This window comes from Dermacentor andersoni, chromosome 4 (assembly GCF_023375885.2).
Source record: "Dermacentor andersoni chromosome 4, qqDerAnde1_hic_scaffold, whole genome shotgun sequence".
NCBI classification, from domain to species: Eukaryota; Metazoa; Arthropoda; class Arachnida; order Ixodida; family Ixodidae; genus Dermacentor; species Dermacentor andersoni.
Genome location: NC_092817.1, coordinates 101478729 through 101550817, shown reverse-complemented (window position 1 = coordinate 101550817; position 72089 = coordinate 101478729). Strand labels below are relative to the sequence as shown.

The following is a 72089-nucleotide window of genomic DNA, read 5'->3' as shown; positions in this document are numbered from 1 at the left end:
CATTGCTCGTAATCTCTGAGAGGGTTGAGCATTATCGTTGCCTCACATGACACATCGCATCGTGAAGGACGTGTTAAACTTCAATGTTATTATACGGCTATATGTATAATTCGATTACTTATATAATTGTACGTATACATTGCATACACACATTCGCGGTCTGCATCGCGTTTCGCTGCGTAGCGAAGACGCTGCTTCTAGCGCGATGCTTCTTTCGGGCCTGGGTATCCTCGACGGTCATTATGCGCTTTGGAGGCATTTTGCTGGCGTGTGTTTACGTGCTCTTTCTGTATACGTGGTCAGCACGCTGTTGAGACGCTATCTTCAAGCGCTCTCTTCAGGCTATGGACGATTGTAATGGTTACACTATCACAGACGATCACGCGACCTCCACACCTCAGCACCTGCATTTTTGTCGCCTAACAACGCAAGCACAGCACGTGCCAAACGCACAAACTTTGAAACACTGCCGCGGCTGCGCCGGCCGGGATGCGGGGAGACGAGCGCCATCTGGTGATGTTGCAAGAAACCCAGCGGCGCGCGCGAGCGAGACCACGGCAGCACCACCCGGAAAGTCGGCAGAAGAGGCAAACAAAGCTTGGCTTTAAAAAATATTTGATAGCATCTCGCGAAAATGCAGTAGGACAGCAAAAAGACAGCGTTATAATGGAAGCAGTACTCCTCAGGCCTGACTGCACAAAAATCGTCCCATTTAGAACCAACCTAATGTGGCGTTTTACAAATTTCACTTCTAATGAGTAAACACATCGCTCAATTTTGGTATTCATGGGGCTATATTATGTTTCATATCCCCTTTTCAAGAGGGTCAATACTAATACTGATGTCGTCGTAGCTGCCATAAGCCATTTTCATAAATATGCGGTATGGTGTTTACTTGATGGACTTAACATTGTCGTATTGTATTACTTTCTGCTCTCTAGTTCATCTAGAAGTGTCCAGTTTGTCGCGTATCGGTTCATTGAGCTGATCCAAATTTCCTAATGTTTACAACCCTTAACGTTGTAGTGTCTCTTGTACACTTTCCGCATTTCTTCCATGCCCAGAAGTGTGTCACTGTTTGTGGAAGCCAGCTCTGGTAGTGTTTCTTTAATATAAAAGCAGGGAAATGTTTAGAAGCGCGACGTGCTTGTTCAGAGGGCGTTTGTATGCTGCGCACGTGGTTCGTATCTCCTATTCCTCGCCGCAAGAAAAACTATTTAGAGCTACTAAGAAACTTCCAGTGCAACTTAGCTGAAGAGAGAGAGAGAGAGAGAGAGCTATTACGCTAACAGACACACCTGTGCTCTAGAGTTTCACCAGCCACCTCCCTCCGTTAAGCTCGTTGCGACCCCTTTTGGCGTTTGGATTGCGCTTTGCTTGCGTTCGTTATGAAATGAGCTGACTATTTTGCCACTCTTTTCACACCTGAGGGAAGAACACAATCGCCCCTGCACTTTTCCATAAAACATTCTTGGAACTGTGTGATCTTGTGAGTTTCGGCACAAATCTTGTATTCTTCCTCGGTGTTTATATAATTCCAGCTGACCAGAAAGTTTCCACACATCCGATTACATATTGACACGTGTGCTTATCTTTATCGGGCGACCACGTTTCGCCGCTTAACAACTGTAATCGCACAGCGAGGGACGCGCCTGCATGTATCCGACGTTTCTGGAAAGTTATCGATGCTTCTACCCGGCTGTCTGTTGTCGCCGAACCTTGTGTTATCTGATTTCATCGCGTGACTCGAATGTTGTAGAACTTTGTGGAAGGCATGCGGGTCCCAACGATTAGTCTGGAACATTCGACGACTGTTGTATAAAAGCCGACGCGCTTGACCTGCTGATCAGATTTTCGACGATCGCCGACTGTGTTCGCCGCTTTCGTTGTGCTATAAGTGTAACCTGTTTTGTGGGCACAGGTTCGCCCAATGAAATCTAGTTTTGCCTTTCACAGTATTGCCACTGTGTTCTTAACGTCACCACCACGTGACAATATACCCGCATAAAAGAAAGGAACAAAGGAAACGTGCACGGTGGAAATAATTGTACATATTCTTTGCGAACTGTCCAGTTAGTTAGAGACGATGGTAAAATTAGCTACCGTTTTCATAATCGTAATAAAATGAAAGAAATGAAACTTACGAGGCCTTTCATTTTTTTTTTTAAGGTACTGCAGTCAAGTCAGAGTTTACGCGTTCCACGTGCGGTGCTTCAAAACTTGAGCAATGGCTGTCCCATTTTTGCGCCGCGTTAACGTCGCTTGGAGGAAGTGCCGACTAAGGCAGCGCATTTCTAAACGACGATTTTTTTTTTCTTAAAGCCTGTGTGTCTCTCTCTCTGTTCCTGTATTTTCTTTTTTTTTTTGGAAATTGGAAAAACTAAACGCACCGCCGCTATCTTCAATAGAGAAATCGCGACAACCTTTTTCAATGGGCTCTTGAATTCCTGCACAGGTTTCCTGGTATGTTCAATAGTTATGATGATGTATGGGGTTATATGGTGGAATGACGAATTATGATGTCCAAAAAACGACATTTCAAAAATAATCACGAATCATTTTTTTCGTTACGTCATCGAAAAAAATTGGTGAGGCGCTGAAAAGCAGAATGAACGAACAATACTATGTCAGAAGCAGTCGGGTACAGCCCAAAGTTTATATTAGGCTGAAGCACATATAGATTTGGACAGAAAGAACAGTATTAAGCAGTTCAGAAAGAATAAAAAATGGAGTGGAAGACGACTTGCAACTGAGAATGAAAGACCGCAACGCAGTTTCGAGATATGACAGACAGCAATGTTAAAATACATCGTGGAATTGAACACACTTCAAATATTCTATGTTGGTAAAACCGATGTGGCTTTTTTCTAATCGTATGTGTTTATGAAATCTCGGTCACCAAACGACAAGCCCTTATTTTGTGTGGTGAAAGTTACAGTCATGTTTTCGTGAGCTTTTCTGAATTTTTAGTGACTGTCTTAAGCCATTCTTTTGAACTATGCCAGTTAACATTCTCCGAGGGCATCACCAGAAATGTTTATCACCGTTAGCGCCTTCTGTCCTTTTTTCTTGTTGTACTCGAAGCGAAGACTGGCGAATCATTGCTGCACATTTAGTGTAACTTTTACAATGTTCAGTCTACCTTTCTTTAGGCATATTATAGTTTTTATTCGGTGAAACGCTTCTCATTGCATGGTCATAATTGAGGCATTTTTTTTTTCAAACTTCTCTTGCTAATCAGCGGATGACACCTAGCAACCGCAAAACGCAGCGAGATTGAATATAACTGTGAGTCAGCACGTAATGGAAGCAACTGTTCTATAAACAGACTGTGTGTAGTGGAAGCTGTTTTATGCTTGCACGAAGTAATCAACACATATATAACGGACGATGTTCGATGCGGGCTGAATACGATGGGCAAGTGGGTATGATTGAGAAACACATTTATCTTTTCAGCCTCATTATTGAGCTCAAGAACAGGAGAAGGTAAAGGTCAAACAAAAAGACCCTGTTCCGCAACCACTATATTTAATACATTTGTTCAGCGACATGTTTCTATATCTGCGTTATGTCCGGCGCAACCACGCAATTGACTTTGCGTGATGTATGCTCATGACGATGACGCAGTGCGAACGAAGCCCGAGTGTTGCAACATCTCCACTGAAACAGCCTGGCCCCTATCATTTGTGTGAAGGAACCAGGCGCGTCTTTTAGCCATGCGGCCCAAGCTGATGAGGTCCTACAAAAAAGGGAAAGGACTACAGGAGTAATGCGCTTTCAGACAATACGCAAGCGATAGGAAGTGTGCCACTGGGGACTGGCGAAGACTCCTAAAGATAACAGTCATGCTTCATTCTTATGGTTACAGGGCTTAAGCAATCACTAGCTCTGTTGTTTCTTAAAGTTAAATGCACCAGAAAAATTGTAAAGTATGAATTACACACACCTTACAGACAAGATAGGGTAAGATTTTAATCTGAATCTACGAGAAAACATGATTCTTTCACGCGGAAACTTAAACGCAAACCCGTTTTGACACGATGGCGTTTTCCAGCTGCAGTTTGAGGTCTGGGTTTGTAGGAGCTGCGTAGCCCTCTCAGTTTCTTGCACACCATCAAAAAAAAAATATATATATATATATAGAACCACAAAGCTCGCCTTCGTGCATAAGGTTAGCCGCCAGCGTGTCCAGGTAACCATTACAATTACATAAGCTGCATCTGCCAGGAAGCGTGGGATGCACTTAGGGATCTTTGAATGCTATCGCGTTCCACTCTGAAAAGCGAAGCTTAAGCGTCTTACAAATTTTCGCGTCGGAAAAGAAGAGAGGGGGTAAATCTCACCTCGACAAAGGGTCTGGTATTTTGCACTCCAATTTCTAACCAGTGCACTATATGTGCCTGGTATTCGTTTCACATTAATGGTTGCAGCTCCAGGATTCATTCGAGTTGACTGTTCAGCTGATATTTTTTATGCACGTCACTCTTTAGCACTTGTCTTATCTTTCTTTCTTATTATCTACATTTCCTCCTTTCCACTTCCCTAAGTGCAGGGTGGCCAACCGGGCAAGGCCATAGTAAACCTTCTTGCCTTTTTTTTTGCCTCTTCATATTGCCCCCCCCCCCCCCCTCTCGCTCTCTCAGTTTATTTGCTTTGCGTTTCCATAGCATAAATAAACAAGCGCCGACAAAACAGCTATCTTGCTGGCAAACACGGCCGTCTTATAAACGTTGTCTCACATGTGAGGGACGCCCCGTATAGCTTACACAGCTACCGGGCGTCTCCCGTAGCAGCCCTGTGCCTTGCCCACCTGCTCTGCTTATTATAGGTACACGCGGCATGGACAAAACACAGCTCGAAACTCCCCTTCTAAACTTTTCTTTCGGGGCGCGAAAACTCATCCTCTCAGGTCTGCTGCACACGGGTCTAAGCGAATATGTTGAAGATATGCCTATTGCTTTCCAGAACCTGCTCAAATGGGCCCTCAATCACTCCAAGGGCCCTATATACGGTGGCGCCCACGGACATTTCATCGCAAAGGTCTCTGTAGAACTCCACTGCAGGTCAACAGACGAGATATTTGTTTTCGAATTCATCTGATCGTATCGCGGAACCATTATGTCAGTGGTTTTGATGGAAGTATTGTGACAAAGCGGGGATGTGCGCGAGCCTAAAGAACGTGCGTCTTTGAAACATACAAAAAAGCGCAAGTCTTATCTGAGCAAACATCCTGCGGAAAGAGTTTCGTTTCGCAGTAATTATTGTAAGAAACAAACAAGTTCATTGTTATGCTCTTGTATACGAACGAATGAGGCACGTTGGTCGATGCCATGTACAAAAAGAAGAATAAAATCAAATAATTATGTTGGCTCCGCCCTGTCTTCAATCGAAGGCCCTTCTCTTGAGTTTCTTATCCTGAATGTAGAGACTGGAAAAGAAAAAGAACGATCAACTATAGCACAATTTTCCAAACGAAGTGATCGTGGCAGTAATCCTGCGGTGCCTTATTTTACCCAGCGGTGTGCAGGCTGCACTTGTGCAATTCCCTTTTATGGCCTATGTTCATGATGACAACGCAGTGGGAACAAAAGCCGCCCTGTTGCAATTTCCCCGTTGTATCACTTTCCCGTTGACATCATCAAGCGCAGCAAACGAGGGGGTCATTTCGCAAGACGCGCATTATTGACGAGCTGCTTCTGTAAAAATACCAGCACAATACGAGTCACCAAAATGCGCACTTACTGCGCTCAGGATGTCGCAACGCGAACTAACGACAATAAAAATAAAGGTCGCAGTTTCCCCCGAAAGAAATATTGTAGAGGAGAAATAGAGACAACACCCGTTCACCAGGCCGGTTGTTCTGTTATGCCTCGTCTTCTGCTTCCTCGCGTTCGCCGAGCGAGCACCCCAACGCGAGCTCCGCTCTGTCTTTATACTCGGTCAAGCTGAGACTGGTGTGCCACTGAAAGAAGAACATATCACAGCACTTTATAGGTTTGCCGACGGACGCAGTTTTTCATGCACGACACATGCACGGGAAAGTTGTTTCGCTTTCTCTTGTCTGTGCGTGAGTCAGATGCCGAGGACACCACACGCCAAGTGTTCTCACTCACGCGTGCGGTAATAATAAAGGGCCCTCCGAACTTTACCCCTAATTTCTTCGAAGATGACGGTGCACCTCATTGCGCCCACACCTCGCTGCCGATGTAGTATTCCGGTGCCAGCTGGCGACGGCGGTCGTAGTACAGTTATGCGCTTGTTGGACATGCACGATTCTCTTGCGCGCCTCTGTTCGGAGGCTGCGGCAAAGCGTCTGACGTGAAATAGAACGTCCCACTTTTACAGGCGTGTCAAAGTTGAGTGAAGTTTCCAACGTTGGAAGTTGGCCGTGCGCAATTTTGTGAGGGGAGGTGCCTCTGGAGCTCTGTAATGCCGTATTAACTGCTATTGCAACCGCTTGAAGGTGCTCTTCTCAATCGCACTCACCTGGCTTGTTTCTACAGTACCGTGCGAGTCGAGTTTGGATAGTCTGGTTGACCTCTCTGTCAGACCGTTCGCTTGTGGGTGGTACGCTGACGCGGAGTGATGCTCAACTCCAGCTAGTTGTAGATAAGTGCGGAGTTCGCGGCTGCGGAACGTGGTTTACAAGTCGGAGATGAGTTTCGTACGAAGGCTGTGTCTCCATTGGAAGCAGCCCCGTAGGAACTTTATGACGCAGCTGGCGGCAAGCGAAAGCATGGCAGCGACCTCTATGAACTTTGACAAATGGTCTACAGCGAGTATAATATATCGGTTACTCGCTGCCTTTCTTGGGAAAGGCCCGATGTGATCTATTCTCACAGTGTGGAAAATTGTCTCAGGGGGCGTTATAGGGATAAAGTACCCAGGTGGACACCCTAGACACCGTTTGTGTTGTTGGCACACATCACAGCCTGCGACATACGAATGCAAATTTCTGTCCATTCTCGGCCACCAAAAGCGCTCCTGTGCCTTGCGGTGCAAGGTGGCTCGACATCCCACGTAGCCTCCTTCGGGTGTATCTAGATGGAACGCAAAATGCTTGAGCGGAAGGAGCTAGGAATGGCCAGAGGGTCACGTTCGTCTTCCTTATTCACCCAATGACGATCACACAACGTAACTTCGCGCAAAATGGACTCTGAATTGCGCCCCGTATTTGTTAGGGAATTCATAACCGGCACCAAGTCTCTGGGGACACTTTGGGCCTTTGAAACGTCCTGTTGAGATAAAATGATCCAACCTTCTCGGTTTTTGGGGGAGCCTTCCTCAATAGGGTTTTGCGATAGTGCGTCCGCAACGTGATTTCGGGCTCCTGGACGGTGTCGTGTTTCGTAAGTGTAATCTTGCAGCCGAACGATACCACCGTGCAAACTTGTGCTTGAGGTATTGTTTCCATGCATAAGCAGAGTAGTGAAAAGTAGTGACGAAACTTCTGGTGTACACTCCAAACGACGGCCAGGCACTCCAGTTTGTTGGACTGGTAATGGCGCTCTGCGTCCGAGAGTTTACGGCTGGCGTAGGCGACGACGTGCTCGCGTCCGTCAGGGTCGCGCTCGTTCAGTACTTCCCAAACACCAGCCTGACTTGCATCAGTGTGCACTTCTGTATTTCAGTCTTCATGCAAGTTGCATAGAACAGCACCCTGTGTTAGCTGGTGTTTTAGGGTCCGGAAGGTGGCACCCTCCGAAGGTCCCCATTGAAATTGATCTCCTTTCTTAAGTAGATCCGTGAGTGGAGCAGTAGTAGACGCAAAGTTGGGGACAAACTTGGGCAAATGCGATGAAATTACCAGGAATACCTGCAGCTGTTTAATACATGTAGGCACGGGATAGTTCGCTACGGCTGTAATTCTTTCAGGAATGGGCTGGACGCGTCCTGAGATATGGTGTAACCGAGGTACTATATAGCAGTCAATCCAAACTGGCAGACTTCGCGGTTCATTTGAAATCCGGCGTCGTGTAACTTTGTTGAGGTTTTACATATGCTCTTCTATTGCACCCATAACCAGGATGTCGTCGAGGTACACAACGCAGGCGCGATCTTTCTGCGGACCGAGTACTGTGTTCATGGCATGCTGGAACGTACTTGGGGCTGTGTACAGTCCGAAAGGCCTTCGGTTGAACTCGTATACGCCAGAAGGTGTACGTAAGGCCACCTTGCACTTATCCTCTTCAGCCACGTTGATTTGCCGATACCTCGTTTTTAAATCTAAAGACGAAAATAATCTTGAATTTTCTAGTGAGTGGTATCGTCAGTATACGTGGCGCAGGGTATGAATCGGGTATGGTGAGCTTATTGAGCTCCCGATAGTCCACGCGAAATCATAAATTGCAGTCTTTTTTTTCCTGGGACTAAATCGGCGTCACCCCTGCCGGCGTGATCGCATGTCCATGAACCGAGCGTCATAAGCACTCGGAAGAGCTGCAAATACGGAAGTCAAAGCCGCGTTCCAAGCTGGCCATAACGAATATTTGCTGCCATGGAAGCGACGCCAAGCCTCAGCAGCTCCTCGGAGACGCCCTTCTGCGATGGATTTCTTTATGAACTCTGGCCAAGAGTGTTATAATGGCAGCAGAGTCGACGGTGCAGACCCAAGTGGTACGATCGTCCTTACACCCATGAAACTCCGGAATTCCATTCTCAAAGAGTGGAGTAAGTGCGGCGCACCCAATGGCGGAAGTGGGGCTGCTTACCATGTTGTTCAACTGTTTGTCAACATGGACAAGGTCCGGGCAAGTTCGGCGTTGCAGTCCTGCCGCGCAGTCGTCGTGGAGGCTTGGATGCCGTGCCTGGGCGGTAGTGACCGTGAGACCGAAATGACTCGTCCGCTTCGAAGGGTCGTGGACGGAGGCGGAATAAGGGCTGATGCCTCGCCGTTTCGTGTCTGCGCCATTGTGAAGGAGAAACAGAGACAACGCCCGGACAACAATCTGGCTGATGATGATGGCCGCATATTATGGCTCATAGCCACACTGGGGGATTGGCCAAGAACGGTGGGCTGGCTGTTCTATTCTGTCTCGTCTTCTGCTTCCTCGCGCTCATCGAGCGCGCACCGCTGCCCGAGTTCTGCTCGGTATTCTTCCTTATATATATATATATATATATATATATAATTTAGGGAGAGACATGTAGAGAACCCTGCCTGAGTTTTAGTTTGCTCATTGATAGCGATAGCATTGACAGCGATAGCAAGAAATTAGGGTTTCACGAATTAAGGGTTGCAGATTTGTTGGCCATATAAATTGCAGTAAACATTCGCTCACTAATTCAGTTAACAAGCGCGATGTCATGCGCACATAGGCAAACGTGAATAGATCTCACTCGATGACCACGGACCACTATCACAAAGCTGGCGTTGTGATAGTGCCCGTAGGCGATGGACAGCAGCAGCGGCGAGCGGACGCTTCGCGTTGCCTCGTGTTTTAATGTGTCTTAGAAACAACTTTATTACGTTACTTCGAGCACCAGACACACGAGAACGTAGCGCGCCCAAAGCCAGCAACCATCTCGGGTAGCTTAGCGCTTGCACCCGCCGCAGATTACCTCCGAGAGAGGGCACGCAGGGACGCGCTGAACCGCGTCGTATGCAGCAGCGGCCGGGCTAGAAGAGGAGGCGCGCTCCCACCTTCCTCCCTTTCATCCCCCTTGCGAGCACAACACTGCGCGAGCAGCAAGGTGGCGCATATAAGCCGCCATCCTTAACCCTCGCACACTTTCCCTAGAATTTACACCATATTACGCACAGGATGAGATAGGCTCTTATCGCCCTTGGACATTTTATCAAACCACACGCCGACGCCAGTGGTGGCGAGGACGGCGGGAATTTCTCTGGAGTGTCCCTATGATTGCGATCGCAATAAAAAGAAAACATGCACCCAAGAGGTATGTTGGTTTTCTTCTCAGTGCACTAGAATAAATGTCTCTAGGCCTTGCGCGAACAAACTTCACACAAATCGTATTAATTAGTATACCACAAAATTCGTTAATATATTATGTGCACAAAGTTTTCGAGATTGTCAGAAAGATTTATGGCTAAGCCAGCCAAAATGAATTCAAGCGAGTGGTGCCCTTAGAAGCAAACAGGCAAGCCTGGGCAATGAAGGGGAATGCCACATTAGAACCCTAAAGGCGTTTCAAGTTTGTGACATGCGACCATAATTATTTTAGAACACCGCCTTGGCAAAATGTTACTAGGAGTGTTTGTGATGCCAACAATAGTGTACGGCGTGGTGTATCACAACGAGGATACACAAAAGATACACAATGAACCAGGTGTCTCTGCAGAAGCCCCTGAATGCATGAGTAATAAAAAAAAATTTAATTCTTTGTCTTTACGTACCGAGACCTCGATCTAATGATGATACATGACTTAGTGCGGGACTCCGTATTAACTTTTACTGCCTGGAATTCTTTAACGGAAACCTAACGCACGTTACACGAGTGTTTCATGCCCTCCGCCCAGATCGGAATACAGCTGCCATCGCGGGTATGGAACGCGTGACCTCCAACTCAGCCGCGCGAGTTATATGACGAATAAGAGTTTAACTTATTATCCGTTACAACATTCGCGCCCTTTAGACGTGGCAACCCGCCACGCGATCACTGATTAGCTATTTACTCAAACAAATTTCACGAAATAATTTTTGTGACATTACTCTAGGGCAATGCTGAAATTGAAGGCAGTTTTAGCTGAGAACGCATCCAATTAGCTGGAATGCTGACACTACTTCGCACAGTTTCAAGTATCTGCCCTCAAAATATGCCACAAATGCATGTAGTTGCTCCACATATGTTTATCTCACCATGCTTTCTAGAAAGGCTTTCGAGAAAATGAAGTACTGAGTGGTACGCTATTGCATTTCGCCTCTTCTTTGTGGACGAATGCATAGAAACTGGTGAGACTCGAGGAATATATTGCCATACGTGCATTGTCTTACTTTTTGCTCTGACGAAATTCGTAATATTGTCATGTTATCGCGTCCGTCAAGGAACGCTTGCTGTATCGCACATTTCGTTAGCCCTTGTGGCCATATCAATAGTGATGCCGGCCTGTGTAATGAGACTGTATGTTTACGTTAAGCGAATAAGTTAGTACGAACTAGAATGTACGAGAGCACCGCTTACTGCTCTGGAATCTACGTCGGCGTACTTGCCGCTGTCGTTATCATCCAAGTGTTGCTTTGCTTGCTGCACACGAATTTTGTCACTGTGCATGCAACTTTATTCTTCTCATTCATCTTTACGGCTATGGTTTTTGACAGTTCGCACTAACTACTGCAGACCGTCGTGCTTTCGTCAGTCAGTCGCAATTCCGCCGCCGCTGTCATGACACTGCCTTCCTTGCGTTGTCGTCATACAGTTGTCGCCACGCATTCGCTGTCATACCATCGTTGCAATGCGGTTGAGGCCGTTACGTCGTCATCGTTCCCAGCTTCGTCATCCAGTTGTCATTTTACCGTCGTCACGGTGTCCTTATTACATCATCGTCGTCATTTGGGAATCGCCGTCTCATATTCGTCACATCGCCTTCGTCGTTCCGCTAACGTTATTCCTTCTTTGTCATACCATCGTCGTGATAGTCATCGTCATGCCGTCATGGTCGTAGCCAAACCTGGAGAGCCAGTGGCATAGCAAAGTGGGCTGATCCCGGATGCAGTGTATGTCGCATGTAGCCGAAGCAAAGCAAATCTCGGAGTGACCACTACACATTGTAAATAAAGATGACTTCAACGATGCGGGCGTTTCTACATGCTTGAATGCTAATCGCAATAACGACCACAGTCATCGTGAGATGGGCTCTGCTGGAATATTTAGCAGTCCCTGACGACGCGAAACTTTTCAGACGTTAGAAGCCTTGAAACGTCATGTAAAATATTGCTAACTCGAGCGAGCTGGCTCACGTCGACACAAGCTCTTTCTCTCTGCCGAGTAGCTTAAGTCTTGAAACTGATCGAGTGCTCCTCATGAAGTGACAACGCCGCTAAACGCAATAAAAGTGGCTATATATTGGCGCATCGTTAAAATTAATGAACGGTTTGTCATACATAAGCCGGCATGATTGTCGGAATTCTTTGCTCTTCCTTCGGGGCAACAAACTATTAGCTCGAAAAATACGCTCGAGCTAACTTTTTCGCAGTACTTACTGTCTGCAACAGATAATAAAAGCAAATTATTGAAAATTACCACTTCAGCTCCCACTAAGTACTTCTTACGCTTGTATTGTACCCGTGGAGAGGAAGAAATACGTTATAGCATATATACAAACGTTAATGAGTGCCATTCAGTTTCGCCAGTCCTTCTAACTAATTATTCAACTCTATAGTTAGTTTGGAAATCTTCTGTACTGTGCCTCTGCTCATTTGACCGAAGAGAGAACTTGCACAGGGGCCTATGGCGTCACGCAAGCTTAGCAAGGTTTAGGATGCGTTTGCTGTTTAAGACGTGAGCGACATGTCTGAGCCTCACTAGCTGAGTTAATGCTCGCAGAAGACACAAATGTGCAGCTGAAGCATGAGCGGCAACTACGTTTGCATCTTGGCGCGGGCGAGCGCGCGGGAACTAATTGCCAGCTTTCTCTCTTTGTCAGGGCCGAGTTGGAGAGCTCAAGCGGACGGAAAATAATATTGTGCAAGCAAACTATCATCGGTCCGGCCTCTCTTTACTAGTTTATTCATTCCTACACATGAAAAGGCCGAAGGAAAAATCGGGCAACGTTTCTTCCTTTCTTGTGGTGCATTGATAGCCAGTCATCCGTATTTCGGCACTTTCAGCAAGCTTTAGTGTTGTCTGTGTGCCTTGTAGCTATTACAGATGAGAAAAACTTGCCGCACTAACAAGAATGTTGTGCAAGGATCAATTATTTAACAGATATTTGGCTTCGCATGCCTACTAGCTGTACATACCGTTTGCCCCATTTTGACCAAATTTGATCGTGGTCGTATGTTTAGTACTCATAGGGCAATGGGAGAAATTTTTCACTGTTCGTAAAACACTTGTAATGCCCCGGCGTGCTTGCGTAATTGCAAAATTCGTAACCAATCCACGCACTTTGATCTTCGCCTAAACGTCACCGATAGCCTGACAAATATTTAGCCGAACAGAAATAACGTGTCCCGTTTACGACACCGAGGACACTGGGGACACGTAGCACGAACTTCATAAAGAGCACACTAAAATAGAAAAAAAAAACGAAGGTTCAGTGATTATTTACAAAACTTCGAATATTCTTCTCCAGAGTTACGTCATGACGAGACGGTCACGTGATCTTCGGGTGCACGCGTGTGTTCGGTGGGCAAAAAGAACGTTGGCAGACGCGTCGGCAGACGCTGAGAGCTTCGTGTATTACAGTTGTGCTTTCTTCCTTTCTTTTGTGCGTGTGTGCTTTGTACATGTCCGTTGAACCGGCGTGTCGTGCCGGCGAGTTGTTGCTCAATTGGATGGCGCAAACTGCACGAAAAAAATCCTATCGGCTTGTAGTTTCCCACTCCCAAGAGACACGAAACGGTGACAGACTTGGGTGCTGGCAATGCGCCGCGACAAATGGCTGCCGTCAGACGCCAACAGCGCCTGCGAAGTTCTCGGCGTCACTGGTAAGTGCGGTTCACTGTATGGGATGGTTATTGCACATATCTACGCTTACAAGAAGAAATGCGACCATTTTCATAGAAGTTTGGAACAAAAGCGGTGCTCAGATACGCAGCCTATTGCTCAAGTACGCAACTTATATGCATAGCAGTTCAGTTTGATTCGTGGTTGCGCGGTGCTTACTAGAGACGAGTTATGTGTATACGCATGCTGCGCTTCCGGCACGGGCTCAATTTCACGTAGGGTGTTCTGTGCGTATCGCTACATCGCTGAATCGCACTTTTCGCTAACACTTCGGATGGTTTTTCTAGCCATTTATGAGGAAACGATCAGGGCACTGCTCTCCACAGGGGAAGAGCTTCTCCAGGTACTTCTTACGGGCAGCTTCTGGCAGCGAACTCACTTACTCGGACAAATACATCGCAGTAAATGCTACGGTAGACAGAAGCAGTGCGAGAGAAATGTTTTGCCCATCCGCTTTTTGCACACTTGTGGCACTTTGTACATGGCCTGCGACGTGCCACTGTCGAAGGAAAGCACGTGTAAGCATGGATCCATTCATCCGTATGCGTTATATTTTCGCCGCACATTGTACTTACCGGGCCTCCTATTTTCACCGAATATGAACTTGGTGTCTTATACAGTTATTTCAGAACTCTGAGAAACGTTGCCGATAATGGCCGCATAACGCTTTGAACCGTAGAATCTTTTTTAGAAGCTTGTATTTAACTGACGTTTTTAAAATCTTGCCGTTTCAAAAAGTTTCAAAAAGCGACTTTGCTCCGACAGTAGCGTGCATGCGATCGTGGTCCAATGGTGAGGTATTCGGGTGCTGTGCTGGATTGCAGAAGTTCGGTCGCCGACATTGGTCACGTATTTAATCGTAGCAATAGAGGCGAACTTGCCTCACCTTTGAGTATCTGACAGAAAACTGTACGGGAGCGCTTCGCAGTGGGCGCGAAATTGCAAGTTCGAAAGAGATACGAGGTATAGAAACGTCACTTCGATAAATGAAAGTGTGCTAGTTGCGTTTGACGCATGCGCGCGCCGCTGTCGAGACGTCGTGATCATCACTATAGCGTCATTTACGTCAATTGTCTAAGACGTGTACCTTGATCATCTCAGATTTTCTTGTAAAAAGCCACGGCTATTGACTACTTCGCTCAGAATCATTTCTCAGGTTATACTTGTTGAAATAATTGTTCTTGCCGCGTTGTGTGCTTTCGAAGTTTTGCGCACGTACGTGAAAAACGTTTCCACGAGAAAATTATTGTATGCGTTATTTCGGTGTGTATAGCTGCTGAACGTGGCCTGCTGAACCTAAAAAAGGGTTTGTCTTCAACATATTGGTCTTTATTGGAACTATTGGACAGAAAAAAAAAGCATTAGGAGCCCTGCATTTTCGCAGAAGATTGCCAAGTGATATTTTACTGAAAAATAACTATTGATTTGTTTACTGACACTTCATTACGTGAGTGTCGCCAAGGTGTACTTTCGGTAAATATGAACTTGCGCCAATTCGTTGAATGAATTTACGGAACAAAATATGCCAAACCTACCAAAATGTTGGTTTTGGCAGACTCTTGGTGCGTTTTGATTTGGCGTTATTATGTCTGTAGGTTGTGTTTAGGTCGTATTTTACGATTTTTTCAATGAAGCTGTTAAGGGCTACTTTCCCCGCTATCGTGTCCGCGTGTAGGTAAAAATCCCGGAGGCAGTGCAATGCCGGGCCGACCCGCGGCGGAGGTGCAGTTCGCCATTAAGGGGCCCACATACACAGCTTCGCTGGTCATCCTTCTTCACAGAGTGGAAGGGCACTGAGTTTTCTGGCGCATGTTAGTTTGAGAAATTCAATTAGTTTAGTAACGCCTCTGCTCCACGCGGAGGGCCTGCATGATTGTGGTCCGGAATGATTTTTCGCGAAACGACGTCCGACGCCGACACCAGATTTTCTGTAACACGGGGTCCTTAACGCTTTCGCGTTATTAGAAAGTTCTGGCAGATCGCCGCTTACAGTCCACTCCGCTCAGATTTCATGCGCTGAGGCACTGGAGAGACCTGCGATTCACAATTTTTACAGCGAAGCTGTATGTGTCTAAGCTCTGGAAATTTTTTGGTGAGCGGACAGAGCGTATAGATCGAGAATTTCTCCCCGTATGTTCGCGGCACGGCCGCCGCTCCTCACACCACCTGTGCGCCACCGGCGCTCCTTCGCTCCTGATTGAAGGGGCTGAAAATAATAATAAAACCTGATGGTCTACCCACCAGTCGTAGTTCCTCTTTCTCTTCTGACGTAGTCGCCGCCCTAGGGACGTTATCAGTAGTTGCACTTTGAACTTTGAACGCACTATGGGCTTGCTATGGGCAGGACGCCCGTCGTTCAATCTGAAGGAGGAGAATGTGGCTTGAAAGGGCGACAACGAGAGCAAAATAACGAATGGGCATGAAAGCGACGCGAAGCCGCTGCCACCGAATGCGCAGCAGCTGACGCTCGGGACCATCGAGCATGTGCCGTGCAGATGGAAGATGGAACCGTCGTCGCGACGGTCTACGTCCCTCCGGCTACGTTGAAAGGAGACATTGAGATTTTTCTAATAGACGCCTGTGGTTGGGCCTCATCCGCCGAAGACAAGTCGATCGTCATAGTGGGAGACTATGACGTCGACCTAGTGCGCCCCTACGACAAGTGGATTGTATCCTTCCTGTTGGAACGGTTTGGAATTGAATGCTACACAAACGTCAATGCGCCGACCACGCGTCACCGGTCGTGTGTAGATTTGACCTTTGGCAAGAACGCGTTTAGCATAGCAATACAAGCGATCGCGACGTATCACAATGACCACAAAGCTATGATCACTGTGGTAACGAATGAGACAAAGTAAAGACGATAACAGCCACGGAGTCACCTGTACGAGTCTTTATTCAATCAATATTGGCAATAACCATATAAATCTATATAGTCGTCAACATAGTTATCCCAATACAGCTTCGTGAGTTATCCTTATTCACAGAGTGGAAGGACAATACATTTTTTGTAAGCGTGTCTTGCCGGTACGCGAACGACCCACTATCAAGTTGGTCGCACACTTACGCTTCGCTCAACCGGCTTGATGTCGTTCTACATTCGGCTACCCTCTTGTAGTGCATGGTAGTTCCACTGCTGGCATGAGCGTTGTTCAAATGCGCGCTAGTGTTCCCTTATAAGCGGTTGCGCACAAACTTCTGGCATACACCAGTCTCAGCGGAACGACCGCGAATGCCTTTGCTAGAACTAACATTTCACTGGGCCGACGGCTTCCCACCGGTGTCATCTCGCGCAGCATTGAGGTGCGACGGCAGCAGCACCGGTGGCGGCGCTCCTCCTCCTAAGGCTAGCGTTGTGAGACGCCTGGTAGCTCCTACAGCGCTGTCTATTCTACCCAGCAGGAGCTGGCTCGCATGCTACGTTGCGCCAACATGTCGCTCCCGCGCATACATCATCGAGTGAGAAGCTCGAGCGCAACGCTAAGCCTTCCGCTATCGTTGCAATACTTTGCCCTTCAGACAAAAGAGCCACATATTTTCTAACGATTGCGCTTCCGCACGTTAAGTTAACGGTCGTTTACTATACGACAACACACTTGTCGCCTACAATGCCAAAATTTATTGGCCAACACAAACGACATGCTTTTTCTCGAAACTTCCATGGAGCTTCAGCGAAGACATGCATTCAATACCAATCAATTTTACCATCTTTGATTAAATTGAAGAGAGAAGCACCGGGAAGAAATACTTTGTCGGCAAAAAAATGTTATTTATTGTACAGTTCTGTCCCTGCCTTTAAGTGCGAGCACAAGTGAAAAGTCATATGCAATAGGCAGTGGGAAGTTGGGAAATTCGAAAGGTCAATACATTAATTGGCGATTGTGCGGTAAGTGTGAGAGCAATGCCTTAGCGTTACGTCGCACCTCTTTGAGGTCCCGGATCCACCGCTTAAACCGCAGTCTCCACATTGTATATTGTTGTTCAGGAGCTCACTTGACACACCTCCTGCCTCTTCAAAGAGCTAAGGGTAACTCACGGTGGCTCGGAATATACCACCGTCGGCTTCACTATAGTACACCGGTTGTCCCATGTAAGTTGAGCTAAAATTTAAAATATGCAAATGCAGCTGGATGGAACCCCGGTAATGTTGTCGGGTGTCGCTTGGAGATACTTGAAGTACTTTTTTTTCATTCCGCCTGTTTGCCCAATTAGTCCTACTTAATTAATGAACTGCCCAAATATAGTAGTTAGATGAAGAGTGTCAATGAGAAAATTACAGAACAGTATTAAAAGCTTCCGATCCAGGTGTATGTTGCTCAATACGTGGTACACAATTCTGTTTTTCCAAGCGTGAGAGAAGGTCACGCACTAGAAAGTCTGTCCATTTCTGTTTAATGTTTCGATTTCTCGGGCTAGTAATGTCCGCCTCTTTCAGTAATCCAGCTAAAGGACAAGAATTATGCTATCTGCCACATATCAGGCGACGTTTGAAAATTCTGGAAAACTGCAATATAGTCCACCTATACATAGGCTACGTATTGAGGATGATTCCAATTTCTATACTATGGCGCATACCGACAACGGGGGATTGTTTAAAAAAGCGGAAGTTAAGTATCGTGCCATCGATTACCTCTTTGAGATGATCTCCACGTGTAGGCGATGATTATAATTTGCGTACCAAGGCACACGCCCTCAACATGAAATCGGCCAAAACGCGGTTGGTACATTGAAGAAATACAAGGCAAGTACAAGATTTATAACACCGTCTAGCGCGGCTGCCCGAAAACACATGCGCGCGCCAGTTTCCATTAAGTCAAAGGTGCAGGAATGAAATAGGAAAATTTATAGCATTTCATTACCCGCTTCATGAAAAACTTCGCTTGACATAGATTCCAATGGTGCGTTGGATATGGATAATTTTTTTCTCCTTACGAATAAGGGTTCACTCTCCAAAGTCGTGTAAAGAAGCAACTTAGAAACATGCTCAAGAGAACGCGCAAGCAATTTGTTCTCCGGTGCCATCCGAACTACGAGAGGAAAGATTGAACTTGCAAGACATCTTGGTAGACGTGTTGTACCTTTTTTTGTGTCGCAAGCAAAGGTAGTAAAAGAGACCTCGCTGATTGATCATTAGGTAGAACGCGGTAGCTCACAGTCGTCCATTATACATGTAAACATCGTGGTTGCCTCCGGTGTACTTCGCTGTCATTTTGTCAACCGCAGGAAGCACTACAAGCATCGCAGCAAGCGTAGTTTAAAACAGACATTGCTCGTTTTACCTGTGCTTGAAATAAATCTCAGGATTAGTGTAGTAGGCTAGAGGACATTAACCTCAAGCCAACCAACTCTGCCTTTTCTTAAATAAATTTCCGTCTCTCCTTGTCTGCTGGGGTTTGGAGGGTAGGAGAAGCGGGCATGGGGAGAGCTTGTAGGTGGGTTTCAATGTTTGTGACGCGCTGTGCCAGTGCGAGAACGGCGTGTTGCATGGATTCGACTGCGTTCTGGAGTGTGGTCATCGTGCTTTGAAGTGCGACTAGCATGTCCTTAACCTCTGAGCGCACTTGGCCCGTGGCTTCCTCTTGGAGGGCCCGCTTTTTGGGGGCTGGTGTCAGTGGAGCGTCGAGGCTAGAGGAGTGGGACGCTTCGGCGGGTGGTGTAGGAGCGGGTGTCTTGGATTGTTTAAGATCGCGAACCTCTTGCGAGAGCTTGTTAATTAGGTCGCGCATAATGGCATTTTCTTTTTTGAGGTGAGCTATTTCTGCGTTATCATTGGTGTTGGTGGACTGTGGAGAAGGTATGCTGCGACCCTCTCGCGAGGCGCCCTTAAGGGCTTCTGCGAAGCTCACCTTGGTAGTAGGAGACTTGGCGGGTGGGGCAGAAGTAGATCTGGATCGGGAACGGCGCTGTCTCGAACGTGAAGGGGTCTGGGAACAATGTTGCCTCGAGCGTGATGGAGTCCTGGATCTGGAGCGGGGCCTGGAGTTCAAGGGCGGGAAGTCGCTTTCTTGAAGGGTGGCTTGCATTGCAGCTCGGCGTTTCCCAATGCGCTTGCGAATAACGTATGGTGTCTTGTAGCGAGCCGTACACGATTTGTCCGCTGTAAGATGAGGGCCGCCGCACAGCACTGCCCCTGACCCCAGCACTGCCCCTGACGGCATCCCCCAATCCCCATCATGGCCCACAATAAGAGAGATACACTTATCTGGCAGTGGAACTGCCGAGGCTATCTCCGCAAACAGCCAGTCATCCGTCAACACCTTCGTACCGTCACCCGGCAACCGGACGTCATCATGATTCAGGAAACCCATATCGATTCGGTCACCCTGCCAGGTTACCAACCTTTCATCCCGCCACATGCTTCTCGCCGCCTCTGCACTTTCGTCCACAAGAGAATCACCGCCATCGAACACAATCTCCACAACCGAAACATCGAACACCTTCTCGTTGAACTTATTCCCACCAGGAGACGTAAGGAAAGTATTTTTCTCCTTAACGTGTACAGCCATCCCTCTGCCAAAGTTCGAAGCCGTTTTCTCACCCTCTTCAAGAAGGCCCTTAACGTAGCTGGCACCAACCCCCTCGTTATCGGTGGAGACTTCAATCTCCCTCACACGGTATGGGGATATGGCTACTCGACGACGGCGGCTCAAAACCTCTGGAAAGACTCCCAAGACCTCGGCCTAACTTTCATTACAGACCCCACGTTCCCCACACGCCTCGGTAGCTCCACTTCCCGCGACACGACCCCCGACCTGACATTTACCAAGAACGTCACCAACGCCCAATGGAGCAACACACAACATGATCTCGGTAGTGACCATTGCATCATTGCCATACTTCTCCCTCGGACAGCTGCAGTTACTGCCAAACCCCGTGAGTTCACGTGGGTTGACTGGGATGCATTTCGCAAGCATCGATCCGCTGACCAGCATGCGGAACGCATAGCGGACATTGATGCATGGTCCCGAAATCTCCACTCCGATACCAATGCAGCCACGCACACCATTACCACCGATGCCCCCGTCGAGCGCATGGACAGTAGACTGGCCCACCTCCTCGCGGCTAAAACATCCATCCTATCCCGCTGGAAAGGGCAACGTCTCAACAGGCGCCTCCGCGCTAAAATAGCCCTCCTTAATAAGGAAATCGAAGCCCATTGCCTCACTCTGAGCCGTCAGCAGTGGACTGAACTGTGCAATACTGCTGACGGACAGATCCATTGTCCCTCTTCTTGGAAGCTTCTCAAACACCTCCTCGATAGTCAAGCCACCCGCTCTTCCCAACAAGATCGCCTCACTAAACTTCTCTATACGGAAAGGAAGAAACAGGGCCGCGCCCAAGTATTAGACTACCTCACCAACAAGTATCTCCCCGTGGGCCCAGTGCAATCTCACGGCTCCTACACCGGGGCCCCCAACCCCCCACTGGACGAAGACTTTAGTGTCGCTGAGATCCACGCCGCCCTGCATAATTTAAACAGCCGTTCTGCCCCTGGGCCCGATGGGGTCACTAACAAAGCCCTCCGTAATCTGGATGATGCCTCCGTCACCCACCTGACAGATTATATCAATGACTGCTGGCGTAATGGTGCCATTCCGCCGGCCTGGAAAACAGCAAAGGTCATCCTTATTCCGAAACCTGGCAAACCTTCTAGCCTCGATCATCTTCGCCCCATCTCACTAACCTCATGTGTGGGAAAGGTTATGGAGCATGCCTTCCTCACGCGAATTAACACCCACCTGGAAGACACTGCAGCGTATCCTCACTCTGTCATCGGCTTCCGGGGCCACCTGTCGACCCAAGACGTCATGCTACAACTTAAGCACCATATACTAGAAGATAGAACACGTACTACTAAAGCTATACTCAGCCTCGATCTCGAAAAAGCATTTGACAGCATAGCCCATTCCACCATTCTTGACCGCATCTCACGCCTTAATCTCGGTGCGCGCGCTTATAATTACGTCAGAGACTTTCTGTCTAATCGCACGGCCTTCCTTTCGGTGGGGGATCTCCGCTCCGACGCCCAGACTTTGGGCAGCGCGGGAACTCCCCAGGGCTCCGTTATCTCCCCAATGCTTTTTAATCTTGTCATGATCGATCTTGCCAAGGAGTTGCAGCAAGTGGACGGTGTCACTCACACCATATACGCTGACTATATAACCATCTGGGCCCACAAAGGCAGTGACGGCGAAATATAAACGGCACTACAATCCGCCATTGAAACAGTCGAGACCTATATACAAGGCACGGGGCTTCGCTGTTCCCTTGCGAAGTCCGAACTCCTTCTCTACAGGCCTACTCTCCGTGGCCGCCGTCCAAAATACTCCACCGCTAAACGCCATTACGAAGAAATTGCGCTTCATCTCATGGATGGAAGCCCCATACCCCTAGTCACCAATATCCGTGTGCTCGGCTTGCTCATAGAGGCGAACGGAGCGAATGGCATGGCCCTCGCCAAAATCAAGATGAATACAGCCAACACCATGAGACTTTTGAAGCGGGTCTCCAACCGCCGTGGGGGTATGAAAGAGGAGAATCTGCTCCGATTAATCCAGTCATTCGTAATTTGCCACATCACCTACGTTGCTGCGTATCTAAACTGGTACAAGGCTGAACACACCAAGATCAACATACTTATACGCGGTGTCTATAAACAAGCCCTCGGCCTCCCCGGTTGCACCAGCACTGACCTCCTCCTTCAACTAGGCGTCCACAACACACTGGACGAACTCATCGAGGCCCAACGTCGCTCTCAGCTGGAGAGACTCACTCTCACAGCGACGGGTCGCCATATCCTCACCTCGCACGGTATCACCTACCACCATCAACACGGCCATAAGCACCAGATCCCCTCCACCATACGAGCTTGGATTCACGCCGATCCTATCCCCAGAAACATGCACCCCGAATACAACCACGCACGTCGCACAGCACGTGCCACGGTTCTCACCAAATCCCTTACTCGCCACGACGGTGTGAGTTTCGTCGACGCCGCCGAATATCTCCACGGTACCCGCTTTGCAGCCGTCACCACGCGTGAAGGCTCTCTCCACCATGCTCTCAGCCTAGTAACCCCACACGCTGAGGAAGCTGAAGAAGTGGCCATCGCGCTAGCCACACTCGACCCAACATGCCATACCATCGTCTCTGACTCACGCTCCGCCGTTATCAACTATATCAACGGCCGTATTTCACACCAAGCCTTGCGCATCTTGCAACAAGCGCCCCGCTCCACCGACTATCAGGTTACACTCGTCTGGTTCCCGGCTCATGTAGGCACCGTCCACCCGCACCTCCCCAACCTCAACGAGGTTACCCACTCCCTAGCGCGAGGCCTAGTTAACCGCGCGGGAGAAGGGGAGGCTGGCCCCACTGGTAGGGATCGCCTGACACGCTACAATGATCTTGTGAAGTCCTTCTACTTAGAGCGTAGAACCTTCCCCGGCCCACACAACAAACTATCCCTAGCGCAGGCTACAACTTTCCGCCTGCTACAAACCAATACTTACCCCTCGTTACAACTTTACAACAAGATCTACCCAGACATTTACCCCAATCCCACGTGCCATATCTGCAAGACACAGCCAGCCGCACTTCCACACATGCTTTGGGACTGTACACACCAATACCCCGACACTAACCCCACGACCCTCTCGTCGAGATGGCACGCTGCCCTGCGTAGCCCCAACCTTGACGACCAACTCTGGGCGACCCAGCAGGCCTGCGAGGCGGTGAAGAGGCAACACCTCGACGTCCCCACGTGGGAGGCCTAGGCCCAGCCACCATCTCTTGCTGGTTTCAATAAAGTTTATTCAGTCAGTCCTTGTCTGCTCCAAATTAAACGAACGAGAAACTTCGGGGATGTAACACACCTTGTTGTGATTACTCTCACAATGACATGCTTCCATTCATAGTCGGGTACGCACCCAAGAAATAAAAAAGAAAAAGAAAATAACGAATAAATAACTTGAAAGATCACGGTCATTCGGCGCCAAGATTTTAGTGCGAGTCAGTCACAAAGTAACGCGACTTTCGCGGCTCTGGGCCTCTCGTGTTTACAAATTCCGGGCAAACATTTCCTCTGTGTCTTTTACACTTTGCTCTAACGCGCGCCTCGTGGTGCTCAGTAATGCAATGCCTCAAAACTTGCGACGGGTAGCGATGCTCTTTACCGCCTGCGGCGGCGAGTAACAGAGCTTCATGCATGGGCACTCCCCGCACACTTCGTCGAGCGACGAGAAGCAACAATGAGCGCACGCTGGTGACAACAGAATGCCTGAGAGGCTTCCGAAAACACGGCAAAGTTTCGGTGGAACTTTGTCCAGCTCGGAGCCTTCTTCGTTTGTGTTTGCCATCGTGTGGGCAACGGAATAAAGGGTGTCCAACGGATCGGTTGCTTAAGCTCGTGCGTCGATGCACTGTACGTTGTACTTTTTCGTTGGTTTTGATGCGGACACGAAACGCAACGCAAGGCTCTCGCGCGTTCACTCTGAAGAACAGTTTGTTTAGCAAGCCTATACAGAAATCTTTTCACGCTCGTCACCGCTGCTTTCGTCGCTGTCTCTCGTCCAGGACAATAGCACCAACTTGAATATTTTCGCATAGCGACACTTCTAAGTGCATGTTCGCATCATGCAGTACAGAGAGTGACGCCTTGAGTTCGTGTAAACAGGGAAGATATTGGTTACTACCATGTGCGCGAAAGGCGCATATAGCGTCACTAAAAGTTACTATTTAGACGGTCCCTCATCAAAAAAAGCAGGACCACGTAACCGTGATAATAATGTCAGAAGTTAAAATAGAACATGTTTGTGGCGAAGGTGAATAGTGAAGCTGTCGGTTATTACTATCCGTAGAAGACGCATAATTAGCAGAAAGACACATTGTAACAAGGGAAAAGCAACAGATTTACAGTGGAACAAGCTCAGCGCATTGTGACGCCAGATACTCGTATGAGGACTATTGCAGAGTGACAGTGCGACCTGGCACTAATTGTGTTGACCATGTTACCGAAAACTTGCTACAAAGTGCGACAGGCGCGTGTGAAACCCAAATGCTGCATTTCTGGGATCATCATGAAACGTTGCACCTTCTACAAAACAAATGATTGGCACAGCAGCTCACGTTTAAATGCTAGTGTACCACAGATGGCTGCAGCTATTTGAATAGATGATAACGGAGAAATCGTCTTTCTCAAGAACCATTACACCAAATTTTATTAGGCCGGTTGCATTCAAAAGAAAGTTGATAAACTGTAGCGACTGCCGGACGCCAATATTTTTATTTAGCATGTCAAATTCGCTATAAAAATCGTTGAAAATTGCGAATTTTCAGAAAACGACATGATCTAGATTACCATTCGGTAAATGTGCAATGAAAGAGGATATCGCATATCAGTAAACTTTAGCTAGTAGTACATGTAAAGCGTAAAACATTGATGTGTTATACATTGGTCTCAAATATGACATTAATATGTGAGTACGATTTGTGCAAAAACCTCATAAACATTGTAAAATATAACAACATAGGCTATTACACTATATTTGTCCGCTTTACATGCTTTAACAGATGCAATTTACAGAACTGCAATATCTTTTTTTGGTTAACAGTTATGGATACGTAACTCTGTAGTTCTATACTTTTGCCGAGATTTGACAATTTGTATACAAAGATTCAGGGCCTAAATCAGAATTTCTTTCTTAATTAATTTAATTCACATGCACACCGCCTCATCGGCATTATGGTACGGAGGAAGGGTACCGCATAAAGACAAAATTTGCAGATAGATTATAAAAAATAACAAATGAACTCTGAAAACAATGAAGGCAGAACACGTGAAATCAAATATCTATCTATCTATCTATCTATCTATCTATCTATCTATCTATCTATCTATCTATCTATCTATCTATCTATCTATCTATCTATCTATCTATCTATCTATCTATCTATCTATCTATCTATCTATCTATCTATCTATCTATCTATCTATCTATCTATCTATCTATCTATCTATCTATCTATCTATCTATCTATCTATCTATCTATCTATCTATCTATCTATCTATCTATCTATCTATCTATCTATCTATCTATCTATCTATCTATCTATCTATCTATCTATCTATCTATCTATCTATACATATATATACATATTATATATAGTGTGTGTGTGTGTGTGTGCGTGTGTGCGCGTGTGCACGTGTGCGCGCGTGCGTGCGTGCGTGCGTGCACGCGTGTGCGTGTGTGCGTGTGTGTGTGTGGCAAACAGGGTTTTTTTTTAGTCTGACCAAGGCTGAGCCACGGCCGAGACGTAAACACATTAAAAATGTAATTTTCGTAAGTGTGCTCCTTTGTTTCTTCAACTACGTATGCACCGGACCTACATAACGTTTCCTTGAATTTTACATATATATATATATATATATATATATATATATATATATATATAAGCTAGAAGAAAGGGGGTTAACCGAGAGGCCCGATTTTTATTAGTAATAGTATAAGAAGCCAACAAGCACTGACACCAAGGACAACATAGGGGAAATTCTTTGTTCTTAATAAATGAAATAAACAAACAATAAATTAATGGAAATAAAAGTGGATGAAAAAAGAACTTGCCGCAGGTGGGGAACGATCCTCACTAGGGGCAAGTTGTTTTTCTCCGTTTCTCATGTATTTCTCATGTTTCTTACATTTCTCTGTTTTACATGTATTTGAACAGGCGGCGCTGAAGTTGGCTCCGAACTAAAGCTTCCTAAGATTTCTTTTGAGTGGCGTAGTGCCTAACAATAACAACTCATGTGCACTGTCAGCGCTATGGCTAAACTGCCGGGCACAATTACAAACTCAATGGATCCGTCGTGAACGACACGGCATTGACGAGCCTCAGGTTAGATGTAAATAAGCCGTGAGCTATGTTGAACGAAGGGCAAATTGTCATTACACGGAAGCCTTTGCATTCGCTTTCGATCGAAACGCTGCCCACCACGATCGGGAGACGATCATGCAACCTGGTCCTGAGACACGCCGCAAATACAGCTCCATAAAGTCAGATACAGTGCAGTGAACAGGCACGCAGGGAAGAAAAATAAATGAAGAAGAGAGAGCAAGTTGAGGCGGTGTAGACAACAGGAATGTTAGCCTATGACCATTGCGAGGCAAATGCTAGCTTGGAAGTGGGCCAAGCAAGAGATACAGAAAACGGCAGGAAAGATCCGTCTGGGTAAGAACTGAAGGTTCGTTACTTATTCATGGGCGCAGCCTGCGGAAACGCTATATAGCTAAACAATGCATTACGAGATCAGCGGAACACGCGACAGTGACTGCGACCTGTACCCTATCGGGTGTTCTAAAGGCTTCTGTCGGATAGGAGAGTACGCGGTATTCAGTGGACGTGGGATTGAATTGGAAACCCTCCGTTGTTTTTTATGTGATAGAGCTATTTGCGAGAGACATGTGACCGGAACAACAAGGCGCCGCCTATACCCAGAACCTCAGTAAACGTCGTACTCGTGTACGTGTAGCTACAAAAATAAGCACTCATATAGGGGCGTGGAAAGGCAGAATAACTAATTAAATCATAAAAAAAGGTTGTAAGACTTTATCAAAAACTTTGGTAGGCAATCCCTCCGCCCTGTGTTCAACGATGGACCTCTATATAGCTCATTCTGTCTAAAAGAATGTGGAACCAAAGAGTGGACAAAATAATATTGGAGGCTTTGCGCAAATAGGCATGGCGGGTTGCCGAACTGGGTAATAATACCAAATGTATCACGGGGTCAATAACAATGCTTAAATTTGAAGGTCTGGAGAGCGTTGGTTTCCTGTCATTCGCCTCGCAGATTCTCCTCCTCCATAGTCTTAACAAGCGGTTTGCCGAGAGTGTCTACGAGCTTGTTCCCCCCACAGCAAATGACGCGCATTGTAATCGCTGAGATTCAAAAATCTCAGCGGGGCTGGGTGCGGCTGAAAAAGAGAAGACGAAAGCAGAGAGGCAAATACAGGCAGGTTAGCTGGTGTAAATATCCGCTGGCTAGCTTGTGCTGGGGAAAGGAGCAAGTGACATAGACGTTCTAGCGCGTTGCATCGGGTTAGTTGAACCAGTTGCAAATATCTTTGAAGATTTTATGGGCGCCGTTCGCCCGGGAATAGTTTACGTTTCAGAATGCTGTAGTCGCCGTTACGCGGGAGCGTTGCCGCTTGAATATATTTTAATGCGATAGCGTTAAGGGGCCCATTTCGCAGAATATATGGTATCAGTGTCGGGCATGGGCGTTGGATGTCGTCTGAGCGAAAATTACTGTATATAAATATATTCTACATGGCGCTAAAGTTCTTCTTGCATAACTAAAGTTGCTCATACCTTGTCTTACATTATTTACAAGGTTATTCCTCGGGAGTTTTGAGCATGACGCCCTACAACCAAATGTCATTAAACAAAACACCGACAGCGCATGCCTTTTATGTTAAATGTTTTCAAGCTGAAATATTAAAAGTGCGAAACAATAAGAGTAGATTGGCCGACTCAGGATGTCGTGTTTCCACCAGAAAGCTCGCCTTCGTGCGTAGCGTTTGCCGCCAGTGCTTCCCGGTAAACATTACGGTTACATAGACTGCAGTTGCGGGGCTACGTGAGAACCAGTCAGGGATCTTTGAATGCTATCGCGTTTCACTCTTAAAGGCGAAGCTTAAGCATCCACCAAATTTCTTGTTTCTAAGCGCAAGCGTAACTGGCAAGCTCGTGAAATCAGCGGTGTCTGTCTGAAGCGGCGAAACAATCGAACGAGGTAGGCGCCTGGAGGTGAAGAGAATCGCGCGCTAGGGAAAGTACGAAGGGGCGCGATGAGTGCGCTGCGAAGTAACGCCACCTAGATGAACTTGTAGGTAACGTGAGCGAAGTGGGGATGGAGAAACGAGGCGAAGCGTCGCGAGGAAGGAAGGTACGCGGAGGCGCGCTGGGTCGACCTCCTATGGAAGTTGCTAGAGGTTTTTCTTTGCGATGCGTACGTACCGGGTTTGTCTCTTGATAAAATCGTCCTCGCGCGCCGTACGCTGTGTGTGCGAGTGAAAGCATGCGGCGGTGAGCCGGCGATGGCGATTCAAGGGGAGGAAGGGCGCCATTTTCCGTCGCGTGAATGGCACAGGGAGAAGGGAGGGAGAGATGCGGTTGTACTTCGGCCGCGCGCGGTCGCGTGGCCTTTATGTTGAAAGTGATCTGCTTTGGGAATACACTCTAGGTGGGCCTAAAGCCCCTCCATACCCGTTTCCGCCGACCAGGTTAAGTACCGCCAACCTACCCTCCTCCTCCACGCTCCTCTGCCACTCGCCCCCTTAGCTTCCGGCGTCAAGCGGAACTTACGTAGTTGCAGCTTCCTGTTCCGAGTGGAAGTGACAGTATGTTTTTTTAGCGTTGTTTACTCTCGCGTCGATGGAGAGGCTTTAATTGCACCAGCTGCGGTTTAAACTGTGAATGCGATACCATCCAAGAACCACCGCCTATTGTAATCAGCGATCTGATCGTGTTCGCTGCTTCGCGCCAACCTGCGACGGCTTGTGCCACGAGAGACAACGTACCACGGAGGAAGGAAACTAAGGAGAGGCCCTACCCCCTCCGCGCGCTAGGAGAAAAGTGTGGCGGAAATGACGTATAGGTTCTCATTTCTTTTGCTGCTTTTTTATTTTTTTTGCTGCATGGCCACGCCTTTTGGGCCACAATGGCGGCGTTGTTCTGATTTTTTGAGCGCGCACACGTGTTGCTCTGGTAGGTTTCGTGCCGTGGCAAAGGCGCTGTGTGGGCGGGTTTGCGTTAGTCACCGTGTCTTGTTGCGCTGTGTTACCTGCACCGTGCTCTGCCGGATGTTGCGCGAGCGCGCGCGCTCCGCGTGCGAAACCACGCGCAGCGCGGCGTGGTTTCGCGAAAGATGTAAACAAGAGAGGAGGGTAGCACAAAAGGCGGAGCATCGCCATGAGCAACGCCAACTTCCGGCTTCACTTTTGCTTCACAAAGAGTGACGTCAGGGCCTCTCCTTAGTTTCCTTCCTCCGTGCAACGTACAGTGGAATGCAGTGCCTGGGCGCTTGGAGACCACTGCCGTTTTTCGTGCATTTGGAAAACAGCGACCGCGAGCTACTACTTCAGCGGAACACAACGGCTTGTCGCCTTTGCATTCTTCTCATGGTCACTGCCACAGCTCTGCTAAGCACGTGCGGGCGTCTCACCATCGGCAGTCAAAGCGGAAATTCCCGCAGCGCAACTCCAGGAAGCGGAAACGCCGGAAACAGAAATGCCGGAAACGGAAATTCCGGAACCGGATTTGGTGTGAGGGGATAAGGCGGCGCACAACAAAGGTTGTCGCTACTTAAGAAAGCGGCGGTGGCGCGTGGATGTAGTTCTGTGGGCCGAAGGCTCGTAGGTCTGTGTGCACTGTTTTTTACCGCTTAGTTTGCGTTGAAGCGATAGACAGCACGAATGAGACTTCGTTCGCGGCTGCTGCCGCGATTTCTCACACTCGCGTTTTGACAGCGAGTGTCTGCGGTCATCGAATGGGAAGTGTTCATGTTTGCTTGTGCACGCTGATACCATGCTAAGTAATTTAGATAGTAAGCGAATGTTTGCAACGGGGCGTTCTACTACGGCGGCTGCTGCGTGTGGCGCGGCCGCGCGAGCCCTGTATTGAATACGATCTGCGATCAGTGTAGGCGGTTAGGCGCACCGGGGGCCGATATAGTCGTGTGCGCTATAGCACCCGTAGGCTTGCGCGTCACCCGCGTTCGTGAAGTGCAACGTCACTAACTGCTTTTTCTAATCTCGTGGCCTAGCTTTTGCTTGAAAAGAAAAACCACTCAAGACTCGTCAACGAACGAATGAATGACTAAATTGAATCTTTACTTCAATTTCCGCTTTCATACAAAACTGGGGAATTCGAGAGAAAAGGTAGGCAGAAACTCCACTGGAGTTGTCTAAGTATGCGTAATCATACCCCAAATTTCTGTTGACCCACCCCCAAACTTCAAGTTGGCCCACCCACAAAGTTCAGGTTGGCCCATCCCTAAAGTAGGCCCATCCCCAAGTTTGAAGTAGACCCACTCCCAAATTCTTGTTGGCCCACCGCGAAGTTTATGTTGGCCCACCCTCAAGTTTCAAGCTGGCCCACAGCCAAGCTTCAAGTTGGCCCACTCGGAAATTTCAAGCTAGGATTCACAAGAAACTCAGGTGGCCGATCCCGGCGGCAATGCAGGGCCAAGAGCAATGACTCATAAGCCCTCTAAAGCAGAGGCGTGAAGCGACCATGCAACGCAGCTTTCCTTTCAATGCGAAACGCACAAGTAACAACAGCCGTCAAACCTCATGACTGATGACGAGGCGCGCGCACTTCCGTGTTGATCAACGTAGGTTGCCGCCAATCCCTTGCCGGTGGTCGTTGTCGGATACTTTGACGTAGTCATCTCGAAACCGGAAACAAAGCAGTGGTTCACCCACTTCGTGGTAGACTTTGGCTTGTGTTACTTTAACAATCCGACTCAACCTACTACCGCATAGTAGGTTGAGTCATACATCGATATGACTTTGGCCAAAGACATTTCTCAAGTAAGAACGGAAATCATTTGTGCATCATAGCGACTGCAAATTATGGGGTTTAACGTGCCAAAACCACTTTCTGATTATGAGGCACGCCGTAGTGGAGGACTCCGGAAATTTCGACCACCTGGGGTTCTTTAACGTGCACCTAAATCTAAGCACACGGGTGTTTTCGCATTTCGCCCCCATAGCGACTGCAAATCAGTTATAGTGGTAATTTAAAAGTAATAAATAAAATACATGTTTTGTAAACTGCATTGACAGATGTGTTTGTGTCACATATAACTCTGAAGAGCAATGTGCGTAATGGGCACACATCATGAAATCAGCGAGGCGTTCCCCAAGGCGGTGTTCTAAGCCCTATTCTTTTCAACCTCGCGCTTCTTGGGCTTGGGACCATGGCCTCGCATATCGCAGCTACAAAAGGCCACAAAAGCGCTGCTGCGATATTTGAAAGCGACCGGATTGAGTCAGCGTCTGTGATCCGGACTGAGTGACCGACTGATATCTCCAGTGGACTTTCTCTTCTTTAATCTTTCCGTCCTCTTTCCCTTTCCCCAGTGTATTCTAGCCAACCGGGCTCAGTCCTGGTTAACCTCCCTACCTTTAATTTATCATTTTCTCTCTCTCTCTCTCATGGAATCAGTGTTTGCAAAAGTTGTTCTACATTAGGCGCGACATATCTAGAGTTTCGTTGACCATCCACCTTCACATGAAGGGATGGTCAACGATGGTCAATTTTTGCTTACGGATATTTTTTCATGTCCGCGTCTGTAAGCAAAAATTTGGGCCGATCCCGGCGGCCGTGCACGGCTAGGAGTGTGAATCGTATCCCCGTAAGGGCAGAGGCTTCGAGCAGTTAGCAAAGTGAAGCGAACAGTGAATGGCGAGTACAACATACACAACAGCATGCGCTTGAATAAAGAACAAGCAAGAACAATCATCCGAACGACATAATTGATAACAAGGTCCTCCTGATAACAATTCGAAGCACGTAGCGCTCCCCGCATACATTTCCCGTTAAAGATTACGGCTGCTAAGCACGAGGTTGCGGGATCGAATCCCCCCCCACGGCGGCCGCATTTCGATGGGGGCGAAATGCGCAAACACCCGTTTACTCAGATGTAGGTGCACGTTACAGAATCCTAGGTGGTACAAATTTCTGGTGTCCCTCACTACGGCGTGCCGTATTGATCGTGGTTTTGGCACGTAACACGGTATATGTGTTTTTTAAAGATTACTGTTGCCCAAACTGCCGCGCCGATGGCACCGACGTGGGGAGTGACGTCCCTAGACTTTCGTATATGTAAAAAAAAAAAAAAAAAAAACACACACAGCCTAGCAATTGATTTTACTGTGGTTGCAGAACCGCTAGTGACGGTGGCGTGCTGTCAAAATTACCGTTGCTCCCATTACTATCATTACTATAAATCGCAATTACTACCACTACTCTAAAGGAATAAGGCATTACATACCCCCCTCAGCAGTCGCAGTGGTGGTTTTCAATAGCTTTGCTAGACATTCACTTTCGCAGTGCCGGGATGGCGAGTCAACTTTTTTTCTTGATTACCTTAAATTGGGATGGCCGATACAGAAAGCGTAAAACAAAGAAAGGAAGTTCAAAGTTAGGACAGTTATCTTAACCACGATTAAAGAGAAAACACATAGGGAGAAGGATACTGGACAGTTTATCCTCGCTGACGAGTCAAACAAAACGGAACGTTTCGTAGTGCCCGATAGACTGTGACACAGTCTGGTTCACTTCAGAATCCGCTGCTTTTTCTGCTGTTGCTATAAAGGATCACATGTTTTTGCCAAGGTGGCGCTGCTGTTGCTTCCGGCGATGTTTGGCAACCAGGAAGCGCCGCGAATTGCTTGCCTGGGGTGCTATTCTCGACACGCATGGCGGCTGCACGGCTGCCATTATCCGCCATGTTGATTCTCTGATTGGCTCTGGAGAGCTCACGTGCCTTGAAATTTGTGCCGGGAAACGGAACTTTAGCAAAATGCAATTTGGCGTTTTCATCAAGATGACGAAACGTGACGTGGAGCTGCAAATTTTATCAACTACTACATATTTTGGTCCTTGGCAGGTATATTGCGATGTTAGCGCTTCAAAAAGAAAGTGACCAGTAGCGTACAGACGCCAGTGCAATGCATCGGCAATATCGCGACTATGTGATGGCGATCCAAGATAGCCGCCATGCCAGATTGCTGATTGGCTGAAGGAATATGCTGTGGAGAGCGTCACAGGAAGGGCCGTTTCGTCAGCGTCAATTTGACGTTGCGTGACGTTGCGCTGGGCTACCATTGCAGGGATTTTCCGCCATAATTTGTGGTGCGACGATCCGCGCGAATTATGCTACTGAGCAGCCATATGCAATGGCGGCCGGGAGAAATACGTATCGCCACATTTTCCCCGTAGTTTGGCGCCACGAAAATCTCTTGTTCATAACGCGTGCTCATAGTATTTGTATAGCTCTCGGGTGGTGTTGGCATTTGGGTTTTGGGCCATCATTTCTTAAAGAACGCGTTTACATGAAATAATATTGGTTGAACATAGCAAATCTTCTGCAACGTTGTCCACTTTTCGCTGTTGCGTTTGTATTGTAATGAAGATTAATGCTTTTTCGCACAATCAAAAGTTATGACAATGGCGTCTTTTTAATTTATAAAAAGGAATGAACGGAAGGCCGCGCCTTGGAGTTTCCTCCCGCGGTGCGAGTAACCAGCGAAATGAACAAGAGATGGCAGCGCCGGCGCTTGCGTCCCGCAAGCGGATACCTCTGGCCCGCGCAACGCTATCGGTGATATTCGGCCGTTTCTCAGCCAGCCGAGTTGGGCTAAGTCACTTGCGCTTCACGAGATAGCGATAACGTGGCCTAGAACGTGCGCACATCACTACTGGTAGGTCATGTATGTTGTCTCAATATAGAAAACAAGCGCGTTGGCGCAAACGCACGATGACTCATTGCGTTTGCCGGGTGCACGCATCATAGATAATGAAGCAGACGACGGCTTGGACGCAGCAGAAGACGGAAGCGAGAAGCGTGTTCGACGGAGTAATCGTAGGCTTTGAGACAGCTGCTTTATTTTTTACTCAGGAGGAAAACTGTTTTGATTTACGAAGAACGTTAGTTTCGGTGCCTTCATTTCAGTTTCTTAGGAAAAACATCAAGTTTGCGTCACGCTACGAAAGCAAAACGGGGCCATCAGCGCCATATTGAATGCGTCGCGTCCACGTCACGCCTCGAAGAAAATGGCGGAATGTCCAGAATAGCGTCCTTGAACCCCGGCATAACAATAATACAAAAAACGCTTCCGGTGGCTTTGGAAGTGAATACCAACATAATAGGAATGTCAACTTTCTTTAGCTGGTGAGCAAAATACAAAGCAGTCAAGCATTTTTGACAACTGAATGAATAAAATTTAAGATAACCACTTCGCCTGCTTTTCGTACGTGAAGTTGCATGCAACGGAGGACATCGTATTAGCCTAATGAGTATTCTCTGGTTGATACTACGAAATATCAGGAATAAAACACCACTTTATTCACCTTTATAAATCATTTAAAGTACGAAGACTCGTCTTGTACAATAAACATATCCTTTATACGCGCCGCATATTGTAATAATTTGGCAATTTCATTTTTTTATTCGGGCTAACCGGAATGAAAATATAGAAACGCTAAAATACGCAATATGTTTTAAGGACATAAACTAATATATTCACCACACCATAGGAACAGATCTTTTTGTCAAAACAAAAAAACAAATCGTGAAACCAAGAAATCAATCTCTTGGAGTGCGAAGACTAGCTGCATCAGTGATTAAAAAAAAAAGAATATTGCTGCGGAAAATGGTCCGTGCGCAGTGCAACAGTGTGTTATCAAGGAAGCTCTTTTTCTTTTCAGACAGGTAAACGCAAGCAAAAGCAAAAGCCGAGTCTCGAGCATGAACATGAGCAGTAAAATAAGCGGGAGGTGGATGAAATAGAAGAAAACTGAGAATAAGCCTCAGGAAACGAACTCTCTGGCCCTGACCAATGGGCCAACCATGGACGGCTAGCGTACATAATGGCTCAAAGAGATTGAAGCGTCCTTCTTTCCCGCATGGATCCTGTGAACTCGACGAGCTTCCGTGAAAGAGAGCTTTCCGGGCAATTGACTCCGCACCCCGCGGGCCCATCCTGAACGCCGCCATCATGCCCATCGTGGGATAGATGGGGGGGATCCAAGGAGCAGCGTCAACATGCGCAGTGAAATAGAACAGCCTTATGTGGACGTGTTCAAGAGGTGAAGCTCTGCTTTCAAGATTAAAAAGAAAAAAAAGGTAGATGAATCTTCTAAGAGGAAGTGGAAGACCACGTCAGCTTTCTTTTTCATTTCATTTATGTTTGGAGTAGTAGCGCGATGGAAATAAAAGCTAAAGGTTACTGTTAATATGTGAGCCACTGGAGTGCACTTGAGTAAGGGTAGAAAAACCGCTGTGTCGACTTCAGCAGGGCACAGCGCAAACATGCAACAGGGCTACGCTGAAACGCAAACGGCAAAATAAAAGCAGTAAAAAAAAAAAAAGAACGAAGCGCCACGTATAAATATTTCCCCCATGGCATGCAAGCACAAGAGGCTATAACGTGATTTCTTTACGGACATGGATGTTAGAGCTGCCAAATGTTTATATATCGGTTATGCAGAGAAGCTGTGCGGCACCTTCAGATAAATCTAAATGTCGTTACGAATATCTTTTCCCAGTTCACACCTCATTCTGGTTGGATAGTGCTCGCAGGGCAAAGGTTCATTCATTTGCAGCGCCGCACTTTTCCCTATCATTGTTATTACGCTCAGTTTTTACGATTATGACAGCTTCTAGAAAGAAGAACCAATAGAGAGCATTTTAAGCCAGAATTTATGAATGTGCAGACCGATTTACCATTGTGTGTAATAGTAACCATCGGGATTCATTCGTTCTTAGAGATGAATACTCTTAATTGTAAATTCGTGTTTCAGGGTGGCGTTCATGAAACTGATTCACGCTTGTTGCATCGTCGGTAGAGGCATATGACGGCTCACATGTTCTTGGAACGGTATCCCCAGTCTGCGGTTTCTTAAAGTTTTTGCATTCAATACGCGCGTGCAGACGGCTGAGGACATGAAGCCACCAGTTTGTTGTAGCTTGTCGGCCATGACAGTGATGACCCCAGGGAGCGACACGCGGACGCGACCGCTCAGGCCGGGCGCGCCAGCGTGTTCTATCCGCGTGCGAATGAGTTCACTGTGTTCTTCCTCGGCGCGCTACAGACGAGAATTTCCAACATCGGTAGGTGGCTACTATGTTTCAAAACGTAAGCTGTTATGGGTTCATTCCAATAGAAGTTTCGGTTGGCAATGTTATCCACCGCCACCGCCCATATCCGTCGTAGGTATCGCCGTTAATAAAAAACAAGATACCCAGTTCTCGCCGGGCTCGAACCCGGGACCTCTACCCAGGGGTCAGCTACTCTACCACTGCGCCACACGAGCGCTTGCTAGCTTCTGCGGAAACATGCTCTATACACGCGTCCTATCGTGCGAGGAATCACGCGATGTGAGATGCGCGCTGCGTATAGCGTCGATGCGTGCGCACTTTGCATTGCGACTGCATATTATTGCACCAGGTGTCACGCCATGTAGCAGTTGCTAAGGAGCGGTACAAGGTAACTGGATAGGTTTTGAGGAAGAAAAAAAATGTTAAGGAGATGTAAACAAGAATGCTATAATGAAATACACGTATAGCATACCTAATTCAATCAAGCAGGTTGGGTGCTATTTTTCATTGCCCCGTTTCAAAGGGGATGCCAATAAATCACCATCTGCAGCAGCAGGAGCAGCAGCATCGTATCGTGCCAATTGTCACGCGATGTGAGATGCGCGTCGCTAAGCGTCGATACGTGCAAACTTTGCATTACAGTTGTGTTGTATTCCACCAGGTGTCGTAAAACGTAGCAGTCGCATCGTATCGTGCCACGTGTCAAAGGATGTGACGTGTGCGCCGCGTAGTCTCGATACCTGTGCTTACTTTTCGGTACACGTTATGGCGCCTCCTCGCAAGGTACCAACCGCTGCTGAAGAAGCGAATCGTAGAGCTACGCGCGCGGCTGCAACCAGGGAACGTCGGGTTCAGCAAACCGCTCTGCAGAGAGCAGGACATGCGGCGGCAAGCCATCAGCGCCGGCAGGACAGTTCAGTTCGTTCTCGTGAAAGCGACGCTAAGGGACTTCGCCGCGAAGACCTTCTAGTGTGTGCTACCGAAAACGGAGCTCCTATGGAGCCGCTCTTCCAGCTTACGCTGTGACTGTGCTGCAGATGTCGCCCAGGCATGGGACTTTTTTTTTTTTATGATGATGGTGAGGGTACTGCGAAACGGTGGGAACGGCAGTACGTGGTCCACAGCGCGCTTGCATTTGTCAGTCGTCTACGATAGCTAGTTCGGAAAGCGCTGCAGCCTTCTTGTCTCAGAATGCCGGTAACTGTGTCTTCTTTAATGCGATCACATTTCAGATCACACAAATAAACCGCGGAGATAATTTAGCATAACCACCCTGCGACATCCTATACTCCAACGGAACTGCAGCGTCATCTGCTTCCCTGCAGTTGTAACTTCGTGCAGCTGGCCAAGTTCTAAAGCGAAGTTTTTGATGTTTCACTGATTTGTCCGTGAGTGCCGAAAACGCACTGCAGGAAAGCCAACCTACATATAAGCGTAGAACAATGCAGCTTGCATTCGCAGTACCGCGCCAGCGTCGACTGGCCGGCCGGTCAGCGCCTGATAACGGCGCGAAGCGGCGACCTCAGCAAGAGTAGCGCATGCGCACGAAGTTCACTGGAAGCGCAAGTTGCGCGTGCTGGGCATGACACCACCCGTGTCGCGATCAACTGAGCTTCCCTGCTCATCGGAGACAGCAAGTGCGGGCGAGTACGGGCTCGTCTTGGCATTTGGAAAAAATAATTAAAGCCCCTTCCTTAAAGAAAGAGGGTTGAACGCCACGCTACCTAGACGAACTGTATATATCTGCATTGCATTACGCACGTCACGCAATGCATGCTCGGCCGTCGCCATGGTAGGCCGCGGGTGCAGCGCATAGCAGAAGTGGCTGCCGTACGCGAATGTTAGCGCAAGCGTGATCTTTCAGGTAAGGCCAATCCCGTGTATAGGCAACGGCACGGAGACGCTTGTGCGGTCGAGATGCCTACTGGTCTCGTGATCGTCAGCGTGTACATCAGGCCGAACACGTGATGTTGTGACGCGGAACCTTTCCTGGCCAAAACAATGAACACCCCAAAGCCACATAGCACGCGGAGCCTCCTGTGCGGTGACGTCAACGTCGATGTGGCGAAAGAACAAGGCAAATGGATCGACAGTTTCATGCTAGATGGCTACTCGTTGAAACTGGTGACGCTACAGAGACCTACCACGCAACACCGTTCCTGCATTGATCTCACGTTTGTAAGCAGGCTGTGTCACGTTACGAGCCTCTGACTGTCTACCACAGCGATCGCACGGCAATACTGTGCAAGTATAGAGTCGTCCGTGAATGTGTGTGCGTCTACATGATCTAAAATAAAGGCTATGCAACTTAACGAAGTATGTCTTCATTCAACTTCAATGTTAAAAAAAATACAATCCTAAACAGGCAGTCAAATCACATATGCATAGCATCGGGTCGCTCAGCATTTTTTAGGTTCGTTGCGTGGTCGTTGGCTTTGGACTTTGACTTTGATTCAGTGTGCACTGGGCTAAAGCTTCACTTCAAGAATGTTTCTTTCGGAGAGGGGCGTCGATTATTTTAGAGCGCAGCTATTAGGCGCTCGTTCCTGTGCTGAGCATCGGCGTCGTTCTCCGCGCCTGCGTAATCATAAAACCAGAACAACAGTAAAGGATGAAATAGCGAACGTGGAGCGTGAGATGAAAGACGCGAGCCGCGAACGGCGGAAACCAATGAGCGGAGGTCTGACTGCGGCGGCTGCTCTGAATCGCGCCCACGCGTCATCCGCGTGCGGCCTTTCGTGTTCTCCCGATTAGCGAGACAGTCGCGCCACACTTCACTCCTTTGCAACATGCCGCGCGAAACCGATTGTCCGCGCCAGCTAGTATATCGCTAAATGAAAGCGAGTATACAGCTGCGCTAAAATTTTGCATTAGGGAGTATCGTAATCGTCGGGGAATGTTTTTCTCCGAGATCTGCGTAATGTGCATGGTTTTTGGGGGCTTAAGGCACTGTATGAAATATGCTAAACGGCATACAGTACGCTATACCTTGTTTTGTTAAAGACGCTCATCATATTTGTACCGCACGCTAACGCATTACAATGTGCTGCATTTTTACGCTACTTTGTCATCGTTATTGCCACGTGCTCTTAAAATACAACGATAGGTATGAGTACAATAAAATTTTCGATGTGTTACACGCTGCACACAGTCGCAGGGAACGCTGTAGTTCCTACGTGTTTACGTAAGACTGACACGAAACAGGTATGAGCATCATTACACTGAAAATGGACACCCTAAGCAACGTAACCAATGAGTCAGTGGACCAGTGTAGCGCGCACGAGATACAAGCATTATATTTTTATCGCGTGTGCAGCCGCTTTATTAATTTCTCCCTCGCAGACAAACAATAATTTCCATATACATGTACGAGATCGCTGAAGGGTGCACCAGTTCTCGCAGGAACGACTTAACATGCTTCTCATATAGCCGAGTGTCAGAATCGTAAAACTATAGCAGTTCAATCACCCATATATTTCGCGAAAGAAAGCGTAAAATAAATGAGTCATTTATGCGTGCGCAGCCATACTTCTGGGTACGCTAGTCATATGCACTTTTTTTATTTATTTGCAAGGGGGGATTGCAGAAGTGGTGAGGAAAGAAAGAGACGTACCGACAGGAAAGAGCGTCTTTCCTGATTAGTCTCTTTTCTTGGGCAACGCTTCTGCGTTCCCCCTTTGCAAGATGTTGAACCAACTAGCCCATCAGCTAACTATTCCACATGCGCTTTCTTTTCTCGCGGCTAAGAGTACTCGAATGCGGCTCATGTACATAACGAACACAGGAGTCGAAAACCGTCAAATTCCGTGCAGTGTTGTTCAATTGTCGTAACGGAACGATTGTTGCGCAAGTTACGCAGTCGACAGGCGCACCCAAACACTTTCTGCTTACCTTTATTTTGAATCCAAAACGCAGTTTATGCAGGCGTTGACCTCCGTGGGCTTTCTGTCCGGAAAGCAAACCGAGAAGACCCGAAAGAGAGACGCTGAAAGGTCGTAAACTGCGCTGTTACGCTGTAATCACAGGCCCGCAACGCGGGAAGGATAAAGACACATTATCGAATAGTTAACGACAACAAAACGAACATCCACCCGAGCAATCTTGCTGGGCACGAAGTCGTTTTTATTTAAAGCCACTATCCTGTGGTGTCATTTCTCAGGCGCCGAAGAAAATTTGTGAAGCGAGTACACTCCACACAAACACAAGGTACTTGTGTCTCCGTGAACGTCGCAAGGCTCTTGCATGAGCCGCTTCCTCTTCCTGTTGTTGGTGCAGCCAACCATGAACCAGTATCGCGCAGGCGAATAACATTCGTAGATCACTCTCGCTAGATGCGGTAAGAACACGTCTAAAAATTCACAGACGATTACGATACTCCCTAAGGCGAATTTTGAGCGTCGCTGTTTAGGTGTTTTGAATTTACTATATATTGTGGCAAAGAATTTGACTCTGAACGAGAGGGTCCTCTCGGCGGCGGCGCGGAGCTTCTGCTCGGGCAGGTCGTTTAGCAGCAGCGACAGATGGAGGATTTCGACCGGTTGCATCGTTCATTCTTCAGAAAGTCTGCGGAGAAAGCTGCGGAGCGCATTCTCTAGCGGCGGCGGCACAGGCGTCGTAGCGCATGCGCAGTGGGTCGGAAGCCCGCACCGGCGCTTTGTTTCCGCATGTGGTATCGGTGAGCACGCTCGCCGCATGCCTGGGCGCCGCCGCAGAGCACGTCTCGTCCCGCACTCCTTTTTCCTCCTCACTGTTTCGTTTTCGCCATTCTCTCCTTCTTTTCCTCCTCACGCTCTCTTCGCTCTCGCAGTTTTTCATTCCACGCCGCGCTGCGCGTACGATTTTTCATCCTTCTCTGTGATCCTTCGCTCCGTTACTCCGAGGACGCCGACGGATGCCGATGCTCAACGCAGGAACGGGCGCTTCAAAGCTGTGCTCTAAACCAAAACATGCGAAAGCGCACCTTCAGAGCAGTTATTTCCTCCAGACTTTCTCAGAACGCGCAGCCCTCACCCAGATGATAGCACCTGATGTCGAGGGTAGAGGCGCAGCTGAAACTCGCACTAGGAGGATCTAAAAATCTGGCCTATAGTCGATTGTCGCGCCGCTCTAGATTCCCCCCTAGCGCATGACGTGACCGAAAAATATACATACGAAAGAAACGTGAAAGGAAGGAAAGATATTATTTTCATGCGTGGCATATCAGAGAGTCCGGTAGGCGGTCAAGGTTGAGTTCGTGTGGATCGCAGAGGGAATGCTCTGGTGGTCGAGGCTGAGAGCGCTGCTGGGTTGTTGCATTGATGTGCGATGTGAGGGCATGTGGTGTACGGCTTCGTTGCAGACGGGGTAAATAAATTGAGGACGCACAGTCCCACCGCGCGATCTCATCAGTGGTAACGGCAGGGTGCGTTTCTAGGTGCTCGCGCGCACGAAGGCGCATCCACGGGTAAACTGGGCCTGCTAGCGTGCATGACGCGTGCAGTCTTGTGCGCCGAGTTCGTCGTCTTGTGTGGTTGACGCTTGCACGCCCTGTGTGATAGATCTCAGCCAGAAGAGGCGAGGCGCGTACTGGCGGAAGGGAGCCTGACATGTACCAAGGGCCATTGCTGTGTGAGAGACGGCGGGGGTGGCGTGGCCGGACGACAGGCGACGGTAACATTGGTGCGGAAGGGCGAGAGGTGGCGCATGTTGCAGCAGTTGCAGACGTTTCCTGCTGCTTCGCTTAGTAGGGCACTGGTAAGGCGCGATGGACAGCTGGAGAAGGATGATCTGAGACGCCTTCCTGATTGGTGCCTTGGGATGGTGTTGTCAGCCTATCTGTCGTGTCCGTATCGCGCGAGCTGTGCGAACAGTTGTCGTCGCCCTATTCGTCAAGGGCTGTCGACAGGGTCAGGTACTGCACCGACGAAAGTAGCTGGGCAACGGAAGTTAGAATCAGTCGTGATTGGGGCAGTCGGAAACACGAGTTGCGAGGGAGGTGAGTGCGACAGCAGTGCTGGTACATGCAGGAGAGCGGCCCGGCGTCGTGTAGCTGTCCATTGGACCGGTGTCTGTATCGGGAATCGTTTCGGCAAAAAGATTTTTGAACCACGCATACCCAGGAACAGCATGTGACGCAAGAAATTTGCTAAACTAATTCAATTTCTCTAGCAAAAATGCGTATAAAAATCGTAAACTACGAATTACACGCAACCTACAGACATGATAGGTCTCGGATTGTAATTTGACTATACGAGATAGCATAATTCTCTTACGCGAGAACTCAAGATAAGCCCATTATTCAGCGTTTCTACAATTCACACTTGCGCGCGCCGACGTGCGGGTGGGTGTCTTCGGGGCCACGGAGCGGCGCCTCCGGTTCTTCGCAATACCTCCAGCTGGCGCTCGCCTCCACCACATCGCGGCCCACGGAAGAAGCCACGTTTTTACCACAAAGGCCGCCTTCGTGTATAGTGTTCGCGGCCAGCGTTTCCAGATAAACATTGCGGTTACATACGATCCAGTTGCCAGGAAGCGTGAGAAGAAGACAGGGATCTTTGAATGCCATCGCGTTCCAGTCTTAAAGGCGAAGCTTAAGCCTCCTCCAAATTTTCGTCCTGGTCCGCAGATTAATTTGCTCCAGGCGAAGTTTTCTTTCCGATGAATTTATATTTGTTTCGAAATTAGCTTAGTGCAAATTTTTTGTCAATGTCAAAGTAAGGTTTCGTTCGTTCTCTGTCCTCGCTTCACCGTTGGAACTTGAAGCTTCTCGGACGATGATCGGCAGTTGTTGATCAAACGCAGGCAGGAAGCGATGAGATCAGATGTACAAGAAATATTTATAGGTAAACTTTTCTATATACATGGCAGGTAAAACAAATACATTACAAACTTGAACAATTGAGAAACGCAGTGTCACTCTTCGACGGTCTCAATGACTGTTAGAGCCCAGACTCGTTTTAACGTACATGGTATGGAGGCTCACTGATCTATCAGCAATCCTGATTTCAGCCATGTCTCCGTACCATGTACGTTAAAACGAGTCTGGGCTCTAACAGTCATTGAGACCGTCGAAGAGTGAGACTGCGTTTCTCAATTGTTCAAGTTTGTAATGTATTTGTTTTACCTGCCATGTATACAGAAAAGTTTACCTATAAATATTTCTTGTACATCTGATCTCATCGCTTCCTGCCTGCGTTTGATCAACAACTGCCGATCATCGTCCGAGAAGCTTCAAGTTCCAACGGTGAAGCGAGGACAGAGAACGAACGAAACCTTACTGGCGCAGCCGACAGGATATATCAGGCCCAACTCAACAAGCTCTTTCACTTGCCTACTAACCTCTTTCTTTAGTAGTTCAGGGACTCTGTAAGGAAACGTCCTCTTTGGTTTACATCCTTCCTCCAGTTCGATGCGGTGCCGCCCTACTTGCGCCCTCCCAGGCTTTCCGTCAAAGACGCAGCGATGTTTCTCAAATACCGCCTCGATTTCCGTGCGCGCATCTGAACCCAAATGAGCTAGCTTGTCTTCAGTTATTGCGTGCTCGCTCACTGAAGTGCATACAGCTTGCGGCGCGTATTCCACCTCACCAAATTCTCCGTCTTCCTCGAAGACTACCCCCACATGACTCACTCTAGCGTAGTACGGCCTGAGTCTGTTAGCGTGCACTACCGAAGTCTTTCTGTCATTTATTTGCAAGCGATACGAGTGTTCTCTCTCTCTCCCAATGACTGTGAAAGGACCCAACCACCTGGCAGCCATCTTGGTTGCCCGATCTGTGTCAAAGAGGAGTACTTGGTCCCCGACCTTAAATTCTTTAGTCCGTGCCCTCCTATTGTAAGCTTCAGCATATTTGCTCTGGCGCTCGGTGCTTGTCAACTCAGCTACACTCGCGGCTAGTTCTAGTTGCTCCCGCAGCTGCTGCTAATACTTGGCAGGTTTCTCTCTCAGAGTTGAGGGCACCGCGATCTCACCCGTCCAAGTTTGCTGCAATATTGATAGGGTCCCATTTGGGTTTCTACCGTACAATAGCCTGAACGGCGCCACCCCGGTGGTATCATGCGGCACTTCGGATTCACCAATGTGCGCGAAGTGCAAGTGTGAAGAGACCATCAGTCACCTTCTGTGCCACTGTTCTCGCTTCGATAATCAACGCGAGACTCTCCAGTGTGCCTTAAATAGACTGGATGACAGGCCATTTACGGAAGCGAAGATCTTGGGGGCCTGGCCTCATAGTTCATTGGCCCAGAAAGCAGTTCGAGCGCTTTTTCGCTACCTGAGGGAAACAGACTTGAGTGCCAGACTGTAGACATCCTATACCTAAGTTCTCTCTCTCCCTCTTTCACTCCCCATTCCCCTCCCCACGTGTAGGGTAGCAAACTGGACTCAGTCTAGTTAACCTCCCTGCCTTTCTGTCTTCCCTTCTCTCTCTCTCTCTCTTTCTCGCGATAAGCCCACAGAACAAATGGGATGAGCTTGTCCCAATTTCTTCGGTCCCGCTCCATTACATGATACAACATATTATTGAGGACTCTGTTCCATCTCTCAACCACTCCATTGCTCTCAGGGTGTTCGGCAGTGGAGAACCTGGGTGAACAACCCAGTTTTTCTAACATTAGCTGTGTCAGTTGAGCTTTAAAGTTCGTGCCTTGGTCTGAACAGATCGTTTCCGGCACTCCCGTACGACTGAAAATTTCCAGTAAAGCCTCGCATGTGGCCCTCGCTGTCAGGGATCGGAGCGGCACTACCTCAGGCCATCTCGTGCAAAGTTCGACAAGACACAAAGCATATTTGTGGCACCTCGCAGATGGCACCTCAATAGGCCCAATGACGTCCACATTGACCACCTGAAATGGATGCTCCGGTCGCGTAAGCGGCGTGATGGGGACTTTATCGCTCTGACGGCTATCTGAACGTGTTTGACACTGGTGGCAGGTCTGACAATGCCCAGCAAATTCCTTCTCCATTCCTGGCCAGAAGAAACTGTACTTTATCCGGAGCTTTGTCTTTTTCGGCCCTAAGTGTCCACCCCACAATGACTCATGCGCGAGCTGCAATACCTCATTGCGCTTTTCTTCTGGTAGGACCAGTTGTCTGACCTTGACTCCCGCTAAGGAATCCCAATGGTACAAAAGTCCATCTGACACGAACATGCCAGCTTTACCGTTTCTCGCATCATTCCAGGCCTTTTTCAGGCTTTCATCGGCAAGCTGAGCAGCTCGAAATTTCTCCCGCTGACTGGGCGCCCCAGTGGCATCTTGTATCAAACTATTCTCTTGCAATGCGGGGATGCTGTCTGTCGTTTCTATGCAACTTAGACCGCAGTCTGGCTCAGTGTTATCGACTATTTCGACTGATCGGACTCCCACGGAATTGGCTACCCGCGGAATATTTTCTCGTCCAAACTCGTCTTTTTCCTGCGCCTGCAGTAGTTCCCAATCTTTCTTTGACAACAGACAGTCAACCCCCTTTGCAAGTTCGTCTGTAACTGCACACACCAGATCGATCCTCTGCGGTTGTATCACAGCCCCCGGGCGATGCATGCCCACGGGCAGCGTAGCTAGGTTAGCTCGAATGGTCTTTCCGAATGCCGACTCGAGTCTTACTGTTCCCGATGGCTCCTGTAAACCAACGGGCAGCATGCTTTTACGGACGACCGTTATCTCACTACCTGTGTCCAATACAGCTTCCGTTGCTATATCCCCGCACATGATAGGGATAAGGTCCAGCTTTGACCTCCCTGAGCTAGCATTTTGAGCTAAGATTTCTACTCTAGCGCTAAGCACCCTTTCTTGCTCTGGTGGAGGTTCTTCACTTACAACAGCAACCTTCTGTACCCTTTGTTTTTGCACAGTCGGTGCCTTCCCCTGTTGTTCTTTATCTGAAGTTTTTGGGCAGTCTCTGGCTAGGTGTCCCTGTATATGACACACGTGGCATTTTAAATTTGTCCTCTGCGGGCTAGCTAGTTTTGCTTGCTGCGTCAATGAGGCTGTTGCGGCTGGCTTAGTTGTTCGTCCTTTCCCTTTAGCTTGCTCGAAAGTCTCCAGCACCTTTGCCACCTCCACTGGCTTAAACCACTCTTCGCCCTCCCGCAAAAGAACATATTCCAGGGCTTCTGAGCTTAGACTGGCTTTCATACGGTCAGCGACCATAAGCTCCGTCATAGCTTCTTTTGTGTTTGCATTGCGCGATTGAAGGTAATAGGCCAAATAAGTTCTAGCGCGAGACGCGAACTGAGCCCAAGTTTCCTCCTTTCGTTTCAATGCCTTTTCAAACCTCCCCAAGTATTCAGCTGGCGTGAGCTTAAGTTCATCTAGTACTGCCTTCTTTACAGTCTCGTAATCTGTACATTCCTCATCATTCAGGCTACGCAACAGATAACGGACCCGCTCGGTCAGCGCAGGCATGATCAAATGTACGCGGCTGTGTTCTGGTACTTGAAAAGATGAAAACAACTTTTCAACCTCATCAAACAATATCGGAACGTCAGCGTCACACGGCAACTGGTATGCCTTAAGCACTTTAGCACATTGTGATATTCCATCCGTGCTAGCACGGCGGAGATCGCTTCCTTCCGACACCGAAGGCGGCCTGCCCGACTGCTCAAGCTCCACTCTCCGTAGAGCAATGCGCTCGCACTCTAGCTGTAGGCGCACCTTTTCCAGCTCCAGCTCCAGGCGTCTCACCGCCATGGCCTCTGGATCTGTCGTACTCGGAGCCTGCGAAGCGCCTTGCGTCTCACTATCCATTTCGGTATCCGACGTCTCAGACTCGGTCTCTCCGACGCGTTGCAGTTCCTGCCGTCTCTGACCCTCTCTTTGTTCAGATGTCGTATCAATGTTTACGCTAGCCTCAATCGCATTTGCTGTTCTGCGCGTGAACACCATTAACCCCACTGAACAACAGCCATGCCAACCTAGACAAAACGCAAGGAATCCCGCTCACCCGTTGCTGCTGGGGGCGCCGCCTGACGTCCTCGTCCAGATGAATTGCAACCCTTGCGGAATTGGCTGGTGGCCCTCCGATGCCTTGCGCCTGGCTCGCTGCTCGTTGCTCGTTGTGGGGCTTGCCGATCCTGTCGGCTGCGCCAGTAATGTTTCGTTCGTTCTCTGTCCTCGCTTCACCGTTGGAACTTGAAGCTTCTCGGACGATGATCGGCAGTTGTTGATCAAACGCAGGCAGGAAGCGATGAGGTCAGATGTACAAGAAATATTTATAGTTGAACTTTTCTATATACATGGCAGGTAAAACAAATACATTACAAACTTGAACAATTGAGAAACGCAGTCTCACTCTTCGACGGTCTCAATGACTGTTAGAGCCCAGACTCGTTTTAACGTACATGGTACGGAGGATTACTGATAGATCAGTGAGGCTCCGTACCATGTACGTTAGACTTGGCTGAAATCAGGATTGCTGATAGATCAGTGAGCCTCCGTACCATGTACGTTAAAACGAGTCTGGGCTCTAACAGTCATTGAGACCGTCGAAGAGTGAGACTGCGTTTCTCAATTGTTCAAGCTTGTAATGTATTTGTTTTACCTGCCATGTATATAGAAAAGTTCAACTATAAATATTTCTTGTACATCTGACCTCATCGCTTCCTGCCTGCGTTTGATCAACAACTGCCGATCATCGTCCGAGAAGCTTCAAGTTCCAACGGTGAAGCGAGGACAGAGAACGAACGAAACATTACTGTCAACTTTCTTCTTTTCACAAAACATCCTTTCCAGATCTCAGCAGTACTTGTTTCCTTATGCAATAAAACCTTATTGGAAAATCACTTAGTTTTACCTGCGTAAACAACTGGACAGTGATGGGCATGATGGTGACTCATTCTCCCAATGAAAATGCTTTGCTCAAGGTATTCTGCTGTCCATGTATCCAGACTTTTCACTCTGTTGCTGCATTGTTGCAACTCAGTTTGGCTGCAAAGTCACCGATAAACACTACACGTGAGCGACCGCTGCCACGCAAGGCGGGGCCATTCGTATCTTCCAGGGTGTATGGCATTCTGCATGCCGACAACGTGAAAACAGTACATATGGAGCATGGTAGGCCTTGAAAAGTTCCTCTTGTGACCACTACGAACAATTTTGTAATAAGACATTTGTTAAGAAACCGTGAGACTTAGTGGCATGTTTTTCCATAAACCTCAGAATGCAGTTGCTTCTTTCGCGTAACGTTTCTCATAGCTGGTACCCTGCGCCATATTATTTGTCGCACAACTAAACAAGCGAACATCTCTGCCTCGACTGGTAACAGCTTGCTTTTAATTCTAGCCCGCCATAAATTTGGTCATATTTTGCTAGGCCATTATATATACGGTAGTCGCCTGGGCTGGCGTCCACCCACGTTCGTCGTCCACCCACGTTCGTCGTCCACAGACCAAAAAAGCCCTAGTGCTTGAAAACCTCCGAGGATTCCGGAAAGAAACGACTTTCACCATTTCCTTTTTTCTTTTTTGTCTCGACACATTGATTATGACGTAAGTGGACTGGGCTTTCATAACATCTCATACAACGCGCGGCATCGGAAGCCACCGTTCGCTTCACTGATCGTATCAGCTCGAAGTACTTCGCAATGGGGAACGTGGTCGCCGAAACAGCGGTGGCGTGTTGCAATCAGAAGCACTTCATTGTTCGGCAAGCCATTCTGATGAATGGAAAAACACTGAAGTCCGCAGTTTACCCAGCCTATTGTTGCACAAGAACATATAATCGAGTTCCGGTAATGAGTCGCTTCATGCTGTCGCCGTCATAGCATGACGAACGGTTATGACCATGTAGTTCGCCATCGCACGCACGGCGCACTGCGGCAACTAGTTCGAGAATAGCGTCCTGTCAATATTACATTGTTCTGCTTTTTTTCTCGGAATCTAGTAGAGTTGCCCATCTGTCGTAACGGCTAAGTTTTTGCCAGTGCATATGGTGGCATTGATGTAATGTGGTTGCATAAAATAACCAGCGAAATATTTAGCAACATGTGGCATCCCGCCACTATTATCGCGGCTGACGCCCCTGCCCCCAGTGCACGAGTTATCTCTTATTACAATCATTACATTACCACTACGTGGATGATGACTGTGCTTAGATAAGTGTAATATCTTCATATTTTGTTTCAAACTTGCAAAATCTTGTCTTTGAAAAGCCATATATACGACTTCTTCTCCAGAGCGCCACCAACATATCAGACGGCCGTATTCTTCGGTTAAAAAAGGTATGACCCGATATGTGTTACTGGACTGCGTTTAAACTAACCATTTCTGCTTTATAGTACGTTACGTGAGAGGGAAGGTACAGACAACCCTGATGAGCTTTGATAATCGAACAAGAAGTCAAGCACATATTCAGATAGACCACTAATGAAATGGATCATTTGACGTATTATCCCGACGCTGCGTGACGAATGTCATCACCATCACACCGGGATCAATGAGATGGAGAGCCGCCACTGGAAAGCACCATCAGCGGCTTCGCAGCTAATGCCTGGCCCGCCTTATGAATCATACATAAATCTAACGCAGAAAGCCCCGCTCGGCTGGAGGAGTTTCACGTTGCCACACCGCCTGAATAAGGTGTTAAATTGTCGAGCGGTGATCCCCCTTACCTCGTTAGAGAGCAGATAGACCTTTATGTAAATAATAGTTGACAAACACAGGACATACGACTTTTTACTTGCTGTCAAGTATCTAGTCTATGACTATGATTCGGTGGAATGATGAGATCACAAACTCAGTCCACGCGTTTTCGTTTTGCAACTGGGAAAGAAATACTAAGATGATCCTGCATCACCGATGACGTTCGTTTGTGTTGTTACAATTTCGATCTGTTTTATTTGAGTATCTTAACTCGTCCACTACCCCTTGTGCTTCGCAATCGACTTGATAATTCAGTTAAGCATTTAATTCAATGACGGTAGAGAGAGGCATATATAGAGGTAGTTGCTCGAAGCATATTAGGCTTGAGCAATTAAGTGACGAAATGAGGTGTGTTGAGGCTTGCTAAGATGAGGGAGTTTGCTGTTCGGCTAGTTGGTACCTGATTTGTAAATCTTAAAAGCAGAGCCAAGAAATGTGCACTCATAGTGTGTGTCTCATTTTATTGTCCAGTTTCCTCGCGCTGTTCTTACAGTTTCGTAAAGATAAGCTACTTTAGCAAAAACATTTGCCAGTAACTTTATTACCACGGCATAAAATTTATATATTTGGCTCTATAACCTCGAATGCGATCATTTAGCGGTTTTACTGAGCTTAATTTTGATAACTGCTGTCGAAGTATTGGTGAATGCTCTCTTCAGCGAAGTGTATTTATTCTACGCCTGTTAATTTTAACACCTTTCCACTTTCTTGAGAGAAGGACGGGCGAGTACAAAAAAAAAAAAAACTGTGCGGGAAGTGTAATAAAGGAAGGCTTTCATTAATTGAATCTTCTATAAAGTTTAGAGTATCAAAAATGATAAATGATATCAAAATGCTGAGGCCGAATTACAACACGACGTAATTAATGCAGCATGCCTGCCATATTTTGCAAATTAGTGGCATATGGTATATTATTATATGTTAAAGGGAAGCTTTCCGTGCCTAGCCTATCACGGCTTCGCGTCCGTTCGTTCGCATCTCCCCGGATGTAGTCAGCTGACGGCGACGACATGCCTAGCACCGGCGAAGTAGGCATAGAGAGCTTCCACATGCATTTAACATCGCACCTAAGTATGCCATAGACTTTCCCCGCTCAGATCACTGTTGCGTCAGCAGAGCCCACACGTCGTACAGGCAGAACATATACTTGGCATCTGAACGCAGAAAACCCAACCTGGTGACAGAGCGCCAGAAAGGCAGCTCGACAGCCGGCATGGTCAAATACATGCCATTCAGAAGCACACACCACCACTCTAGTACAGACTTCACGCCCTTCAAGCACCTATGCATAAACATATTTTCGGGCCTTGAAAAACTGCCATTCTGATAATTGTGTGACAATAAATCAATCAGAAGTGAAAAGAATACCCACAGTGGCGCTAAAAGCTTTCGCTATCCTTGTAGTTGGCATCTTTACGACGGAAGCATTCTACAGGAGGGGCTGCCGTGCTCATCGAATGGGAGATGTGAAAAGTCTCTCTCCCCCGCACCTGGTGAGCCAAGGTGAGCGAAGAACTACCAGTACGTTGAATAATGGAGGATGCTCTAGGCGACGCTCTGGAAGGCGCCGGGACTCCACTGGCTACGGTGAATCTCGCCATTGCTTCTCCTAAATTGAGCGGACTTCGGCTCCGCGCCATTCTTCTGTGCCCGAACGTTCGTGGGGGAGGGTGCTGTCGCCCACGCTCGCAAGGTTAATGCTCATACCGCAGTGATCAGAAAGAGCGTGACCGACGAAAAAGTCGCCGTGCGCCCGAAACTTCCTCGCACACCAGGCGGCGCCTTTGGCGGCAGTTTACGAATGCTTTGCGCTGTTTTGCGCACTGAGTGCGACAAGAGAATCGGTGTGTTCGGAAGGGCCACCGCCAAGCGCCTCAAACGTATATGTACGGCAGAAGGTGTAAGGTCCTTGGTGATAGGACACATTGACAGTATCTGCGGTAGTTACATACATTTACTATCATCACGGTCCTGTGGACCGATGAAATTGACATTGTGCAGTGGCTAATACTACTCATATTATCAAGCTGTTGCGGTTTGTCGGATTTGACCATGCACGTCGTGTTCTCTACATGAAACAGTAGCCAATAAAGCAGCCTTGCGGTAATTGATGTAATACGAGCGACAGCCTGTTATTCCCTTTCAGGCAGCAGCAGCTTCCTGCAATTACTGCAACGAAGGTTGCCACATGCTGTTAAAGAATAACACATAATTGGTTTTACTATTATTTTTTGGCTGCGATGCTCACACCTCCCCGTAGCAGGCAACCGTTACTGCGGAGAGCATTGCGCACACATCGTTTGCTTTCAGGCAAACGATTGCAGTGCATGGCCGGGTTCTCAAATGGATCGCTAACTTCCTGAAAGACAGAAAAATATCTAGAAATACGAATCACGGGCAAAGCAATGCATACTCCATAAACAAACGAGTTCCGCAAGGAAGTGCACTAAGTTCACTTCTCTTTAATGCAGCAATAGCAGGTTTACGAGCAGTACTTCCAGCAGACGTAAGCATATCGATGTATGCTGATAACATTTGCATATGGACATCGCATAAGACTCTAGAGGTTGTCAAGCATCGTCGTGCAGGAAGCTTCAAATGCCATAAATCACTGTTTAAGGAAACGGGGAATGCGGATATCCTATGCCGAATCAGCGGTTTTGCCCTTCACGAGAAAAAAAGTAAGAAATTTCGGTCTTTCGGCAGACTGTAACCACATTTCACCGTAATGCGCAGCCTGGAAACATGCCGGCATCTCTTTAGAATTTATACCGAGCACTCTGTGTGCCCACTTCTTTCAATAATAGAGAGCCGCCCGGGTGCACAGAGACACGCCATGTTTCAAGAGCATAAATCGCAACTTCCACGATCGGTTTTTTTTTTTTTTTTTTGGCACTCAGACCTCTGCTACCCACCATGGCTTCTACAGGCGCCAAAAATAGAAACGTCAGTAGGTCTTAAAAATGAAAGCGACATATTCACATTATCAGCGAAACAATTAGTCTTACATCAGCTATACGACAAGTGCCAAAGTACCAGGAGTCTGTCTATTCACGTCTACACGGATGGCTCTGTAATCAAAGAAAGTGCGACTGCAGCTTATGTTATAGAATCCTTAGAGGTAGAGTGCGCTTGTCGAGTAGGACGCACGTCGTCACCAACAATAGCGGAATTAGTGGCAATTCTCCAAGCCAGTTATTTTATCAAAACATATGAGACACCAAGAAAGTTGATAACTTGTACAGTCTCCTTATCGGCTTTAGCGTGTCTTGAAAATGTTGATGACAACCAACGACACGCACGAAGAACATACGCAGTACTGAAGAGCGTACCTCAGGCTACTGAAAGAAAACATGACGGGATATTATAGGGGGTCCCCGGACATGCTAGTATAGTAGGCAATGAATTAGCGGACTCGTTGGCGAAATCGACCAATGAAGATGCAGAAATTCTACTCAACACCAATGGACACGCAACGCATATTAAGAGAACTAAAGAAGTGCTTGTGTATGTCAACCTGGTTCAATGAACATACTAAGGAATCTATTCTTTACGAAGTGGTCCTTCAACTCAAATACCGGCTAGGTGCAGAACATTGAAAAAGTACCGCGACACTAATTCATCGACTGGGCCTTGCGGCAGCATACGCCAAACATTTTCTATATCGAATAATACGGGCTTCTTCCCCAGTTTGCTCCTGTGGCAAGGACGATTAGGATGTTCGCTATCTCCTCCTTGTATGCCCCGGACACGCGATGCAAAGACGGCAGCTAGAACAAGCACCACACTCCATTGATCCTCACCGACCTTTCTCACTCGCAGAATTGCTGGTCCATAGTCATCGAGAATAACACGGCGAAAAGCATTGAATGCACTCGAACATTTGTACGAAGATACAGGCATCCTTAACAAGTACTAGATATCGCATTGAATAGAAACATTGTGTAACTACAACTTCCTTTCATTATTCCTAATTATTAGCGCTTGTGCGTTACGTGTCTTACTCATTTGTATCGTGAGTTCAAACTCATTTTTGAGTGTCGTATTTCCTGCGTGTATTGTTTCAAATCTCAAATTCCTCATCTGTTCACATACCCATCGCAGTCTACATCGCGGGCGCTTGTGTGAATTTGTGGCTTTGTTTACAAACTGAATGTGGTGCGACTTGCCTTTGCCTTTTATATTTATATGTTCGCGGATGTATAGGACTGTTCTGTCGATTTCTGTCCCTGTGACGTCGTTCCTTTCATTTTTCTACTGCATATTCTTTATATATTGTTATTTCTGATATGAGAAAAGGAGTAGCCGTCATTGTTACAGGGTGGCTACATCTCTTTCTTCTATTTCCTATAAAGAAAGAAGGCTAGGACACACGAAAAAGTGATGAAGCAGGCTGTTTATGGTAATCTTCGTTCGTTGTGGTCTTATCCGCGCCGACCTTGTGTAACGAAGAGATTACACAGGACTAAAGCTGGCCTCCTGTATTGCTTCCGCGCAGGCTCAGCACAAACTCGAGCGTGGCTATGTAAGAAAGGACTTAGCGAGTCATCGTCGTGTGTGCACTGTCAAGCTCTAGGGGACACCGACCATTATTTGTTAGAGCGCCATAAAATTGTAACGAAACGCATATTGTAATAGAACTCCTACGTAGAATGGTTCCGCGCACAGGTGTAACTGACGTTTTGTTCCCACGACAACATGGCATGTTCATTAGGAATACTTTGATTGATTGATTGATTGATTGATTGATTGATTCAAAGCAACACTATAGTTCGCAGGAAGACACCATCTTCAAGGGCTCCGGAATAAGTCTGACTTCGTAGGGTCTTTAACGTATCTTTAAATCTAAGAACACACCACGAGCGTTTCCGCCTTCTCAACTTTCTCCGCGATACAGAACTGGAGAGTGAATGGTGAGATGTGCAGATGGGTTAGCATGGGGCAAAGTTGGACGGATGGCATGCAGAATGCTACGCCCCGATTGAACTCCGTCCTCGCCGTTAGTCTTCCGTGTAGGTGTTGTGACGGGCTTCAGACTCTATCGCGCACTGAAGAAGTGCTGTTCGGGCCCAGCAAATGCCGGCACTTTTCGGAAAGCTTGGTTTGTCTGCAGCTATCAACACCCCTCAGCCTCCTCTGGATAAGCAAAGACACGTAGAAAACGGGACGGGACAAGAACGCGCGCCAAGTCTTGGTGAGTGTACAGCACTTAAGGCGACTTTCACACTAGCGCGTTGCAGAGATGGCTTGACAAAGGTGGTCGCCAAGCGACAGTCGCACATGGCCAGGTTTGGTCGAAAATTGGCTGTTTCGGGTCAGTCGCTTGCTGCGTGTTCTTCAACTCCATGACTGAAAGCTTCTGAACCAATCAGCGGCGCAGGATCAGGACGTCGGTATGCGGTGACACATGTCTTACGTGGCGATGGCGGTGCGAGCATACGTGAACAACGCTAATCGCGATACAATTAGGTGTGGCGATGAGTGGGTCGCACATGCCGATGCGATCGGTTGCCGTCAGTGGCTCCTTGGCCGCCAGACCGACCAGTCACGGTTGGTTGCACGACTGTTGTCCGTCACTGGTGTGAATACTGCTTAAATTAAACATTGTGTATACCTCACAAGATTTCTGTTTGGGTTGCGGGGCGCGACTCACAGGGCGCCTGAGCGCATGATATGCACTACGACAGGCTGTCGCTCAATAGGGCACTTAGAAATGAACCACAACGAGTAGACGTAACATAGACAATGACCAGCACTAACAACAGTCTAAAACAGATACGAGTCACATTTAGAGACGCCAAGAGGGATACCACCCATACTTTCTCATGTCTCGCTGAAGTATAGCGCGTCAAGCCTTCATTGTTTTTCTTCGTCTTTCTTTTTGTTCATTAAGTATTAATAAAAAAATGCTGTACAATAACGAAGAAAATTCAACAAAATCTGCTTAGGCAGCTCGACTGCAAGATTAGTAAATATTGAAATATAGAACCAAGGACAACGAAAAATGTTCCTCCCGTGTGGCAACAGCGCTGACACAGCGGAGGCGTGCCCCTAACTGTCAAGAACAGAGCTGATCGCCAGACATCCCCACGCCTGAGAGCTGTTGGCGTCGTTCAGCGAAGTTGCTCTCCTGTGTCACAGACATTCGCTTTTTCTTCGTGTGTGCTCACCGGCGCAAGAAAAGGGCGTGCACCAACGTCGTCGTAATCAGGTCAGCTGGATTAAACTCCGAAAACTGTTCAAGTATTTCTTGTGTTTTGTTTTCTTTCGAATTTATACTGACTGCAGTCTATGCCATCTTGTGTAATTCGTGGTCACCGATATAATTGTGCAAGCAGTGTGCAATGCCCGGCAAAAGGCCAGTCAATGTATAAAGAGAAAAACGCTTTGTTACGTTCTGTTACCATCCTTAAATGTTTGTGGTAGTGAGGTCTTAAAGTAAGTCTATTTCTGTGAGTATGACACGTCCATGCCAGGCTATATATGCATGTACATGCCAAGATAAACAAATAAGCGTCGTAATTCCGGAGCCATTTATGCCACGCGACTTGGTGCGCAGACTAGAAATTAGGGCTAATTTTGGGACACCGACTGTTCCCCTAGTCACGCTATGCATCATGTGATCATTGTAGAATGACTACAATTCTGTCATTTGAATTAAAGGAATGAATTCACCTTTAAGTCTCTTCGCCAAACATTCTTCAGCAGAGCTAGTTACTTGGTTACAGCCAGCGCATGCAAAGGGCATATTATCCTATAACAAATATTGTCTTCTCTATATATGTAGGAGGTAGCACTTGGTTGGCACACGATAAAAAGAAAACACTACTGCACAATCTACCTGAAAAGCAAGCACTCCAACCCCGTGAACCGTTGCTGATCATTGTTAACACTGGAGAATATAAAGATCAATACATTTGAATAGCAATCATCGGCTGTTTTCGACTCAAGTTTGCGAGCGAATAGGTGCCGTTACTGTAGTTTTTTACGCAGATGATTTGTGTTGACAAGGAGTGCAAATGTAAATATTTATTGCATATAATAAAGCTATCAGCACCGCAGGTGTAATGAACGTGCCAAAATCAAACGATATGGTCTGGTAAATCTACGTAATGTTTATTGTTGCATGTTATTCACGTCCTTGGTGAAGGCACACAAATGAAGCAGAAGGAACGACAACTTGCAGCCGGATATGTTAGATCTCAAAAGCTGCACAACGAGCGCGCGGTCATCTCATTACGGAGATACGATAGTGGTGGATGTGGTGAGCGTGACAAAACGCGGGCGCTGCAGGTCGGGCGTCATCTACAAAGCGATTGTGACAAAACTACTCATGCTTCATGGTGGCCACCCTTGATTAAGGGGCATAGTTCAGAGCGCAAGCGAACGCCTTTTGTGTGTGTGTCTCCATGTGTGCGCGTTCCCTTTCTTTTTTGCATTTTCCTCTCTGTCATCTTTCTAACCCCTATCCCTCATCCCCAGTGTAGGGTAGCAAACCGGAGACTCATATCTGGTTAACCTCCCTGCCTTTCCTCTTCATTCTCTCTCTCTGCAGAAAGGGTTTGTGATACATACTCATTTCTCGTATATACTACTAAGGCTGTCAGGACTGCCCCAATGGAGGTATTTGCTATGCGATGACTGTGAGTGTTGGTCGCTGCTACTGGGAAGGCAAGTTTAGACATAAATGTACAGAAATACAAGACGTCACTAATTTGTTAACATATTATGCGCAATCTGTTAATCAGCCGTGTTAGGAGATAAGAAGAGAATTTTATACACGAATGAAATACTCGTTCGTGATATTCGGTGTTACGTTGCAACAGGATACTTTCCACGTGTCTGTGTGCTGAAAGCCTGTGTTTTGGTGGCCTATCCCTCAAAGGCATGTCGTTTCTAAGACAGCCCACCGAAGACGCTTTATTTCTTTGCTGCACACGCTAGCTATGTGCGTAGCGAATGTGCAGCTGCAGTGGACATTGTTTTTGACTCCTTTAGAAATAAAATCAATACTATGAATAATGACTACACGCGCACCTGCACACACGCGCACACACACAGCAGTCGCAGCTTTCGTCTTCGTCACGTGATTGCGTCGACGTTCCATGTAAAGTGCATCCGCCTGCTTTGGTTTTTGTATTTTGACCTGGCTTATGAACGGTGTATATCACATAAACAGGAATATTTCCTGGTCTTGAAGCTCGAATTTGTGTGGTCAATAAAAGTAAACCTAGCCTCAAATTACACGTTGCATATGAGATGACAATAAAGACTATGGTACGCATCACATTTAATTTCGTAGAATTTAACTAACCGTTAAACGAGAGCTTCGTTACATATATATTCCAACACGTGCATGGGATTTGCATAATTTTTACGCTCGCTGTGTGAGCGATTCCGCAAACAGTAGGAGGCAGGATCGCCATAGTCCGTAGGGGTTTGCAAAAAAAGTATCCGCTTTCAAAAGATCTCGGTAAGCTTTGCTTACCGGTGGGATACCTAAGTCGCGGTAATCTACAAAGGTGATTTACAGCGGCGAAGCGTCCAGCAAAGAGGCCGGACGCAGCTAAGCAGGAAAGCAATCGGCGAGTGAGAAAGACGGTTAACGCAGGACGGCACTCGAGTAGAGGGAATCTCGGTGCGACGAGCGGAGCCGTGCACCGGCTGCACATTATTGATTGGGTTTTCTTAATCTCCACAGCCCCTCACCCAGTTCGCGCACCGTTGCGTAATGAACGAGAAGCAAGTCGGCCACTTTGACCGTAATTAATTTTTGAGACCTTAATGCTTTCGTGATGAAGGCGAGTGATAAGCCGAGCTTAGGCCGCATGTGTAACCGCTCTCTCCACCTCCGCTTCTCTGCTCAATAAATATAGAATTTCGATAACGAAAAGCGGAATGGTGTAGCGAGCGTGCATACATAAACTGAAATTTGGAAGGTGCCAATGTTATCTACATCTTCTATTTTCGGATGCATCTTCGACGCCACAGCCTCAAGCGAAACGTATTTAATAACGAACTGCTATAGAAGTGTAAAGATCGGGAATTTTTATTACGCCATTGATTTTAAAAAGGGTTTGCGCTATGCCCGCACCGAGGAGACATTGCGGACGCTTGACGGCTTTATCTCGTGATGCAATCTGATATAAAGAAAAAAAACTGAGACTGTGGAAAAATTATTGCACCTTTGTTTAAGATTTCTTCATCGTCGTGTACGTGCATTAATAATGCCTTGAGGCTTTGTGCAATGGCGCTGATTTATGGCCGCCTTAAGTCGTCCGTGGCGGCTGTCTTACAGATAACACGAAGGTGGGCAATAATTACAGGCTGGCTCGAACTTCGTAAAATATTTGCGCTTAATATTTCCACTTAATATGTCTGCCTCTTGTGCCAAAGGTCGACAAAATGATTCTGACAGACCTTTTACATGCATCAGCCGAAGACATCTGCCTTGTTTTGTTTTCCTGCAGGGATGTTTTTGACGTTGACAATCTACCCTTAGCCCAGGCGCTTGCTGTTAAGCATCGTAATAATACTGGCAATGCTGCTGCTATTCACAGCATACCATATCGAGTATCTCTATCAGAACTTCAAGTAATACAAACTGAGGTTAACAAGATAACCTCGACAAAACCATCACTGAGCCAACTTCGAGTCAGTGGGCGTCGCCGGCAGTGCTGGTTAAGAAGAATGGTGGGACATGGCGTCTGTGTGGATTACCGCCATTTGAATAAAGTTACTAAGAGTTCTACCCAGCACCTCCACTAAAATGTTACGTATGGAAAGACACAGACAAAATAGATTATTTACACTGTATGTAGAAGAGCAGCGCAGGTGATGATGATGACGATGAACCTCTGTCATGGCTCGCACCCACTAAGGGGGATAGACCAAGAATCGGGCGGCAGGAAGTAGCTAAAGGAAATTCTTACTTGAAAACTCCAGTGACCAAGATGGAAACCAGCTCGTACCAAGCCCAGATACTCGTCATCGTCTTCATTTGCGCCATCTCTGTAGAGCGTCTATTGTATCGAAACAATATTTACGAAATGAAAAGCAGGTTGAAGAAATAGAACAAAAATAATTATGCAGGTACAACGATTTTGGAATCTATGTGAAATGAAGCTTTTGTGACGCCGTCAGTGAAACACAACATATTTGTCGATTTTGTACCTGCGTCCTTGGCGCGAAGAAAACCGGGGCGCGCACCTGCTCTCGCGGACACGTGGTACTCAATGTTACAACTCTAATATTTGCTCGTATGTCTTCGCGCTCTCTCTTTCTTATTTAATTTGAGTGCACCGCCGGCTTCTTGACCAATCCCACGCGGTGGGTACGTACCACAGTACGGAAATCACAATCATAGTTAATACGTGCCGGTCATCTCAAAGAGATAGTTGGCTGAGGCACAATAGAAGCACAACTGCGATTGTGGCCTAATTAAATTATGGGGTTTTACGTGCAAAAACCAATTCTGATTATGAGGCACGCCGTAGTGGAGGACTCCGGAAATTTCGACCGCCTGGGGATCTTTAACGTGCACCTAAATCTAAGTACACGGGTGTTTTCGCATTTCGCCTCCATCGAAATGCGGCCGCCATGGCCGGGATTCGATCCCGCGACCTCGTGCTCAGCAGCCCAACACCATAGCCACTGAGCAACTACGGCGGGTGATTGCGGCCTAATGACGACCGTTAATCGAAGATATGAACATGCTTTCTCTGATTAGCCAGTCTTTAAGAGGTAGTATTTCATAATGCCCTTTGTAGAAGAATGCTTTGGAGTGTGGAGAAATAGGCATTTTACAGACTCGTGCAAGCGCGTCATGTCCAGGTAAGCCGACGTACATCGATCGGTATAAGGGAGGCTTAAAAAGCGTATCAATGAGACCTTTATACAGATTTTTCCCGTGGGATTGAGAATAAGTAGTCATTGGAGAACAACAATGTCAGAAAGCGCGCTGAGAGGTGCACTTCATAACTGAATCCCTGCACATATGGACGTGAAGCAAAATTTTGCCGAAATTACTAAATTTGGTAAGAAGTTGAGGATATTAACTAGGAAGAACGCCGGAAGTAAGGGGTCAAAACAGTATCTAAAGAAGAAGAAACGAGACAATAACTGTAATATAAACGTGAACCAGGCCAAGTCCGCCTGCACTGACCGGTCTGAAAATATTGTCCCGCCTCATTGGCTCATAAGCTGACGACTAAATAAAGGTTGCAAAGGCTCGGCGAAATCGCTGAATGTACATCTTTGAACAATAAATTATTTGCATCACATAGAAGAGTCTTGTTGCCAAAAATAAACTGCATGCTGTGCCTCTGCCAAAGATTCAGAGATTATTCAGAATGAAGGTTTGAACATAACGCCTTAGGGTTGGTGCACGTTCTCTCCAGCAATGTGTACTCGAATTATATGCATCCAAGGGAGCGCTCAGGTATTTTGGTGGCTCACAAGACCATTCAATACCAGCAAGCTGTGTCGGCTTAAAGATCCATGAGCGAAACCACAGCCCTAAACTTTTAGCACGGTTAATTTTCGTGCCAGAGATGGTGCCAATTTACTCTATCTTGGGCACCATGGTTCTGATACTAAACTTACCCGAAAAAAAAAAAAAAACAGCGAGAGAGGTGGTCTGCATATTCCAGCACTTATATATCTGTTCTGTAAGCACTGAAACCCCTGGATATTACGTCTCTCTAATGTACCGTAAACTAAAGAACACCGCTTTATTGATTGCAAGAACGTTAACTTATTTTGGGACGTTCTTCAAAGGACTTTTATAAAGGATCTTGATGTAAATCCTCATACGATACGATATCTTATGCCACCTGAATATGAAACTCTGCCTTTTGACACTGTTACTTACGGTGCTACACTGTTTATAAAATATTGACAGGTTATATCGGAATGCAGAACCAATTATGTCCTCGCAGTGAGATTCCATTAAGGTGATTTCACAAGTGAAAGACTGTTGTGATCAAAGAGACTTCTAACCAGACCGGTATTCGTTTTTGATGCAATGTCTCCTTTTGCTTCTCTTTTAGGGAAGTGTTTACTCAAATAATTGTACAGTGAAGTGTTTGTTTTGTGCTTGTAGACGAGGCTATGACTGGATCGGCCGCTATTTAAATACCTTACGCAAGTACGTACTATATTTGTAATAAATAGCATCCATGAAAGAAAAAAAAAGCGATTGTGGTCTAATGGTGAGAGCATCAGGTTGCTATGCTGAGAGGGCCGAGGCTCGATCCCAGCACTAGGAATTTTATTGATTCTTTTCTTTTTTAGTTCTGAGCAACGCATATACTTCTGTAATGGCCGCAGGTTTTTTTCCGAGGTTGGGGGTGAAAATCGGGAGTGCGGCCATTATATGGAGAAAAATACGCATTTCTTTCTTCGTAAATACTTTCGATGGTACTTGTCTTTAATGAACTACGGTATTCGCTTGTACTGGCTCTCGCTATTCTTGACTATTCCTATAGTGCTTCACCTCCGAGCTGGAATAAGGGACGATACCCTACTGAGCGGGACGGCAGCGTCTCGGAGGCAGCCGCTAAATCTCGGAGGCTTTGCTTTTGCTACGTACAGGCGTCGAAAACTCGGCACGGCTGCCTTGTTTTGCCACAGATTAAAATAAAGGATCGAAATTGTCGCAGAAGGCAACAGACAACACTGCCAACCTTCTCATAAAAATCAAGGTTGCGGCTTATACACGGGTTATTTTTAAATATGTCTATTTGCGGATCCTTTCTACAAATTTCTGGATGCGGCCATTTTAAACATGGCGCCCATTACCTCAGTATATACGGTATTCAGCAAGACAGCAGGAGCATTGAAGCTATTGTAGTGTGTTTCTACAGTGGCTTCAGTGCATCAATTCATCCGAGAAGGTGCTTTACAGCAGCAGCAGCAGCCACCCAGCCTGCATCCGCTGTCAAGAAAATTCTGGAGCGCTAGCAAAAAAAAAAAAAAAAAAAAAAGAAAAGCGTCATTTTGATACACTCACGCATTCGTTGCAGAAGAATATAACGATGGAGGTAGGATTGGTTTAGCTCGTTCTGCCATCGCCATTTTGCCGTTGTTGTCATTCCATCGTCATTGTGCCATCGTCGCTATTGCGTCATCTAGTCGTCGTCTATTCGTATCCGTACTGTCGTCGTCATGGCGCCGTGATTGTTTCATTGCAAGGTTTAATTTGTGTGGGCCAGTTAGGGCTCTCCTAGTAAATTACGCAATGTCCGCAATTTAAAAAATTATGGGGTTTAACGTGCCAAAACCACTTTCTGATTATGAGGCACGCCGTAGTGGAGGACTCCGGAAATTTCGACTACCTGGGGTTCTTTAACGTGCACCTAAATCTAAGTACATGGGTGTTTTCGCATTTCGCCCCCATCGAAATGCGGCCGCCGCGGCCGGGATTCGATCCCGCGACCTCGTTCTCAGCAGCCCAACACCATAGCCACTGAGCAACCACGGCGGGTTTCCGCAATGTGTCCCAGTATCCTGGGCGAACTCTATGTCTGAGATCGAGTTCACATTTAGGGAATATGGAGCCATTTCTGCGTAACGTATAGAGAACCCTTAAAGTTTCTGGGTTAAATATTAGAATGGCAATGTTACCAGTTACTGAATACTCCATTCCTTCGTATTGTCATGATGCTCCGTTATAGAGCGTTCGCGCATTCTCCTCGGAGAATCGATAGTGGCACTGACTTCTGGGAAGCACATTATGTCTGAAGCCGAGCATAATTTAGTGTGTGTGTGTGAGTTCCTTATGGCATTATGCAAGCGTTACACACATTCCAAGCGTTTCACCGATGTTCTTGGAAAAAGAAGGGCTTCACCGAGTTTACATTTGTAGGAACAGGACGCTAATGTCACATGTGCGGGCAAGGTTTTAAAGTGTGTAGTTTATCTGTCGAGAAATAAAGTTGTGCAACAGCTCAAAACAAATAGTGTCGCTGGAAATTGGGCTTTGATTTTGAAACTTCGCACTTGTGCGTCTGCTGCATTATTTTCTTTTTCTGTAACGCAGGCTATGCTTCTTCTGTGACAGACGCGCTAGCATACATAGCACCGCTGACGTCATGTTAAGCCTCCAATTTTAATGGTTATGTCTACTTAACGCCAAGTTGACTTATGGTTTGAATCTTACAGTCTGGTCCGAGAGAATTATGAATGACATCGTCACACCATCTGTATTCTAAATGAAGCACATCACTCGTCTACTCCGCCTTTAAGGAGTTAACCATTCTCATCCAGCCAACTACTTCGCCGAGGGCATGACTGCCTGCGTCTCCGAAGACCAGGTTTCGCTCTTGATGCTGCTATAGAGAGCAATGTAAAAACATTTGCGCAATTACTTAAGGCAAAACACTCGGCGAAGGCACTCCTGCGGTGTCAGGAACAACCCGCACACGTTTTTCTACTATTTGTTCAGGATCGGCTCTTGCACAACACCGGCGGCCCAGATTGATCTGTATGATGCAGTCGCGTGAAAAATAAGCTCGCGCTTTGCTTTGCACTTGTGCTTTACGCTTGTTCGATATTCACGGCCTGCGCTTTGGCGCCTTCCCGCTTTTTGAGAAACCAGGCACGCGATCTTCGCGTGCCTCATGGCCAGCCCAAAAACGGCGGTGCGAACGCTCGCGCGTGGAAGACGCCCGTATATATTGATCGACGCTCCGTTGACCGACGGCGCGCTCTCACGGTGTAGACGTAGAACGCGTCCTATTGGCCACGGAAGGTAGGTGGGTGGCTGGTGCTGAAGAGGAACTATTTTTCGGCATACCGGTGGAGGTGTTGATAGATGAGAAAGCCTGGACTTAGCGCTCGAACACGCGACAAAAAAAAGCTGTGAGCTGATGTGGATGAGCTTGGCGTACGCTCGGCTGTGCCGCTAGTCATCGCTGAGAAAGACAGTCTTTTTTTTTTTATTCTGTACAGAATATTAGATATTGCCTGCGGCAGATGGCACAATCTCAAACCTTGAACCGGATTGCTCGCAGACGCGAACATTAACGATAAATCGAAATCCATGCTTGACTACATTAAAAAAATACTAGTTAGTCTGTGAATAAATACTTTAGGGCAGATATTGCAATTGCGAAATTGTGGCCGATAAGCTCCACTTGGGAAATAGTTCTAAGGGGGCACCAGTTTCGAGATATATGCAGTCAAACTTGCGGTAAAAAGGCACTGTTGTTCCAGCTACCTCTAAAAAAGAAAGCGCCGTTTGTGCACTTAAGCAGAAAAGCACGTGACTGGTGTGACAATTCATTTTGTCGCAATGTTTGGGGATGATTATTCTCAAACTTCTGTTAACCTGAAAATTCGTTCTAAGTGGGCACGTCTTCATAACTCACCAGCTTCGCTGCGTAAATGTTAATGTATCATAAAGTAATTACTTAGAACGTAATTACTGAATATTTGTCTGTTAGGCATGCTTCTCGTCTAAGTGATGTACGCCTCTACGAGAAATCGATCTCCAGGACTGCAGGTGATTTTTAAATACCCTTTATTGTCTAAAAAAAGCATCCAGTATTCGAAAAAAAAAGAACGTGCGGTCTTCATTAGTGAAGCGATGGGCAATATATCTTGTGCGTATTACAAATCTCGGAGGATCTTGAAATTAGCATAAGCCTTAGGAAAACATTTATAATTTTTAGCACTGAGGCACTGCTTGTAGAAAAAGAAAGATTGGACAATAAAAGAGTTTCTCAATTCCTAAATATTAAAAAAAGAGAGAATGGATGGTGCATTTAAGCAAGATCTTGTGGTAGTTAGGTGAAACTTTAATTGAGGAAACTTGTGAAAGCTAGAGGTAGTTAGGTTCTTGCGATTAAACTGGGCCGTATGCGTAGGGATTGAAACGCAAGCTAAGTAAACTAATTAAAGCTGAATCTTCCTCGTCGCTATCTTAATAAACTTCAAGTGGAATGTAGTATGAAGTCACGAGAGCTGACAAATCAAAAGTAAAGTGATATACTCCATGTGTTCGCGGGTTTCATTCTCGACCGTGGCATGCGCATTTGGATGAGAGCGTAATGAAAAATAAGAGAGAGAGAGAGAGAGAGAGAGAGAGAGAGAGAGTATATCCTTAGAGCTGAGCGCTCGTTAAAGAGTTTCAGATAGTTAAAATCAATCCGGAGCATGCCAGATCGGCGTTCATCATAGGCCCAGTGTTGCTTTGTGACGTGAAACCACATTAATGAATCGAGGGCTGAACCAAACAAAGTTTGTGTTCTATCAGGATGCAAGAATGTCACAGATTTTCTTAGGCGCACCAGTCTCTTTACCACAACACGATGATGCCCGTCAGGGATCTAACGCTGGTAGCGATTGAGAGGGAAAGAAAGGTAGCGAAGTAAAGTTTATGGACTTCGTACGCTGTAACAGTCGGAGCTTATAGACTTTGTCTACCTTGCTGCCCTGCACGTGGGGAGGGTCAGGGAGGGGAAAGGAAAGAGAGAAGACAAATAAAGTTATGCGTGTGCCCTCAACGTAGCCTAACGCTTATACGTAACAGTCGGGCACTCAAGGTCTCAACACTGACACTTGAATACCGCGACCGAGGCGACTTAAAATGGCTAGGAAATTCACATTCAGCATGAACCTGAACTGGGAACGGCAAGTGGGTTTGTTCTGCTACCGCGAAGTCTTGATGAGGGTGAACAGCGGAGCCGTTTTCTTTGTTAGTGAAAATAGAGAGTAGAGAGGGAAGAAACTTACTTTAACGTAAAGTTGGCTAAACCATGTCTTTCCATTTTTTCTTCTTCTTTTCTTTATCCCCTTTTTTCTGTGCGCAAGTACGTGGGAGTGCTTTCTCTTTCTCACTATTGCTGACACAATCATAGCTCATCAACGGTTTCACCGAGTCGACGCGCATGTCGGCTTCAATCAGCGTCTAATTCACCAAGCCGCTCTCGCTGACTGCTGCGGAGCGCACCGAAGTGCGCTAGCAGTGGTCCGGGAATATACCTGCGCCTTGCTCCGCAGCGCCAGCCTGCCTAGACGAAGTGAGGTGGTGAATGACGCGGCTTTTGATTCTGCTTCGAGTGGAAGCCACGCAGATTTCCCTTGGGAGTATTCTGCTCTGCCGCGAAATAATCCCATTGGATTCGCACATGTGGCTGGCCTGGCTCGCATCTCCGCCGTATTCTTGCGTGTCTGCGCCATCGGCGCGTGTTTGTTAACTTGAGATTAATTAGCCTTCATTTTTGTGAGGCTATTAAAATAGCGAGAATAAAAGCCTCGGCCCGCACGACACAAATATGGCAGGCTGTTGCCAATAATAAATCGGATGAATTAAACAGACATAGCCAAAGGAGAATTTCGCGTAAGAAGAAAAGTGACCATCCGCATCGGCGAAACCACCGCCAAACAGCTTGCTTTGGCTGCTGGATCGAATGAAATTTAACTACAAATTGTTTTGTTTTTTGCTTCATCAACATTTGTTTGGTTTGCAGTTGATTTCTTCCACCCTGTTGCTTGTCTTCTCCTTTCTGCTCTTTTTATTTTTATGGTCCTGTTTATTGTGGTCGGGTGATGTATTATGGATACTCAACTGACGTTATCTCTTCTGTAGTATAGATGAGGCGTGAACGAGAGGTATAATAAACTCGATATTGTGTCACATAGATTGTGGGGCTGCAACAAAGGACTACCTCTTTATTGATATCTGATTGCACCAATAGAAGTAAAGTAACCAGGATTATTTTTCTTGTATATCTAACGCAAGATCTTGGACATTTCTGCTCCTGTGTGCGTGACTATTATTCGTGACGCCATTTATTAAAACGTGAAGATGCCACCACCTGTTTATAATTATGGCTCCATGCTACTAACAAATACTATGAATGCTTCTTTCAAAGGGAGAGCTGTTATTTCATCCGGTTGTTGTGACTGAACCACTGAAGCTCGCAGTTGTCATTATCGCATTGTTTAGTCAGGGTATGAGATGAGCTCTACCAAGTACTTCCCCTGCCCAGCGGATGAGACTCTCGCTCCAATATTGTGGAATACCCAGCCCACAACGCTGAAAGGAGCGGTGTATATAGTGTGTACCATCCGGCTCATGAAGCTGTGGACAAGAAGCCATGAGGTCGCCCTGCTTCTGTAAGACCCAGGAGAACTGTGCTATAGAGAGCACAATGAGACCTCCTATAATTTGCGGACGACACTGATCTCGTTGCTTTGGTGTTCAAATGCATTGCGACGAGAAAATAGGCGCCAGTTTCGCCTACTTGCCTGTCGCAATGCATTTGAACATCGAAACTGGGCGGAATGTTACACTCGCGACAGCACTCTCTGTACCCTTTATTGCGGCGTCAACCACCGCCTATATACTATCTCGATGTGACACAATTCTACTGTGTCGCTTTTGGCTGGGCGTGGCCTTTACAAAAGCCTCCTTTTATCATATTGGCGGGATGAACAGTGCCTCGTGCAACTTTTGCGGTTGCGACGAGACCAAAGAACATATCATCATGTGCTGCCGTTCTTTCGATGATTAAAGAGAGACATTCCGTGCTGGTCTTACGGCGAACGGGAGACAGGGCGTTTTACACAAGAAAGGATATTGGGACCATGGACTCGATTGTAATTCGCAGAAAACGCCACCCAAGTGCTGCTGCACTTTTTTTTAAGGATGACTGGGCCCTGCAACTACTTTTGATTGTGCGGTGAACGCTGTTGTGTGTGCGAGCACACCGCATGTTCTGCCTTTTCTTTTCTCTTTGCAATTTCCTCTTCTTTCCACTTCCGCCTCTCCCAGTGTAGAGTAGCAAACCAGGCGTAACCCGGTTTGTCTCCTTGCCGTTTCTTTTCCTTTTTTCTCTCCGATCTTACCGCGCGAATCTAGGAGCACAACTGCATCCACACAAGAGTGCGGTGACGCAGGAACGCATACTCCCAACGACTGTGCTTTCACCCGCCATATATTGCTGGCTACGCGCTAGACTCCACTCTTCCCTCTTATTTCTCGTCCTTATTTCAACCATGGTGTAAGGCTCTTAGCGTTGTCTCCCCTCCCAATAATCGATTTCCGCTCGTGTGCGTCTGCTGCGTCTGAGCCTTGTAACAACATTCCAACGATACACATCAGCAGTCATCATCCTGCTACCGGTATACATTAATTCGGAAAAACCGCTTGCGTCTCCATACCGTATGCCGTGACAGAATGGCGAAGAAAACGGAACAGATACACGCGTTTTAGTGAAGGAAATAGAGCGAAATGCGGCCACTTTAACGCCGCTGCCTTGTGCCGCCGTGCTTAGAGAGATGAGACGGCGTTGATTCAGTGGGTGAGAGAATAAATCAATTACGCCTACGCGCCAGTGCGGAGCATATTATCGAGCGCTTCATGTGTATTCAGTGACTCTCGTGTACGCCATTATACGAGTGCCATTAAGAGAAGGTCGTCAGACAGTGGCTTTGCGAATGTAAATGAGCATTCAAATGAGGCGAAATATCGGCACATGCGGCCAGCTATACTGGCCGGTTAGGGCCTAAAATCGAGCCAAGTGTCCAGCGTTGCTCGCTGCTTGACTGGCGGTAGCAGTGATCGAAAAAAAAAAGAAAAAAAGCTGAGCATGGTGCAGTTACCGACGGTGCTCTTGCGGAACGTTATCTATGCTGCGTACGTTTTACGGCAATAAACGTCAAGGGTGCTTCGCGAAATTTTCGTGGTGTTCTACGTCATAGTCATAATGTTTTAGCGTTGTCATATCTGTCTGAGTGCTTTATCGGTTACGGTGTTCTACTGCTGACTACAACGTCGCGGTTACGATTCCTAGTCATGGCTGCCTAATTCTGATGGGGGCGGAGTGTTAAAGAAGTACAGACTCCGCAGCCCTGAGTCAACGACCGCTCAGCAGATCCGATTGCAGCGATCCATTAGCATGAAATTTCATACCCAGTGGCCGGAGCCTGCTCGTGAAGTCCATTCATAGCAGTGGAAGGTACTTGGACGTCGCCCTTGCAAAACACGCCCAACATGTTGCACATTTTGATGCACATGTTGCGACAGGCCCGAACACGATAACGTGTGGGCTGCTTTCTGCGGCCGCAGTCGCTGTGGCAAGTCTGTCGCTTTCTACAGACTATATTATTGGGGAGGAGGAACGTAGCGTCGAACCAGCGCACTAGGCTGCTCTCCTCCTCGCACTGGTATGTGCGGATCGCCGTTTCCCTGAGCGGCATCATAGAACGGCAGCGGCAAATCATTGTGAATTTGTGCTGTTTTAACGTGCCTGTCTGTGATTGCTGCGATGTCAGATGGCCCAAGGTCGACGCGCCATCACTGTGCTGTACTTCCTGCAAAAATATCTTTCGGAAACGAATCAGAACTGCATCTTGAGCCGCGGCGACTCCGTTGACTACTCCGCTGCGATTGCAGATAAGCGTCCCCTTTGGATTGCCAGAATCGACAGAAAGCAGTTGACGCTGTCAACTTCGTCACGTGTATTTTTAGAATTTACTTCCAGTGATCTCAAGGCAACCAACTCTGTACCCATGATCAAATTGGGATATGAGCGAAATGCGCGTATTCAAGCCGGTAAACTAGTGCAAATGAACCAAATCAGCTATTTCTCCGTGCACGCATATTAAAGTTATTATGTTCATATACGTTTCAAGATTGTCGTGCTTGGCAACAAACGTTCTGGTGGAAGTTAATCGGCAACGTATTATGAAAACAGTTTGCGCAGACGAAGAAAATGATGGTGTGTACTTCGTTCTGTAACCAAAGCCATGCCTACCGGGTTCCGGCCGGCCGTTGTTCACATTGGATCTCCCGTGCTTCCGAGTCTTGCCGGCATGCTGTCTAGCCGACGACGCTCTTCATGCGCTGTGTTCAGAAAATAAATTCGTGGCTGCAGAGAGTAGTTCGTTTTTTAGCTCTACAGAGTCGGCGAGGTGCCCTTACACAGGCACCACTCGAGACACGATCGCGCATATTCTTTCAGCGCGTCGCGTGCGTCTAGTTGATCACGTGGCATATTGGCGGTCACTATCAGGTCGTTTTATCGGGTACTTCATGTTAATGACCCTTCGCAATGTCGAGTTGTTTTATAGTTATTTATTTTGTAAAGCTTGATGCTCGGGTGCCAGGTAAACAATGTTTAGAAAATCTCACCGCTAAAAAATTCGAACGCTAGCAAAACGTGCTTCCTTGGGGCTTGTCTAGCTACACGGATTGGGATATACGCTGGTGGATGGCACACGGATATGGATATCCCTCTGGTTGTTGGCACCTGAGAATGCCTTAATGGAGTTCAAGGCTAGAAATCCAATAATAACAAGTTGCAGGTATTTTACGTATTGACACTGTTACGACTTGACTCGCCTCCTATTTCGATCGCGGGCAGAGCTGTGGCAGTGCCTCTAGTACCGTCGTCGTTAGATATTGCGGCTATATCAAAGCTCACAGCTTAGTAGTGACGTGCTAAGAAGTTTAACAATCGCAAAGACTTGTTGCAACCTGTAAGAAAATGCGAGAACTGGCCACTCGTTGTCAACAGCACGTTCGTTGCGCACTCTCCAGCACGCTCCCACATACCAGCATGGCGCCGCACGATAGACGGGGCTGTGATCGCGAAATCGCGGCGCTCCTGATAAGATGGTCTATAGATTTGAACACGGTTAAGTGCCGCCATTAGACACGAATCCGCCTTCCCAGCCTCACTCAAGTGTTTCGACGGTACAGGCTGTTCCTGCGGGAACCTAAAATTTAGCGGAGGCATACTTACTATTTTTGTTTACAAAAAATTTTATTTGCCCACTACGATAGGTAAGAACCCTTGAGTGCGGCGTACTAAATATCCGTTGAATAGGAAATGACATCCAATATCGACCCTTGTGGAACGCAGTCGTAGGAGATTTCGTTAATGTAACAGCGCCTTAGGGTGTGATATAAATCTAGTGGATGAAGATAATTTTTAAAGTTGTGCAAT

General features: G+C 47.2%; 1 protein-coding gene across 1 annotated transcript; it reads right to left on the bottom strand.

The window, feature by feature from the left end:
• Positions 1–15612: 15612 nt before the first annotated feature.
• On the bottom strand, positions 15613–47239 carry LOC140217049 (uncharacterized). The gene is made up of 4 exons (XM_072287473.1): positions 46421–47239; positions 19473–19602; positions 19188–19384; positions 15613–15660 (listed from the first exon to the last, which is right to left on the bottom strand). The coding sequence occupies exons 1-4, from the start codon at positions 47237–47239 to the stop codon at positions 15613–15615; spliced, it is 1194 nt and encodes a 397-aa protein (XP_072143574.1).
• Between the last annotated feature and the right edge of the window lie 24850 nt (positions 47240–72089).

Bases quoted from the DNA above. Each gene is read 5' to 3' on its own strand.
- LOC140217049 (XM_072287473.1), bottom strand. From the start codon at position 47,239: ATGGATAGTGAGACGCAAGGCGCTTCGCAGGCTCCGAGTACGACAGAT. The intron at 19,385-19,472 runs GTGAGCTTCGCA...ATGATAACGCAG, and splicing joins CCAAGTCTCCTACTACCAAG to AAATAGCTCACCTCAAAAAA. The intron at 15,661-19,187 runs GTGCGCTCAGAG...TGTGAATCGCAG, and splicing joins AAGAGGAAGCCACGGGCCAA to GTCTCTCCAGTGCCTCAGCG.